Here is a 60948-nt window from a genome sequence, read left to right as displayed (position 1 = left end):
GATATATTTTTCGTTATCGAGGACAGGAAAACTATATAAATACTCATATTCCCCATGATGCATTCCACAACAGTTGGCTAAGTCTCTGCTACCTTTTACTGATAAGGGAGCAGAGGCATCAGGTGAAAACAAACGTTGTCCAAACCGTGTCCTACCGCGGAATTCAGCCTTAAAAGTCGTCTATAGTTGCCATACGTGTAGTTAGCTTAGTTCATTTATTATGCACCCCATACCCATCTTGTGGGCGGTAGTGGAAAGGGTTACAGAGGCACATAATGGGCTCAGGGACTGAACCCCACAATTCATTTAGCTAAGCAAGTTACAATCTTGATGAGCTAGTTACAAAATTCAGTATAAGTCGTCACATCAACAATGGGTTCGAGATCGACCACAAGTATATAAAACTCTCAAAGTTACCCATTCAAATTGATGGCGCTGCTCATTTTCTCTCAAAACCAAATTTTCTATCATGCCATTTGCCTTATATTCCCCAACATACAATTCCTATCCTTCCTTTTGCCAAATAAATCTTTCCACCAGAGGCCAAAAGAGCAACACAGATTATATAAATCGATGGGAAAGGTGAGGATAGAGCGGGAGTAAAGGTGAGAAGGCGGGCGTGGGGGCGTGTGGCAGCGGGCGCGTGACGGGGAGCCGGCGGCAGTGGGCCCTCCTGGCACCCCGGACACTGCCGGGACACGTAGAATTAGTGTTTGTGGGGGAGTGATGGGAGGCGAGTCGAGGCCAGGGTGGGAAGGGGGCAAGTCCTGCCTGGGAAACTAGCAGGAGGTGCCCCTGTGAGAGGCTGCTGCTGCTGCAGGAGCCGTGGGCCCCTCGCCACCAGCAGAACACACATCCCTGTGGAGGCTGCGTCAGGGGGCCGCCCTACACCAGGTTAGCAGATAACTGTGTGGGCGCTGCTCTTGTACTCTCTGAGACTACTATCAAGGATCTTTAAAGATAGTATGATAGTAAGATGCTGTAAATATGATTAGCACCTGTGAGGGGATGATGCGTGTGTCTCAGGGGTCATGGGAGAGGTCAGGGAGAGAGAGAAGGTCACGCCAGGTTATATATGGCTCTGTAGAGATGTGCAGCATCAGTTGGTGGGATGAAGTGGTGTGTGGGTATCTGTCACTAGGCTCGTGTGATGCCAGGAGCTGGAGAAAGGTTGTCAAAGGGGAACTATAATAGTTACGGTGGTGAGAACTAGTAAGTTACTGGGTGTGGCTGAAGTGAAAACTACGGATGATGGTAATTTTGTCTATGATATACGTGTCACTTCAGTGTACTGTAGATTTGCCTTGCATCTACTAGGTACATGCCTATTATGTAATAATTATATATGTATGCAACAAGATATATAGAGAGAATAAGCACTAAACCAGACTACCTATTTTAAGCACCATAAAATCTCTCTTAACATTATGCATCCATAAGAAAATATTGAGGGAGTGGGGGAAGGGCCGTGTAATGGCATAGATCTTGCATCCTTGGACTTCCCAGACACACACACACACACACACTACCTACTGAACCATGATGAGCTAAAAGTAAAGGACATTCTAGTAAAGGACATTCTACCAGTTTCATAACATTATTCCAGTTGGGATGAAAATCCAAATTTTACAAGAAATCTGTCCCACACGCGAGATGTTAATGATATTCCCCACCTTTCTTGTCCCTGTCAGTGCTCGGATGTTGCAATGCTTTTAGCTCATCTTGGTTTAGTGGGTAGGGCATATGAAGAAATATGACATATTATAATATTGGGTAAATAGATGGACCCAATTTTGTTATAAAATTATATTATTTCTGAGTAAAAAATTTTTTCATGTTGACCATACCACACACTAGAAGGTGAAAGGACGACGACGTTTCGGTCCGTCCTGGACCATTCTCAAGTCGATTGTGGAAACAACGTCTTCCCTTCACCTTCTAGTGTGTGGTCTGGTCAACCTACTTTAGCCACGTTATTGTGGCTCATCGCTTGCATGTTTTTTCATGTTCTACATTCAGCACTACATTATAATGAGTAAATATATCGTAGTTCTTCATTACTTACGTAATGCTACGAAGCTTTGGGTAATTTGATGGACTGTTGCAAGGATATTGTCTTTGGTGTGGCTGTAGGGATATTGTCTTTGGTGTGGCTGCAGGGATATATTGTCTGTGGTGTGGCTGCAGGGATATATTGTCTTTGGTGTTGCTGCAGGGATATATTGTCTGTGGTGTGGCTGTAGGGATATATTGTCTGTGGTGTGGCTGCAGGGATATATTGTCTGTGGTGTGGCTGCAGGGATATATTGTCTGTGGTGTGGCTGCAGGGATATTGTCTTTGGTGTGGCTGCAGGGATATTGTCTTTGGTGTGGCTGCAGGGATATATTGTCTGTGGTGTGGCTGCAGGGATATATTGTCTGTGGTGTGGCTGCAGGGATATATTGTCTGTGGTGTGGCTGCAGGGATATTGTGTTTGGTGTACCTAACTTTATACATTGTGCTGTGAAAACCGACACAGCTTTGCTTCATGGGGAAATCTCAATACCATGCATGTGTTGTTGCAGATATTGGTCTGGTGATGATTAGATGAATTAGATTAGATTAATTACCAGTCAAGTGTTAGGTGCCATTAGAGATTAGTTGCTGTACCAGTTAAGTGTTGAACATGTAGTGAATTACACGTACAGAATACCATTTGCCAACTACAAGTTTGAAAAGAAAATCTCTTAAGGTATTGACTAATTAGACTAGAAGCTTAAAATTGAGTTAAGATAGAGGACATAATTCATTGAAATAAATTCATAAAAAAAATAAAAATTCATAAGAATTCATAATTCACAAAAAAATCAGTTTCTAGTGTAGTAGTTATTAAATATTGCAGAATGAACCAATCTACAGTATTTGTATTTTAATACAGTATACAGTACTGTATATAAATGCAGGAGTCCCAGACTTCCCAGACTTCCCCAGACCTGTCCTAAACGCTTTGCGTAATAGTGGCTTTAGGCATTGTATGTACTAGCTCTATCTATAAATCCATCAATCTTTGTAAAATCTCTTGTATGTATGTACCTTACCTAAATAAACATTTATTTATTTATTTATTATTTCTGAGCATAGGATCTTGTGATCAACTTCAAAATCCCCTATTTATGCACTATGTCCAATTCTGAAGTTCACACATAATGAGCAGTGCTCATAATGCACTATTTCAGTTTATAGAAGACTGATAAGTATAATGCATTATTTCAGTTTATCGAAGAAAAGTGGCTCAACAGTGGCCGATAAGATGAAGAAATGTGTTTGCGTGGTTCACCAGTATCTGTGCAGCGTCGTCATTTACTGCTTCCTCAGTTAGTAATTATATCGATTTGCTCTTCAAAAAAGCATCAGACCAGACAAGTGGGACAATTCTATCATTCAAGGTAAATAAAAAGCAGTGTTTTCTTACAGTTCCCCCCCAATTTTTTTTATATGTTGATTTTTAGTGATCCAGGAACGCATCTCCCTTTTATGGTCCAGTAATTTGTTTATGGGAAAATTGTGTTCTGAGTTATGTACAGTTGAATTACAAATGAATTTGGAATGCATCCCTTTCATAAGTTTGGGACTGTTTGTATAACATATTATTTAATACATACTGCACTAGATGAATAAATTCATTTCTGAATGTTTATAATTGCTCTCACTAGTAAGTGTGGTCAATGTTGTACAGTTAAGAGTTTATTTCATATATTGCAGCAAAAGTGTAAAGGGGCTGAAGTTTTTGGAAGCTGGCTTCATTTTTTTGCATCATTCATTAATATTCAGTTCTGCTCTGTATTGTCGCCATTAATAATTTTGTGTTTGGCCAGATTTTCCTTCCAGTTCAATGTAAGGTTATGGCACTTTATTGTGTTATGATTTACATTGTTTTAATATTAGAATTTGTAATACAACTGTTTATCAGTTGGAACTTGCATTGTACAGTAGGCTGAAAATGTATAATTACTTTCAATACAGTACTTCATTTCTGGAAGACCCTCTACAGTTGCTCCTCGAGCTAACTCACAATGGTGCATTGACCAGAGGCAGAAGAGGAGGGGCCGAGGCAGGGCGGCATGCCGAACACCAAAATGTACCTCAAGCACAGTAGGACTGGCTGAGGGACACCACAGGCAGAGGCAAATGCCACCACCAAGGTGGATCACCCCATAACAAGCCCCAATGCAAATCTTAACTCTAAAGAGGGCTGCCTAATGGAAAGCTCAGAATTCATGATGGGTAATCAAATCACATGTTGTGTAAACTTGTGACACCTCTTGCTCTTATTGTGGAAGGATCTGTTGTTCAACTATTTGAGCTAATTTGCTTATGATTTACAATGCTGCTGGCATTGATACTGTTAACATTTTGTGCTGCTTTTGAATGATATTATATTCTCTTGTTTTTTGGGGGGAGGGGGGGGGAGTAATTATGCTTTGAGATATTTTTTCTGTGCATTTGATCAATTTTGGTCAGCTTTAACAGACTGGCCGGTATGGAGATGTGGTAGCGGTGATTGCATGGAGCCACAGTGTCGGGGGACAATAAGACCCAGAATGTAACCCACAATAGTTTCCTAACTCCCAAGTAGCTATTTGCTGCTAGGTGAACAGAGGCATCTGGTGTAAGTAAACATTCACAAAAATCTCTCTCTGCCTAGGAATCAAACATGACTGTAATGAATTGTAAGCCAACTATACAGTACTAACCACATTCCCCAGTTGTTAATGTTGCTATTGCAGATGAATTAATCTTAATTGAAAGACAATACAGTACCCCCGGTACTGTATATTTACCAAGTTTGCATGTATTTTAGGTGGCATGGAGAGATAACCATGTCCTATGGGATTGAGGGCTATCAAGTTACATGGAGTGACAACCCAGGACGAAAGCCATCTAGGGGGCCACTGATGGGGGGACGTTGCGAGAGCTTCTCACCCCTTAATTCACTGCGGCGGATGGCCCCCGTCGTTATTCTCTCATCATTGCTTGTATGCCTCGTTCTCTACTACACCTTCCCGATGGGAGATGCTGCAGTATATGGTAAGTGATGCTCTTGTAAGTAGAGCACACACACATGCATTCCCTTGCTTCATTCTGCTTTTTTACGCTTATAATCTTTACCTTCATACTTTTCCTACTTTGTCACTTACATTTCCTCTATTATCAATCCTTTTACTCTAACAGAAGATAAAGACTAACTAAAATAAATAATAATTATATTATTTATTCAATGCTTTTCGAGTTTGCTTCATAACAACTGCTTTTTGAATCATAACAAGGTGTGTGTGCACAAATTTGCTTGTCTTGATAGAGTGACAAGAAAATAATTCCAGCTCCATCAGCAGCATCTGAGACAACTGGGCTTGATTCCGTCACAACAGAGGCTTACCGCAAACGACTCCGTATTCGAGGTACCCAGCGTAGGCTGCCTCAAGCTCTGATCATTGGTGTGCGTAAATGTGGTACTCGAGCCCTCATTGAAATGCTCAATTTACATCCCCATGTACAGAAGAATGGAATTGAGATGCATTTCTTTGATGATGATGAACGTTATGCAAATGGCTTAGAGTGGTATAGGAAAAGGATGCCATATTCTTTTGATAACCAGGTGACTATAAACAGTGCTTAAGTTTGCTCTTGTTTAGATCATTCCATGGTATTTATAACACACAGTGCACTGGACTATAATACCAAGACTTGATTTTAATGACAAATTAAATGTTTGATTAAATTTATTAAACCTTGTCATTTTAGAAGGCAGAGTACTACTGTAGTTTTTGTGGGTAGCCCCTTCGGCTTCCTGGAGCTATCGGGCTAATATGCAGTTCATTAGACCAGGGCATTAGTCATAAGAGTTCAGCCTACTGGGGACCACGAGCCAGAACCTGGCCCCCTCAGAGAGGCACAGGGAGCAATGGCCCCTGGAAAACTCCCCTGTGGTTGGGGGTTTTCCTTATCTGCCATCGACCGGGCTTAGGCACCCAGAAAGATAGGCATAACAAAACACCCCACATGGTAAGAAAATTGCAACCGAAAACCGAACTGAGAGGCAGAATTCCCTCCAATCCCAAGGAAAAGTAAACGTCACGCTCCACCACCACATTGCTTGTCCGCACAATTAAGCTGCTTCCCCCCCCCCCCCCCCCGCGCTGGCGACACAACCATTCCAATTCGTCGGCTAATGCAATCCAGGGCAGTCGTCATCTCTGGCCTCGATTTCCTATGCAGTGTGTTGCCTTCGTGGTGTCCTCTGCTGGTTGTGGTGTGGTGGCCAGGTGTACCAGAAGTGTACCGGGTCTGCATGTGCTTATGGCAGCCTTCCCTATGTGCCTTGTGAGTACTACCCATGCATGTCAGGGTTCTCTTTTCTGGTGGGTTTGGGAAGCCATTTCCATAGGGGTTCTTGCTGCTCAGCATTTACCCTGCCTTTGGGGCCAGCTGGGGTTTTGTGGCCCCTGTTTGGCCTTGGGTAGGGAGTGATATTATTGCTGGTTGGGGCATTAAGGTGTTGTGCAGCCAGCTATCTATGCAGCGGCCGGTTCCTGTTTTCTCTGGGGAGTTGTAATTTTGCGGGATTTATATTTTCTTTCTGTTTGTTTTGCCTGGTGGGGGTCTGCCTGGTGTGTCTTTGCTTTGCCTGGTGGGGGTTTGCCTGGTGTGACTATTAGAACACTTATAATAATTTGGTGGCTCTTGGCTACATCCCCGTAATTGTACACGTCACAGGGGTTTCAGTGTTTGATCTCCCTTATTAGCTTTGATTCTAACCGGTTAGCAAGACCTTGTCCAGGCTTCCCATAGCAGTCAGCCAACGGGCCCTGAAAAACCCTGTCAGGGCTTGGTAGACCTATGAATTCGTCTTCCAAGTTCCAGCTCGCCTCGTGCGAGTTTGAAGGTTGCTATGTGCCCTTGTCTCAGGGTGACAATCGCCACCTTTGCCGCCGCCATGCTACCTATTGAGTCAACGACACCTTTGACCCAGAATCTTGCGAGTTGTGTTCTCTGCATGTTCTCCAGTTTACCCATTTTGATAACATTGATGTTTGGGTACAGGCGAAATCTGCGTTGCATGTTAGGTTTTGGTTGCTGCAACGCGCTAGGTTGGTTGCCCACCCGGATGCCCCGAGGCTGCCCCATTTTGGTTAAAGGGACTCGGACTTGGGAGCATTAGTTGCTTCCACTTCTTTAGTCTACGCTCCCTGGTCCTTCCCCTGTTCACCCTGCACCCTGCCTCCTGCTTCTGACTCCCAAACATCTGAGGGTTTCGGAGTTGGAGCGGGGTTTAGATGGTAATGAGACTGGCAGCTTTGGGGGATGGCCCTTTTGGGTCATCCAGATTTTCGGTTTTTGAGGTAGAGCAGTCCTCCATACCCTCTACCCATGAAGAAAAGGAAAGTCCAGGGGAAAGGCAGAAAAGAAGGGGGCCTGCTGGTGGGACCCAGAAGCCTTGACAGGAGGAACCGGCTCAAATGCCTCTGTCGCCCTTTGGGTTGGGTTGGCATCAGGCTCGTTCCCATTCATCCAGGGTTCAGAGACTGGTTAGGTTTTGTGGTGGGGGCCTAACTCCAGTCGATGGAAGATGAGGAAAACCCCCCAACCACGAGGGTTTTCCAGGGCCATTTCTTCCTGTGCCTCTCTGAGGGGAGGGGGGGGGCCAGGTTCTGGCTCGTGGTACCCAGTAGGCTGTAATCCTATGACTAATGAATCTGGTCTAATGAATTGCACATTAGCCCGATAACTCCAGGGAGCCGATGGGGCTCACCCAGAAAAGGGCATTTCATTACATTCAACGTTGGTTTTTTCTAAATGATCATAACACTTTTTTAACAAATAAACCCTGATACTGATGTCAAATGTCCTCCTGTAGGTTACAATAGAGAAGACCCCATCATACTTCATATCTCGCGAGGCACCGGCAAGAATACGGGCCATGAATGAGACTATCAAACTGTTGTTGATCGTCCGCGAGCCAGCGATGCGGGTTCTTTCTGACTATGCTCAAATAATGGAAGCCAAAATGCGTAAAGGAAAGCAAGTGGCCCCATTTCACAAGAAAGTGCTGACACCAGATGGTGAAATTAATGATGGGTTAGTGTTGAAATTGTTTTGTTCTACAGGTTGATTCACTGACCATACAAGAGCGTGATAGTGAGAAACTTTATTAATTTTATTTAGAAAAACAAGTTCTTGGAATCTTTTCTGATTCCCCAGTGCCAAATCAAGAACACCAGAGATCTGTGACCATCTCATGACTTGTCAGGAGCAGGTAAAGTACCAGAATCTTGCTCCCCTCAAGGAGGCTTGAACTGACGGGAGTCAGAATGCTCTGATATAGCTGAAAATATTACAGAAATTTGAAATGTGCTTGAAGAAATATTTTGTGTGTACAAATACCAAACAAAACCCGAAAATGTTCTCAAAATGGCCAAAATACCTCCATACCACTTTCCCTGTACGTCACCAGATGGCAATGTTTGTCAACGAGATGCCAGTGAGGTCAATACTGTCACACTTCTGGTTCTCCTACCATCACATGGTATTTCCCCGAGATTTTTTTTTTTTTTTAATGAAGTTACTGGCTTTCCTATATGTTTTTAATTCATTGTTAAGTGTATTGTATTGAGTATGTCATGTATTCTACAGGGTTGAAGTTCTACCCTTAATGGTCCAAGTGGTATGGTACCATTTTTTTCACCCAATCGTAATATTCCGGCTCCCTTTCTTTTATTGTATTCGTTACAAGTGCTATATAGTCACAGACTTAGCACTTTATTCTGATAATTACCTTAAATTGGTCTATGCTTCTTTGTTTCCTGGCATCCTTCTCCATGCTCTTTGTCATCCTCAGGTGTACATGAGGTATCAATACTTTCACACACCCCCAAAATTTTTTTGTTTACCTTTTATGAAATTTTATGAAAACATGATTCAATTAATATTTAGGGAGATTATACCAAGTCTGACCAGTCTACTAAGACAGCTTGGTGCCGAGGACATTATATTTCATGCCAGCAAGACTTATTCTTGCTTGCCAATTCTTTCTGATTCACCAAGAGTTGTGTTATACTGGAATCGTTTTAAGCACTTTTATACAGTATAACTCTTAAACCTTATTTATTCTGAACCTTACTTATTATTGACCCTAAACCTTATTTATTCTGTGTGCCATATCTCGACCAAAACTGGACATTTACCTTGGGAGCCCTTTTCCTGTGTACAGGCATAGTGTGACTTTTCATTACTCAAAAAATGTCCTGCCATTTTTCCTTGGATATTTTATTATTTGCCAGTTGAAATGATGTCTGCCTGCATGAGTAGTTGGCTAATGCAGGTAAGGGAAAGAGAAGGCATGTAAAAATGGTTAAATTGACTATGAAAATTAAGAAAGGTTGGCAAGTGTTTATGCCTGCATTTAATTTTCATTGAATTATCAGCATAAGGTTAATATTCTGAAAGGCAAGTGAAAAATATAGTTCTGAGCCTATCCATTAGTTTGCCTCCTAGGGTAAATATCCATAAATTCTGCAGTCAAGCAAGGGTATCGTTCAAAACACCAGCACCACAGGAACTTAACAGACGTCTTTTTCCAGCACCAAACTGATACTAGGGAATACTGGAGGAGACCTTCCAGTTAACGTGTGCAATAGGAAGCTCAAATTAAATGCACTCAACAGTCTTGACAGGCCCTTCATGCCAACCCTAAGATCACCATGCAGTGCCAATGGGTGGTCATTTTTTTTGTCAGTCACTGCCTGCTGGGGATGCCTGGAGTAGTACGTTATCATGCTTGCTTGGCTTGGGTACCTTGGATGCCTTTGGGGATGTAGGGATGTCATTCACTGCCTGGGTGGGATGCTGGTGGTGGTGTGTTATCATGCTTGCTTGGCTTGGGTACTATTTAACCCTTTACATTTTTGCTGTGAATGAGAGACTACACCTCTTGACAGAGCTGCTTTTTAGAAGTTTGGTTCATCTGGTTAGATCTCACTGTGTGTGTGTTTGTGACCACAGTGTTCTTCAGTCTGCCTCCCTCTGCTCCGTCCAATAGGAGGGATGGTGTTCCACTAAATGAATGTCAGTCCTGTTTCTCCTGTCATATGCTTTTGGGCCACTTAGCAATGTTGACCATTTTGTTCTGTATTCCTCTTGTGTGACCGGGGTTATAGCTGTACAGTACTCTATGTCCGAGTGTCGGCACTAGATTATTTGACACTTTGCTACGGCTCTTCATTTCTTACCCCCAACCCCTGGGGTTTTCCCTTCATTTTCTTCTGTGTAGCCATTTCTTAGCTTCTGTGTGGTGTCTCTTGGTGCTATCTTTTCATTCAGATAAGCCATTCTTCTCTCCAAGGCATTGTTAGGGGAAAGCTCTGTAGAGCTAATGAGTCGTCAGCAGAGAAATTATAGTATTGATTGAAATTAAATTACATTTCCTACACATCATCCCAATGTTTTCCCATTCCTACTCTTGTTTTCTCTTCTCTGTGTGATTAGAAACTGGACTGGTGGTTGACAGTGAGGAGGGTGGATGGCTGATACCAAGTGCCACCTGGCTACCACCTGGTGGCAGCAAAGAGAACTTGGTGAGGTGTAGTTGCCTGTGCCAACTAACAGATGGGTGTTTCGGCTTTGTATTATTTTCTCGTAGTTGCTCAAATTTCTGCTTTGCTGTCTGACTTTTTGAGCAGTTGACCTCGATTGTGGGTTGATCTTTGATTCTCCATGCGGTCTCGAAGCTTATTGGGGGGGTTGGGGGGTGGGGGGGGGGGGTGGGGGGGGGCGGCAGCAGATATTGATCCTGGCTCCCAGTAGGCCAAAAATCTCCTAAACATAATGGTGGCCACTTTGGGATGTCAATGCCTTAAGCTTTTGGAAGCTTCTGAGGTGCATATTAAGTGCTATTTCATTACAATGATCTTTTTCTTTGTTAAATTGCTGATTTTTTTAAAATTAAAGCTTTATGTTGTTAAAAGGCTAGATTCTTTTATGAAAATGAAAAGTTTATTGGAAGAAAAATGCTCCTTACCTCCATTAGCTGGGCATGATTTTGATCATCCTTGCTTTTGAAAAGCAAGGATGATCAAAACCAATGGGTATCAATGGTCTTGATATCCATCACATTACATAATCCAGGCATAAATGTTTGTTTATACCACAAGCAACACTGGTGTCCATAATTTTAGGACATGTATAATATATATCTGTTGTCACCTGCTCATTGTCGTCAGTTTGTGATTTGGGGATTTTGGGTAATAACCGTGAAATTGCCTGCTTGTTAGTTTATGTAGAGCATTGTACAAACATATTTCCGTAATATATAATTAATAATACTGTAATTTCTTCCAGATTCAAAGCAATACAAATAAGCCAGTATGCTGTGCATGTCTTACGATGGTTGAGAGAATTTCCTCGTGAGCAAATACATATCATAGATGGTGATAATCTTGTATCTGATCCATTTACTGAAATTGATAAGGTTAGTTCGGTTCTCGTTTTATAGTTTTAGAAAGTGCTGTGCCGTTTCTAAATCGTCCCATTGGCTTGGACAAGAACTTATCCAAGCTCAATGGGAAATACAGTATTACAAGTAGACCATGTGTGTATTTGTTAAGATACCAGTTTCACTTTATTAATTAATTGAATGATTAATAGCTTCATGAATTACCTCATTGTTTTGTATTTCATTGTTTTTGGTAGGTAATTAATTCATGTTGTGAGGCCTTCAGTGTTTGTTACTTCCTTGTCTTTTTTTGTTTTTTCTATCTTCAACACTATTTCCTTCTTTGTACAATGAAAAATTATTATTAACTTCAATCTACTGCATTTGTACCAGTTTTCATTTGTGTTCAGTGTTTTTAATCTCATCCCAAATGTTCATCTGTTCACTGTAATTTATGTCTTACCTAAATACCTCCCTTAAATCAAATTTTCATTCTTTAGCTACCCGAGTTTTTCATTTCAGCCTTAATGTCGTCTATTGCCTCTGTAATCTTCTCTCCTTGATTCTATTCTCTCTAACCTTCTCTCCTTATTTCTGTTGCCTCTGTAACCTTCTCTCCTCTTTTCTGTTGCCTCTGTAACCATATTCATCTGATATCTTCAATCTTCCTTTCTCTGTTAAATGTTCTTGTCCAACTGGCCTCGTGAAGCAACATCTATATTTGACCTAGCACTTTCATGAGCCTTTATTAAATCTTGGCTTCCTGTTTATAGATTTGTTACATGATTTGTCAAAATCTAATTTTCCTTTTTTTTTTTTTTTTTTTTTAATTGATATTTTACACTCGGACCCCCTGATTATTTTCCAGTTAAACCTGTCTGGCATGTAACTCCATAATATTATTTTTTCTGGGGTTTACAGTAGTTTAACTTTTAAATGCTTTTCATATTTTATATTTCTTACTTTTGTACCTTTTGTCACCTATGTATGATAATGTATTACAGTATTTAAGTTATCATTCCTTCTCATTCAAAACAAGTCGGAAATCATGATCATCAAGTGTTGCCGTTTTAAACATATTTTTTTGCCAACCCTGTAATCTTTTCTTCTTATTCTTTCATTACTTTTGATTTTCTAGATGTTTATCAGTAAGAACACCATTCACATAGCCACCCAACCTTGCCCCAGAATATTTTGATAAGGAATTTCCTGGAGCCATCAGGAACTCTTGATTAGCTGATGACGTACTGTGTGTTCGTTTGTAGTCACCTAAATGCAGTAAGAGGGCGAGAGCTATGGTAGTGGTGTGTCATCTTCACTATAAAGTTTGTCATGGCTTCTGAGAGTTTCGGCATACATTTCTCTATTACATTATTCCATCCATCTACTATTCCGTATTCATGTAAGTATTTTGGTACTTCTCAATACAGTATTGCAGATTTAAAACTTAATTGCTTAAAAATTTTGTCAATTCATGTTTCCACTTTTTGTATGTTGTGATTGTCGCCGCTTTTTCTTGTCTTCTATCTCTTTCTCAAGGTTTCTTTCCTCCTGTTGAACTATTGTGTGCATATTTGTGTGTGTATGTGTGTAAACGTTTCACTAATACTCAAATGTCTGTGTGCACCGTTAATTTGATATTTCATTTTCAGGTGCAACAGTTCTTAAGACTTCCTCTCCATATAAAGCCTGATAATTTCTACTTCAATGAGACTAAAGGTTTTTATTGTATGAGAAATGAAACCTTCCAAAAATGTTTAACAGATGCCAAGGGTCGACCACATCCGTATGTTGATCCTGCAGTAATGTCTCGTTTACGTAAGTTTTTTGCCCCCTTTAATGAGCAATTCTATGAGATGATGGGACGTAATTTTGGATGGCCTACCTCCTAATACACATTTGCAACAAAGTGTGGCTAGTCCAGGAGTTCCGTGTTGACGATTCCAGTGGTGGCCGGTGCAAATGTACAAGTATCATTGACTGATTTTATATATATATATATATAATATATATATTGTAATTATAGTACAATTTTATGGTGATTATATATTTTACTATAGTTTATGATAATGTGATTGATCTATGTCTGCCATGCCGTAATGTTTACCACTGATGTGGGAAATTATTTTGCCTGTTAATTCCATATTTTCTGTAACGGTGAGAGACACAAATAATATATGACCAAAAACTCTATAAGAATGACTCGTCCGTGCTGTGGCTTATTCCGAGTCGTTAGGAATTACTGTAAGCTTACAATAATGATCAAAGTTAATTACATTTTTACGTCATTATAATATATATTTTTGTTTTCTCAATGATAGTGCAAAAAAAATATAGGTCACATTAAATAAAATTGACTTTATCACACTCAGTGTGGTTCTCCTCGTCTTGAAATATTGAAACGAGAGGGTAAGAAATATTCCTACTTGCATTTAAAGTATCGTAGTTTTTATGGGTCGGAGGAAGTTATCTTTGGAGTGAGTTCCATTGTCTCTCCTCTCATCAACCTACTTACATATTGATTTATATATTTATTTTCTTCATTGCGAATGAATGAATGATTGAATGAAGTAATTGTTTGTATAGCATTTACAGAATATTGGCCGACACAGTCATCACGCACAGTTTTTTGGCGACGTTTGGAAGCATGTTTATGGGTACAATTAAAAGGATGAATTTAAACTTTATATTCTATCCTATTACAGTATATATTTAAGATAGTACGTAAAAGCACTCTGACGATAATTACAGCTTAGGTAATTGCAAAAAGTAGTGCAGTACATTGTGATATTTTGTTTTATTGTAAAGTTTTTACTTTTAAAGTTAATCATAATTAATTGCAATTATCAGTAACATCATAAATATAAATAATTGGACACAAAATTAAGACTGCTCAAATAAACTGTCTTGTACTACTTTTTTTTTCAGTTGATTATCATGCCTTAAACTATCAACTCAATAAAAGAGGCATTAAGAGGCTTGCCATTAGAGGACTGTGGGTGAACAACAGTGTCGGTACAATACACAAATGAGATTTTTAATACCAGGTATATATTTTGTGATGTGTATATGTGTGTGTACTCACCTAGTACTCACCTAGTTGTGTTTGCGGGGGTTGAGCTCTGGCTCTTTGGTCCCGCCTCTCAACCGTCAATCAACAGGTGTACAGATTCCTGAGCCTATCGGGCTCTATCATATCTACACTTGAAACTGTGTATGGAGTCAGCCTCCAGCGTCAGTGTGTGTGTGTGTGTGTGTGTGTGTGTGTGTGTGTGTGTGTGTGTGTGTGTGTGTGTGTGTGTGTGTGTGTGTGTGTGTGTGTGTGTGTGTGTGTGTGTGTGTGCATATGGTTATTCCTGTGTGGTTGGTCATGTTGTTGTTATTGATAAAAAGAGAGAGCCTGACTATGGGTTCTGTTTGTAGGTGTTAGCATGGTGTGTGCGATACCAATCTCTAACCCTCTACTCTGTTCCAATCGCTATCTGAGATTTCCTTTTGTGCTCCAATCATCATGTGATTTGTTAAACGTTTTTTTTAGTTATGTGCGTCTCAATATCACAAGAACACTGTAGTGAGTTTGTTTTCATTTATTATCGTGTGGCATCGTATATAGCATACGCATTACTATTTTCCTTATGATTAGTGTAATTTACGAATAGATTGTTAAGTGTCTTATAAATAATCAATCTGCATTTTACTTGAATATAAGCAAAAAATGCAACCTTCAGAGCACTAATGAATTTTGTCGTTAATAGTCACTTTGAAGTGTTCAGAACCCTTGTATTACATGCAGTATTACCAAGCATTGGTATCCTGGTAAAATATGGAATGCACTACTGCCAAACATCACACACTTCTCTGACACACACATTCACATTTTGCAGTGTACGCAAGTGTTCTTGGTCGGTACTCACACCATGCTATACTACAAAAGGGAGAGTTCTTAGCTTATTAGATTAAACTGTGCTATAATTTACTCGCAATAAATCACTACAGGTACATAGTGTGTGCATGGATTATTGTTTATATAAAAGGTTTGTGTTGAATGCATATTTGTGTGTTTTGTAAAATATATTTGACATAGTTGTTATAGAGATAACTGAAAGGCTGTATTCCTATTTCTTGTCACATTTAAGGATGTTATACATTTTATGTATTAATGGTTTAGTGTATTCAGATTTTTAGAAGATTTAAGTTACCAATGAAGACGAGAATATATTCCTTGGTGTCTAACGCACAGTGTATTAATAGGTATATTGGTTACTATGTTGTGGAAGTACATAATCAGAACCAGATGGTAACTTGACTGCACCTAGGGACGATATCAGGAAGGATTTTGCTCTCAGGAAGGCAGCAATTTGTGGCAGCAATGAGGATAGTCATATTTGTTGCAACTAAGAAAAGTGAAAAGGAGGGTGGGAAAGAATCTTAGGTCTAATCCTTAGCTCAAGAAGTGAGCTCTTATCTTTCTCTTGTATCGCACAGTATTTATAACCCCCATGCACCTTTACCCAGGCCTTATTGGGTCTGGCGTGTGTCCCGGGAGCTCCCCGTTCCCACTGCACCATCATCTGGGCTTCATAGGGTCCAGTACACGTTGTGGGCGTTGTCATTTTTGTCAATGTTGTGGCCTTTTTAATCAGGGACAGAAGGTGATCTTAAACTCTACATTACAAGATAAGACAAATGTGTATGTATTAACATGTTGCATATAATTTTTGTTGGTATCATAAACATGAGTAACTTATAACTTGAGAACCAAAGTTTCAGTCTTGGCAGGGTATGTTTATAATTTTAATAACTGATACAGTAGATCATATTATCTATACATTAGCATATTCTAACACTGAATAATGTGTAGCTTTTAGTACTGATAAGCATTGTTTCAGTCGTCTAACAAAGTATTTTATTAGTTATTACCTGCAAGTTCAATTATTATGACTCTGTCCCCTAGTTCTCTAATTTAGTATGTTTGTATATTAAGTACATTTCGCATATCTTAACATTGTGGCATAGTGTTGTGTTATTTGGCATTTCTGTATTAGTTATAGACAAATATTATAGTCTAAAGTATAGTAAAGTATTCTACATAATCAAATTAAGATATGTTTGTGTCTATTTACTTAGGGATAAGGAAGCTACACAAGTACCATTGCATTAAGCACTTGCCGAGTGTCTTATAAGTCAAGGAATGCTTTTGCAGCCAGTTGATTGCTATTCCTAGAATAGTGCTTCTGAATGATAACAAGGTTCTCAACATGGTTCTCATACAACATGGGGTGCTCATACAACATGGTTCTCATACAACATGGGGTTCTCATACAACATGGTTCTCATCCAACATGGTTCTCATCCAACATGGGGGTTCTCATACAACATGTTTTATTAAGAATGATATAACCCATTTTGCCTATAACATTTAAACATTTAAAGTACTATCTAGCAGTGTAATGCATGTAATTACAGTTGGAAAATTTATTAAATTTTTTTATATTTTTGTCTTAAAAGTGGATTTTAGGTTCACCTTGTGTTCCTGTGCAAGCGGCATTTAGTAACGAGTCTGTCCAGTCCTGCACTTAGCCTGGGGAGGATTTTACTACCTTCCCAGGCCTCTATTTGCACTGATATTAATGTATGTTTAAAGATATACTGTATATAACTTTGTGGTTATCTGCTATCATTCATACATGCGTGCTATCATTCTTGCATATATGCTGTTCAAACATTCTCTTATGTGGAACTATTTATTTTACTTTGAGAAGGTTCTTATATTGAGAAATTGTCTTCAAATGTATATTTTTATCCAGTTTATATATTGATGATACCAAAAACCCTGCTGTTAATGGGGTATTGTTAGTTATATCTTAAGCAATGATGGGTCTGAAGTCAAGGAATAGATTTTATTCAACATTTGTTAAGCTAGAAATATTTCAAAGTAAAATGCCTGATGTTAAATGCTCATTTAGTGTTGTACTATTACATAAAGTTGCCTACTTTCACATTTTTGCATTGCTTCTTGCTTATTTCTTTGCTATACAACTTTCTCAGAATCTCGTCTGACTTGTATTTTGATTTCTTTGACCACGTTAACCTAAAACTATAGACTCCATTTTCGGACATCATTATCCGTAAATTTGTACTTAGGGTATCGGTTTTATAACTCGTTAGCATAATTTGAAACCAGTCATCTAATAGCTGGAACAATAACTTGACTGCATGCATTCCATGTGTTGACAGAGCGAAGCCAGTAGACAGTGCCTCTAAAGGAATTATATAAAGTTCATTTGAACTCAGATCTTGATAATACAGAAACTGTGCATGGAACTTGGACAGGTTTTTGCCACTATTATTAAGCCCGAGGGATTTACATATTCATATTCTGAGTTTTAAGTAAGATACAGTACCTATAAAAGTGTTATAATATTCATGTGCAGTAATTCATTCTTGCCAGTTTATCTGATTCTGGATTATGATGTAGAGTAATATTGTAACATATTTAAAGATATTGAATTGCAAAGGAAGGTGAGTTTTATATTAATATATATTTATATGGGTAAAACTCATGTCAAAAGTGATTTCTTCCATTTAAGCTCTTGCTGAACCAAAGTAAAAGGGTTGTCATGTGTTTGGCTTTGTTATTAATACGAGTATACTAGGTGCAATAAAATATATAGAGCTTATATACTAAACATACAATATATCCAATACCTATGCACATCTATACTGTCTGTGAGAGCAACAACTTTATTAGTTTTGCAAAGCATGTAATGCTCGACTTGTTCTCGAATACTGTGTTTGTTTGAGGCTCGGTCTTGGGACTGTCACGAACACATAACGTAGTCCTTCTCTCTCCAGTGTACCTTTAAAACCTGTTCTGCGTAGACATTTTCTTTTTCTGATTATTGATGTATGTAGAAATTATTAGGAATAAGTGCGAGTGCAGATGTCACAAGTCAAAAGTTTTAGAATTCGGTATTAAACAATAAAGGGAAACTTTTATATAGGTAGAATTATGTGTACATAACCATACAGAGACTATACCAAGATTTAGTGATATTTACAAATGTATATTTATCGATATTTCAAACAAATGTTGGCGAGTTGATGCTAATGTATAATTAATTAGCAAATGGTGAATAATCCTTTACCTTGATTCTCAGACCATCTCGGAATACTTTGCTACATTTGTACCTGACCATGTGAGTGACACGCTTATCTGTTAAATGCAGTCATATTAGTTTTGATTTTTTTTCGGAATGCTGCAGGCCGAGTTTAACAAAGGCTTGTAAAGAAAACCTGCAGCATATTGGGACCAGACAGTTTTACTGTGGTATTAGATTAAGATATGTGTTTTATATTGACTCGTCAGGAAGTATTTAGCAAGACATGATATTTTTGTGAATGTACAGTATATTGTCCTGATGTGGCTAAATATGAATTTAAGATGTTTTCACATCACTGATAAATGATGTATAAGCAATTCATGTTAAGGTTGCCTGAAGCAATAAAAAGAGGTTTGATAATTTGTAGGATATATTGGTTTGCTGCATAATTTTTTCTTAAATGTTCACTTAAAATATCTATGTACAGGATATTAGCTTAATCTTTCTTTTTAATCTGATGCTCTTTTGCAAGTACAGTATTGTAATTCTTTCAGGTGAAAGGTCATCTTTAGAAATGATTTTGTAAAGGGTAAAGTTTCAAACTCCAATATTGCTATGAACTTGAGAGAAAAATTTGTATGCCAAAATTCAAATTCAAATGTTTATTCAGGTAAAGTACATACATATAAGAGGTGATACAAAAATTGATAGATTTATAGATAGAGCTAGTACATACAATGCCTAAAGCCACTATTACGCAAAGCGTAAAGAGCGTATTGTATTTATTTACTGTCAATACGCGTATTTAAGCGTATTGACAGCACTAATATCCTCTTGTGTTCAGCCAACTCACTTGATTCACTGTTGTTGTTCGTAACAATCTCGCATAAACCAGGGACATTTTCCAGTTCTGACAATATCAAACTTTAGCAAGCTATATTTATTTTTAAAATAAACATTCCATTTTGTTTCTTATTAGTGTTCATTGTGTGCATATACTGTATGTATGTATAACTGTGTGTGTGTATACACACACACACACACACACACACACAATTTGGTAGGGGGGCCTGTGGCTGAGTGGACAGCACTTGAGACTCGTAACCCTAAGGTCCAGGTTTGGTCCCCGGCGATCACAGAAAACAAATGGGGCAGAGATTTTCACCCTGATGTCCCTGTTACCTAGCAGTAAATAGGTACCCGAGAGTTAGACAGCTGTTACGGGATGCTTCCAGGGGAGATGGTGCGTGTGTGGGGGGGGGGGGGGGGGAAGGGTTGATTGACAGTTGAGAGGGAGGCCGAAGGAGCAGAGCTCAACCCCCGCAAGCACAATTAGGTGAATACACACACACACACACACACACACACACACACACACACACACACACACACACGGGTATGAGCTACGAGGAGACACTATGAGAATTAAACTTCATGTCGCTGGAAGACAGAAGAGTTAGGGGGAGGACATGATCACCACATACAAGATTCTCAAAGGAGTTGATAAGGTAGATAAAGACGGATTATTTAACACAAGGGGCACATGCACTAGGGGACACAAGTGGAAAGTGAGTGCCCAAATGAGCCATAGAGATTGTCAATTTTGTTGTTGTAAGTGGCACGGTAGTTAACAAATGGAATGCTTTGGGAAGTGATGTGGTGGAGGCAGACTCCTTACACTAGGTGTGAAAAAAAAAAGTAGTTAGAAACAGTTGATTGATTGACAGTTGAGAGGCGGGTCGAAAAAGCAGAGATCAACCCCCGCAAGCACAACTAGGTGAATACGCACGCACAGGCAGGCAGGCAGGCGAACGGACAGAGAGAGGGAGAGATGGGGGGGGTGCATAAAATCTTCAGACCTCGATATAATGTAAATTGTTAAAATTCTGAATAATTTGGCCACCAAAACAAATTTTGAGAATCTGAAAAATGGGATATGAAGTTTAAAAACATTTTTGAAACTTGGACTAACTCTGCATCAAAATTGCTGTGATGCTCATTATCCAGATCAAATGATACCTCGGGTCTTGAGGAAACAAATTCCATAGGTAGAGGCTGTGAGGAAGCTTCAGGCATCTCTTCACATCCTGCTATTTTTTTTTTTAAACGTCATTTTTCAGGTTAATAAGTATTCTAATTTTTCTTATACTGGTATTTTACATTAAGGTGAGAAAGTGCAAGTATTTGTAAAATGTCTGAGCATATAAATGATCACATCAGGGAAGAATATGTGTAATATAGAAAATTCAAATGTGTAATTGGGTATCGGCCGTTTACTTGGCAGAATTAAGTAAAAAGAATAGACACTGTTGGACAACCATAATTTAAAACAGATATCAGTGTAATTTCAATGAGGCTATAATTTCTTTCTGAATAATAAACACTCAACCAGAAAGAGACTTAATTAAAAGATGTACTTTCAAGTTATCACATTACTTTTTAATAAATAGATAATGCGGGTTGGCCCATCACTGCTCACTGAAATACTCGCGTGCAATACTCAAATCGTTCAAAGGTTTAAATGGTCTCGTATTAGTCTCCAATTTAGGCACTTTGTTTTATAAGGATTGTTGTAAATAGTCACAGATTACATTTTTTCACACAAATTCGGAACTTATGTGAATTGGTAAACATATTGGCCTGAAATGATAATCTATTCTGGTTTATCAGTATAGAGTATCAGTTCAGCCCAAGCAAATACGCTTGACACTTTTATGCTTCTCTACACCATTGTTAGTGCTTTGTGATATAAGCGTCCAGTCAAATGTCATGTAATGGCTATGGGGAGTGAAAATAGGCTCTGTGAATAATACAAACATGGTTAAAAACCATAGAAAATGGAACAGCAAAGCCCCAAGATTCACAAGCCACTTGGCGGTAAAGCTATTCTAACATTAGTTCCACCTGCGCGCTAGCAGGGAATGTGCACGTTCCTCCTCAAACCACCAACTATACCGTGGTGTGAACAGGCTTTAATTGGCTTGTTGAACCTCGTCTTACTGAAGGCATGGGTATGTCCCTCTTTGCACTCGGCTATATTTAGTGCCCTCTGATTATTTCGCACTTTGATGGTGCTACATAGCCTTCCCGGTTTGGTGCCTTCTTTTGATAATTACCTTACCTTGCACTTGGCTAGGTACTAGTCAGACCTAACAGTACTTACTTTGATCAAGAGATGTGCACATCATCCATAAAAATAATATAAATACTGTCACGGGGGAAATTTTGTATGATATTGGCAAATACTGTAATAGGATAGTATTCAAGTACAGTACGTTGAGAGAGAAATGGAAAAAAAATAAATTAGAGATACCTGTATGTTAAACTGAAGTTGGGATATGGTAGTTATAGTATGGCAGCTGCCCATAAACACATTAATAAAATGGAAAAAAAATCACAGGGATCAAGTGGACCCCAGAACTAAGAAATATGAACTACGAAGAAAGACAGAATGAATTGGAAAATTCGTATACTGTACTGCACTATAGCCCACAATAGAACACCCGCAAGATTAGTATGCAGTACAGTAAATGAATGTCACGTAATGTATGGCTGAAGATTATTGTTATAGGTACAGTACCATTAAAATATAGAACCAGATGCCACGTTCCCAGATTACTACATAAATATTGCTTGACAGTTGGTATAGCCACCAAAGAGTAGTACTGTACAGTACTGTATATTCAAAACCACTGCAGATTTTCAATATTTATAAATTAAAGGCAGTGTGTAATAACAGTAAATGAAATAAGTATGAGTGGCTGAAAATGATGACTCTATTCATAGTTTTAAAAGAAGGTATGAATAAGGACACAAATGGCGATTCTTGAAGGACTGATTCTATTATCCTATACTATCCCTGATTTGCATAAATGACAAACCAGAGGAAATAGACTGTACATATTGACATTTGCATACAGTGTAAAGCTGGTGGGAATAAGGACACCAGAAACTACAGAATATTGAAGGAGGACTTAGATATGTTACAACAGCACTGACTAGGTTATTTGTGTATTGGCCACACATGCTTAACTCGTAGGCATTTGATGGAGCTCCTGCTCCTTATTGTCCAAACTCCATTGTCCCACTTAGTCGTGGATCTCTTTGTAGAATGTCTCAATTTTCAGGACGATCGTATATCTTGCTTTCCTATTGTCCCTCGGGATCATTTGTTCCTTGATCAAATCCTTGGTGAATCCGATACCTTTGATATCACTTGATTTGTGCCCTTTTGTTTTTATATTGATATCCTGAGTGATATTTAACACCTTTTGAATATCCAGCGACACTGACGGTAATACATAGTCTTCCCGGCTTGGCGCCTTCTTTTGATAATTACTTACTTGGATAAGTTACACAATGGTCAGTGCAGCCGGGTCACAACCAAAAGGTCCTGTGTTAGATTCCTGCTTCAGGATGGAGATATTTGGGCACATTTCCTTTCAGCTGATGGCTCTGTTTACCTAGCAATAAGTACCTTTGAGTTGGGCAGCTGTTGTACTCGCCTAGTTGTGTTCGCAGGGGTTGAGCTTTGGCTCTTTGGTCCCACCTCTCTACTGTCAGTCTTCTTGCCTAGAATTAACAAAGATAGCTACAGATGAGAAAGTTGAAATGAGTAAGTATCATGAGGAATTTCTAAACTGGCAGGAGTAGTGACTAAGCAGAATGCATTGTGAGGAGAAGTGGATTCCAACCTGATACATGTACTCGTGTATATGTAACAGCCCAAATGGGTTGGTAGGCATTACACCAGTCAATTAGTTCATTCCAGGTACCAGGAGTTAGAGGGAAATCTCCACTAATTCAACTAGGTGAGTGCTCTTGCATACATGCGCATGTGCATACACACTATTCGTGACTTTTATGAGACCAAAATTGGAATATGCAACAGTTTTATGGTAAACATATTTCAAGAAGCACATCAATAAAATGGAAAAGGTGCAAATGCATGCTACAAAATGGCTTCGAGAAGTGAAAACAAGAGTTACAGAGAGAGGCTAAAGGCATTAAATATACCGAAGATTGAAGAAAAAGAGGTGTTAGGATCACCACTTGCAAAATAAAAATGGGAATCGACCAAAGAAATTCCTGAAAACAGTAATTTAGCATGACCCTGGGGCACATTGGAAAAGCACTCGCCCGGCGCTTCGCAAGCGCTTTGGCCTGGGTTCGTATCCTGGCCAGGGAGGATTGACTGGGCACCAATCCTTAACTGTAGCCTCTGTTCACCCAGCAGTGAATGAGTATCTGGTTGTTAATGATTTGGAGGTCGTATTCCAAGGAAAAATTAGGATTAAGGATCTTCCCGAAATGCTGTGCATGCTAGTGGCTTTACAAGAATGTAAGAACTCTATGTATGTATGTAATTTCAAGAACAATAGGTCACAGATTCAAGCTAAGAAAAAAGAGGTGCCAAAAATTATTAGACAGTTTTCTTTTGCAAACAGAGTGGTAGATGGTTTGAACAAGTTAGGTGAGAAGGTGATGGAGGCCTAAACCGTCTGTAGTTTCAAAGCGTTATATACAATACAACAATACAATTTTATTTAGGTAAGGTACATACATACAATAAATTTTTACAAGGATTGGTTGACTTATAGGTAGAGCTAGTACATACAATGACAGATATGACAGAGTGGTAGGAAGATGGGACACCACGAGCATAACTCTCATCCTGTAACTACACATAGGTAATTATACACATGCATAAATCACATGCAGATATTTTTTTTTTCCTCCCCCAACTTGAAATTCGCACAAATTAGCATCAGAGGCAGCATTTATCTTGGAAAAAGTTGTGCACTACCTCCGTATCTTTTTTTTTTAAGTTTTTCAGGTAAACTTCATTAATGTCAAGGTTTATCAGTAGAACTTGTACAGTATTTTCATAGCATACAGATAGGTGTCACTTGCATGGAAAGGTGTGGAATATATGCAATATCATTCAAAGTGAAATATTTTTTATGAATTTTGTGATGTGCTGTACTGTATAAGAATGTTATTTTCAGCCAGTTATTGCTGAGGATTAGATATTGCTATATGTTACATACAGTACTTGCATTATGTATGTTGGCTAAGGCAGATTTAACCTTGTGTTAAATAATAAATTTACTTCGAACAAAAAAAAAAGTTATGCTTGGAGGGCGATAGTCAAGATCTAACTAACAAACATTGAAAATATGTTTAATTGATGCATTTTATTCCAAAAATGATCCTGAATGCAATGTTAAATTCAAAAAGTGTTGAATGTTGATTAAATGCTTCTTTCCGGTGGGCCCTTCGGTTGTTTCCCGAAGCTAGCTGCCTGGTTATCCTTGGGACGTTGCCAAGGGGTCCAAATCAGACAAATATTGATATTCCAGTTATATTGACTTGACTTTTGGTAACCCCAGGCATAATTTGTAGCCATTTTATATGATGACTAAACATAGAACCACAAAGCTTTTCAGATTGTTCCCTATGGTGAACAGATATTTTTCATAGTGAAAATTGTTGATGTAGAATTGATGTTGCACAAGGTAATGAACATTTAATACTGTTGGCTTCAGTTTTATGAAGAAATACTTATTTTGCAATACGATTGACTTCAGTTTCATGAAGGTTAGTTACTTTGAAGTATATTTTATTCCGTAGCCGGATATAATATATAAGAACTGGGAGGATATGTGTTAATTGTTCTCGGACATTTTGGTATCACTTTTTTGTGTGATGTTCCCAGATATTTTTGTCAAGATCTGTAAATGGCCAAGTTTGTGCCGTGAAAAAATAGAGATGTTCAATAATTATTTGCCATTATGTCAATGAATATATAATTGTTACAATTTCTAAGGCAATTTATTGCTTATAGTACAGTCTGTAAAACAGCTTGTAACAGCAGTTTATTAAGGTTGTGCATATTGTTAAAGAAATGCTGATCTTGTTTATTACAGGGCCAAAATTAGAGTATAAATCCTTCATAATAGATTGGTCTTTGTTATTAAAATGTATAGAAAAGGTCCATATATATATAGCAAGTAGTCTTATCAGGGAACCTGCAATGCTCAATTTTCTTTTTAATTTTTTGTTTAAGTTAAGCAATATTTTAGTTAATGTATTTTTTTCGTAACAGCAGTTTTTCAGACATTATAACATCCAGTTCAAGTAAGTTTCAATATCTAAGAATACAACTGGTCAAAAAGTATTAAAAATATTTTGGCAAGTATGGCCACCTGAGTACTGTATTATCATCGCCCGAATGCATGGGGTATTGTCAGTACTGTACCTAAACAGTGCGTATGTGTGGTATGTTACCTTGAGGTTACCTTGAGGTTCTTCTGGGGCTTAGCGTCCCTGCGGCCCGGTCGTTGACCAGGCCTCCTGGTTGCTGGACTGCTGCTGTTGCTGCTGGTAACTTGAATCTTGTCAATGCAAACATTACCTTGAGATGATTCCGGGGCTTTGCGCCCCCGCGGCCCGGTCCTAAACCAGACGCAGTAATTTTTCCCCATTTTGGATAAATCAAATTGAAATTTTACGGGCTCACCATAGCCCGTGCAACATGGAAATTATAGTCCCAAGTAGCTAAATCTAAAACAACAATAACAACAACATATGAAGTATTGTTATTACACTACCTGGATATGCTTTTATTTTTAGGGGGATTACAGGGTCCAAAGTTAAAGGCTGCAAATATAGGCCTAATGTGAAAGTGGCCAAGAAGATCTGCTTCTTAATTCATTTTTGTGTATATAATTTTATTTTGCAAGTTACTGATATTACTCTTAATATATAGATAAATTGTGCTAAATCAGACATGATAATACTTATGCAAGATCTGTTATTTTGCATTTTATCAAATTATTCATACAAACATTATTTTGTAGGCCTAAATTTGTATGTGATTCAGGTATTAATGAATGGCTTCTTTTCTTGATTTCCAGTAATAATGATTTATGTCTGATGCCTTGCAACAAAACAACCCTCCAAAATGGCAGCTACTGAACAAAAGTCTCTCAAGGATCCCTTTGTAGACATGATCTCTGGGGAGCCGGTCGGCCAAGCGGACAGCACACTGGACTTGTGATCCTGTGGTCCCGGGTTCGATCTCGGGTGCCGGCGAGAAACAATGGGCAGAGTTTCTTTCACCCTATGCCCCTGTTACCTAGCAGTAAAATAGGTACCTGGGTGTTAGTCAACTGTCACGGGCTGCTTCCTGGGGATGGAGGCCTGGTCGAGGACCGGGCCGCGGGGACACTAAAGCCCCGAAATCATCTCAAGATAACCTCAGGATGATCTTCTAACCATGTGCTATCGTGAGACCTGTCCCTTGTATAATGCTTTACCTGATCTTTCCATGAAGTAAGTTGTCTACCAATCGCTGAAACCCTTATGTTTCTTTCTTGTATATCTTCCTCATAATTACTGTCATTCATCAACAGGTGTCCCAAGCATCAAACTCCTACCTCTGCCATACTCACACTTTTTTATTACTAATTTCTTTCCACCTATTTAAACCATTTAAAGCTTAATCCGCCACAGCCACATCCACAGTCATTGTAACCACCACAGCCACTGCAGGAAAGGCACTTGTCATGCCTTTCGTTACACATTTCCACTAACAAACACACTACTGCTCCATTTGTTAACAGGGCAAAATTTTCTAATGGAGGTGGCTTGTTAGCTAACTATCGATGATAAAACTTTATTGCGCCACATGTTGCCTAGAGACAAGTACTTTTACTGCAGAGCTTTATTCAATTTATTATGATCTGAGTGTGTTATAATTCACAAGCCAACGATTGTTGGTTATCGTAGTTGACTTTCCAAGTGCTCTCGTGACCATGTAGTCCTTTTGATCCTTCTTATCGCATGGTGGTGGAAACTGAACATTCTATCTCATCCACATCTTTAGCGGGTAAAAGGCTACATCCGCTACAAACTGCACCATAGCCACACCCTCTGCATCCACTGTAGCCACAGCCATCACATCCACCACATACACAGCGACATCCATATATACTGCCAACACCTCTTTCTCATTACATTCACTCTTAAGTCATCATGCCAGCCTTTCCATATACTAATCAGTTCACATCTTAGAATGCACTGGCTTATTGATAACCTTCTCAGTTACCCTCATGGAATTTGAAACACACACAGCACAGTATATGGTTGTAATCACTATTAATTTTATTTCAGCCTCCAAACTTTCTAGCACTTGGGCTGCTTAATTCAATGTTTTATGTTGTAGATTGGTTTATCTTGCAATGCTAAAAGCTTATCTTATTGAGATCTTTGCCAAGGGTAATTTCCTCTTTATTCACACAAGGATTGGCTAATTTGCATCACCAAATGTTTATCTTCTTATTGAGATCTTTCGAGATCTACATGTGCTGCTTACCCCCAGAGGCTAGCATCTTCACAGTTGAACTGTATGCAATAGTGTGTGTTCTTTGTCAGCTGCTTTTCCATCGTCAATGCTCCTTTGTCAGTGTGGTTGACTCTTGCAGTGCTCTCATGGCTCTGGAGTCATTTAATCTTATGCATCATGTGGTAGTTGAAATCCAATATTGGCTGTTTCTTATCTGTAATTGTCTTAAGCTTTGTTGAGCTTTGCTGGATTTCCAACCATATTGGTATTCCCTCAAATTAGCTTGCGGACACTGCTGCTCAGCTGGCTATCCGCTCTTGTAATATTTCTTGGAAAGGCATTCCTTATTCTGATTTTTACCCTGTTCTTCATTTCTTGATTCGTGTATGGTTGCAGGATTATTGGACTTGAGTTACTGTACTGGTAGCAAATTGCATGCTCTTAAGGGTAGCCTGTCCATTTGGCCTTCCTCCTCCCACCGAAACTGGCAGTGGGAAACTGCTCTGGCGAGGTTACTTATTGGCCATATACGTTTAACTCAAAGGCACTTAATGGAGTGCTGCCTTGCTCCTTATTGTCCAAACTGCATTGTCTTTCTTAGTCATAAATCTCCTTGTTGAATGTCCTGATTTTTAGGACGTTCATGTGTCTTGCTTCCTAACTGTTCCTTGCAGTCATTTGCCCTGTGATGGTATCCTTGGTGAATCCGATACCTTTGATGTCGCTCGCCTTATGTGCTTTTGCAGTGTCCTATTGCTCTCCTATTGGCATCCTTAGTGATATCGGTTACATACTGATAATTATGTACAGTACTTGCTTCCCAACTGTCCCTCAATAGAATCCTAGGTGAATCCAACACCTTTAATATTGCTCACCTTATACGCTTTCATTCTCTTATTGGATTCCTAAGTGATTTTTAGCACCTTTTGACCATCCAGTGACACTGATAGCACTACATAGTGTTTCCCGGCTTGGTGCCTTCTTTTGATAATTGCTTACTTTCTAGCAGATTTAAGACAGGTTTTGCTAGGTTCCCAGCCATATTGATATTACTGTACCTTAAATGAGAGTGCAGACACTGCCACTAAGGAAGCTTTCCGCACTTTTCCTATTTCCCAAAAAGGCATTCCTTATTCATATTTCTACCCAGTCATTCATTTCTCAATCCGAGACCATTGGCAGGATCGTTGGTCTGGTGTTACAAGTAACAAACCACATGCTCTTACGGGGCAGCCTGTTGCCTTGGCCTGCCTCTTACCACCATAATTGGCATTGGGGAATGGATCTAGCTAAATTATGTATTTGACTATACATGCTTAACTCAGTCAATTAATGGAACAATACCCTGCTCTTTATTGTCCGAACTGCATTGTCCCTCTTATAGCTATGCACCTCCTTGTAGAATATCCCAGTTTTCAAGATGTTCATGTGTCTTGCTTTCCAAATGTCCCTCAATAGAATCCTTAATGAATCTGATACCTTTGATATCCCCCACATTATGTGCTTTTGTTTGCGTATTGGCATCCTCGGTGATATTTAGCGCCTTTTGAATATTCAGTGGCACTGGTGGTGCTACATAGTCTCCCTGGCTTGGTGCCTTCTTTTGATAATTACTTATTGAGAACTTGGCAGAGACATTTCCTCTTTATTCACATAAGGATTGACTAATATGTTTATTTTGTGTCATTGAATTGCATCATTATGTATTGAAATTTTGTCTATAGTCATTTTAATTTATATTTTTCTTTGAGAAAGAATTTCTTTAGTTCTGTGTTTGGTTGGCTTTAACTAAAATATTGTTTTGCCGAGATTAAAGGCATTGCAGGTGCACTGTATTTTCTTTAGCTGAGATTAGTGACATTGTAGATGTATTTTGTTAAGCTGAGATTAGAGGCATTTCAGGTGTATTTTGTTTACCTAAGATTAGCAATATGGTAAATGTATTTCCTGCAGTAGTCATATTGATGGGAATTTTGCCTGAATAACATTGAGCATGAAATTTGATTTGAATGCAAACACTATCCTCATACCCCAAGTTATTAAAATTTTATTAGAAGCCTTTGCTTTAAATGGAGAAACTCTTATGGGTTAAATAATATTGTTTTTGTTGGGAAAATTAGAAAGGTTTTGTTTTTAGAAAGAAAATAATGCTACTGAAATTGTCACTCGAGATGAGCTCCTCACGAGATCAACAAGGGCAAGGGTTCAACAAGCATTTGTGAGTCTACTTATGAACCTTATGAAACAAACCTGTACATCTTTTCTCAATCTTTGGAGGTTTTGTTTACATTCATTAAGCAGCGTATGAGCATCAGAACTTTCCAATCAAATGTTGTTATTGTTATAAACAGCCTTCTAGTACTTTTGGAGCTCATAAACTGTTTAATAAATGTAAACTAAGCCGCCAAAGATTGTGAAAAGATGTACAGGTTCGTAAGTAGATACGTAAATGCTTGTCAAAGCCTGGCCCAGGGTACTAGTGAAATGCTTTGTAAAATCACTGCCATTTTATATGGCTATGGGGGTATGTATTGTTTTAAAAAATGACAAGATTTTATTCATAGTATTTTTCTGAAATAAGAAAGCAAAATTTTTTTTGTTCCTATTTCTTCTACCAGTCCCGTATAATTCAGTTTAATTTTCTAGGTCTTGAAATAGTGGATCTTTTTAACTGTTATTGGCTCCATTATGTGTTTCTTCCATTAGGTCTTCCTCCAAGCTTCTGTCCTTCATGCTGGATGAAGAAGCCATAGTTGAGTCAGGATAATGATTCTCAATGGGCAGAACTGACTCTGAAATACTGTACTGTGAAAAACCAAAAACTCTTTCGTGTTTATATATATGTTGCAGTGAGCTGCCATGTATTTTATCATTCAGTTATATTGTGTGGAGATAATCAAAGAGATTGACTTTTGCTTGAAAGGTTTATATTCCAAATACGATATGTAATTATAGGAAGATTAGTTTTAATGGTGTGAAAGTGAGCCAACAGCTTCCTATATGCCAAACATGTTAGCAAGTAAATGTACATATCATTGTTACCTCTACCTCTTGAGTTTTGTCGGTTGTGTTCCTGTAGTCCCTATTGCTGTAGTGGTTAATAACTGTAAGGAAGCTGCTTTATATCAAACTTTATTTTACATTTTTGGTGTCAAGTAACAAGGTTACAAAAAGTGGACTAGTCATTACATATAATGTTTATCACATACCCAATGTAACTGACAATCTGAAATATGCATTTTGTACTGTTTTTTATATTGTGTGCATATCTTATTATACTCTTTCTTTCATATTTTTATATATTAAGGGTTTGCTAATTTTAAATTTATTACAATTCACATAGTGAAAGTGGGAATACTGTATTTTACTGTTAGTGTTCAAATTCTATTACTTGGGACACTGTCATATATTTGTTTTTGATGTTAACAAGACTTCAGAGTATATTCTGATAACACAGTCAAGTCTAATGGGCATTTTCAATATTATTATAGTATTTTGAAATTGTAATACTGTATAAATTCATATGGGCAATAGATCAGATGGCCCCCCTCTCTTATTTCAGGGTTGCTGTTTGTTCCTTGATATTCCTGGCCTCATATCTGAGCTCCTAGTTCTCATATCCCAGCTCCTTGTACCCATAACCCAGCTCCTTGTTCTCATTCCTCAGCTCTTTGTACTCATAACCCAGCTCCTTGTCCTCATATCCCAGCTCCTTGTTCCCATAACCCAGCTCCTTGTCCTCATATCCCAGCTCCTTGTCCTCATATCCCAGCTCCTTGTTCCCATACTCCAGCTCTTTGTACCCATACCCCAGCTCCTTGTACCCATAACCAGCTCCTTGTACCCATAACCCAGCTCCTTGTACCCATAACCCAGCTCCTTGTCCTCATACCCCAACTGCTTGTTGCTGTACCCCATATTCTTGTCCCCATATTCCTTCCAAATGCTGTACAGTATAGTCATACCATGTTAGCGCTTTCTCCTATGAATCGCCTTAGATTACCCAGGGACGTAAAGTAATTGACTACACTTTGAGTACACTAAGACTGTAGTGCCAATTTGTGGTCTGTTCAACTATCTCTACTTTAACCTTTATATTTCCTGTTCGTTGTCTTCCCCCTCCGCCCATATATGTCTTTACGGTTCCATGTTTCTACCCTCATACTTTCTCACTTGTTTGTGCTTGCTTGTTTCCTGATGCAAGCAAGTAGTGATGTTCCCCTTTATGAGAGCAAGAACACTATGAAGAATTCTTTGATGTTAATGAGCAACACTTGAATGCATTACAAATATCTAGGGGAAGACTCTACATACGCAAACAATACAGTGATGAGGAGCTCTTATGGAGGAGCAAAGATATAGATAATAGTGATTCATAGGACTGTATTGTGTATTAGGAATGTCAGTTGCACTTTACTGTGTTATTGAGTAACAGCAACATGGATATTGTGTTCCAATAGACAATGCTATACAGCTATACTGGATAAGCATTGACTTTTGATAATTACTTACTAGATAATACCAATTGAAAGCTTCGACAGTCTCCATCTCGACTCCTACTCGAAGTGAGAGAAATAAAAGTCGATTATGATTCAGTGTGGAGAATAGCTACGTCAAAGTTGCTTGCCACATTACTTAACCATTTAGAAAAGTTTCTTTAGAAATTATTATTGATTAGATAATAAAGTTATTCTTTTATTAATGTGATGTTTATGAAAGCTTTAATGTTACACAGTGAAGCATCTTTAAATCTAACTTTGATTAATCAAAAACTCCCTTATAAAAAGTCCCATTTACAAACTTTAATTCTGTATGTGCAATAATAATATTTAACATATAGTATTGCTCATTGGTACAGTATTGTATTCCATAGGATCTCAGTTCATACAACAATTTATTACGTTGAAAGGATTATGATCCAGCTATAATTTATACAGTACAATGGATAAGGGGTCTGGGTCTGGGTCTAATCTCAATTGTAGTAATTAGAATTTGCAGTATAGATAAATTAAGCTTTGTTTTAATATATATATATATATATACAGTATATACTGTATTTATTAAATTAATAATATGACACTATTTATTTACACTGGGCCCCAACCATTAGTTTATAGATTCGTCACTGTGTACAAATATTATTTATACTCTCAAAATGCAATATTTTTTTTCAAAATTCATTCAATGTTACCATTGAAACAAATGATATATTAAGCTTAAATTATTTAAACAGTAAATAACTGGTGCATTTACATGTAAATGATTTGGTGGATTGTTATGTTGGGTATTTCAGAAAGGCAATGAATAGTGTACTTAATCAGCATTTGTTCAGGGCTGATGTAGACAAAATTTTGTTCCTCACTACCATATCTATTTTTATATCTGCATCATTTATATCATAATTACATTTTTATTGCTTGAGTGTAGTGGCTCATCCACCATTAATGGTTTATGTTCAGTGATAATTGTAATGAATAAGGGCATAATGGGTGAGCCTGCTTTTATCTCATCCGTAGGAAAGAATATTGTAGTACTCTATATATGGGTTTGTTTTTTAATCTTGTAGATCTGGTTCTAATTCTCCCACATTTGCACTTGTTATATGCCTTATTTTTACATGACCAAGTCCTCGTGTCACCTTAATTACTGTTGATGTAATAAAAGCAAAACTTAGACGTGATTTGTTTTTCTACCCTTGAGAGAATGCGTGTTTTGATCTTTGCCACTTTCCCCTATGCTGCAGGTTTTAAAACTTAAAAATTAAGGAAACTGCTGTTGTTTTATTGCCCATTTGAGGTGGTTCCTAATTCATATCCACTCAAATTCATTCATATATATATATATATATATATATATATATAATGTATAATATGAATAAGGGTCACAATACCTAGTCCTAGAGCACTCCATTTTCAATGAGTACCCACTCTGACTTTACTAAATAATAACTAAATATAAATAACTATATACTGTTTCCTTTGATATAACCAATTTTTTTTTTTTTTTTTTTCTACACAGGTAGATTAAGGAACAAAAGACTGGTGACTCCTGTTAGCAGGGTGACAACTTTCCCAGCCCATAGTTCATTGCTGTGGCCCATTAGTTAAACTAGAATACGATCAGCCAATTATTTCAAAATCGGGGACCCAATCACTGCTGGGTGAACAGAGGCCAGTTATAAGGACTACCGCCTGTAGTCATCTTTCCCAGCCAGGATACGAACCTAGGAATTTATAATACGAAAAATACCGTCTTTGATTCGACAGTACGTACGTTAAAATTTATAAATGAGTCTTCGGACTTGCTCGGCCGAAGCAAAGACGGGCTTCTACCTGTCCTCAGGCTAGGTTCGTTATTTGGGGCTGCTGAACCCAAATAATGCGTATTAAAAAACAAATGCAAGATAATAATATTTCATACTAGAGTGTGCTAAATAGTATAGGTTAACTTGGGTGGTTAGGCGGAACTTTATGCTATTCTCTATTCTCTATGCTCTTCGTCTCCTGCTTTCTCGTTGTCAGTCTTCCTTTGTGGTTGTTGTTGACTCTCGTAGTGCCCTCATGGCTCTCGGGTGCTTTAATCCAGTTCATCCAGTAGTTGTCGAGATCCAGCATTGGCTGTTTCTCGTTCACAGTAAATTTAAGTCGGTTGAGTTTTGTTGGGTTCCCAGCCATATTGGCGTGTCTTTAAATGAGCGTGCGGATGCTGCCGCTAAGGAAGCTGTCCGCTCTTGTCCCATCTCTCGTAAAGGCATTCCGTATTCCGACTTTTACCCGGTTATCCATTCCTCAGTCCTTACCCGTTGGCAGGCTTCTTGGTTGTCTGTTACTGGTAACAAGCTACGTACTCTTAAATGTTGTGTTTCCTCGTGGCCGTCCTCCTTCCACCGTAACCGGCGGTGGGAAACAGCTCTGGCGAGGTTGCGTATTGGCCATACTCGCTTAACCCATGGTCACTTGATGGAGCGCCGCCTTGCTCCTTATTGTCCTAGTTGCATTGTCCCTCTTACGGTCGTGCATGTCCTTCTTGAATGTCCTGACTTCCAGGACGAGCGTGTGTCTTGCTTTCCGACCGCCCCTCGCGGTCACCTGTCCCCTCGATAGAATTCTTGGTGACTCGGATACTTTTGATATCGTTCGCCTTATGCGTTTTTGTTCTCGTCTTGGCATCCTTGGTGATATTTAGCGCCCTCTGATTATTTTGCGTATTTGATGGTGCTACATAGCCTTCCCGGTTTGGTGCCTTCTTTTGATAATTACTTACTTACTTACTTGGGTGGTTAGGTTCTGTTGGCCACTTTTGGTATTTGCAACACGTGAATGAAGCATTTCTAGAGAAGTGGGTTTCGAGCAGAGGACGTGAACGAAGCATTGCTCGAGAAAAATGTCGAGCCTAGCCTGAGGCTGGGTCGCAGCACACGTCACATTTAACCAGGTATTGCAAATGCAAATAGCTTGCCAACACTTAATCTAACCTGACCGTACATATATAATTCTAATACATATATAATAGATTGTATTTTAATATATGAGAAAATACAGATTTTAATTACAAAGTGCATTAAAATAGATGAATGCGATTTATGATCGTTTACAGCTTTGAACAGCATTCTAACGGATCTAATTCATATTTTGTTTTCTAATTTATTCACATATATAGTGGCCTACGGATGAGGGTGGAGGAACAGCAGATTGATTGCAGAGCAAAAGTTTTCAATTATTATTTTCAATTTTTTTTTTATTTTTTTTTTGATTATCATATGATTCTTGAGTGTCTGTCCCAATGTCTCGAAGCCTCAGTTCGTTCTGAACAAAAGCAAACGTCGACGAACAACCACTACATATATAAATTAAAATATATATTTAATTTCCTAAACATAAATCGTCTTGTAAACTATTTTGAAATATATACAGTAATGCCAAATTTGTTTTCGTTTCCATTTAAGAAACAAATTAAATGTATAACAATTGAGAAGCGAACCCAACTTCTCGCTTCTATATCTATTATGACTGAGAGTTTACCGTGGACCATCTTCCGGAGCATAGTGTATACCTGCTGGTTGGTCAGTCATTATGCTATTGTGGTGGCCTTAATAAACCTCCAAAAGTTATCAGGCCTTAGGCCCAGCGTCAAATATCCTGTTGACGGAGAACAGCTGATGGTGTGTCCCCATCAGCTGTTCTCCATCAACAAACAACCTCGCGCCATGACAGCTGAGTGTTGTGGAACTCCTGTCTGTAAATTACGAATTACAAGCCTTTGCGAGAGGAAGAAGGCCGATTAAGACACTTTTTGAGCATATAAGCATCTAATGAACTGTATGACACACGTTAAATGCGAATAATAGAGGCGAGGAAGCAGTAAACATGTGGTTGAAAGTTGGTGATTTAACAGTTAAACTTGCTGGTTGATTGAACCATTTTTGCAACGATAGTGAGACACTTGGTAGTGAGCTGGCGAGTGCATACATGTGATCGATTTCAATTCCAAATCACTCAGCCCCGGCCTGGGACCGGATTTCCTCCGCGTTAGTTTGGTATATAAAGCTATTTGTGCTTTATATACCATATACCAAACATTTAATTGTTTCTTGGGCCCGCATACGCCCACATTGACCAAAGCACCCTGGCTGACACGTGACTCCTGCAGTGGCTGCCGAAGGAAGGGATCGTGGAGGTTTCCAGCTGGAGCGTGACGCCGTGTATTCTCTGTAAGTAGCTGATCCAGTTGTCTGTTGCGGCTGTCCCATGTTATGATGTTCAGAGGGGCATTTATACTAGGCTTTATATTATAAGGGTGATTGTGGGCTGTATTTTATAATGGCCACAGCTGTGGGCTGTACCTTATAATAGCCACAGCTGGCAGCCTCCACAACAATTACCTAACTCCCGGATACCTATTTACTGGTAGGTGAACGGAGGCATTAGGTGAAATGAAACATACCCAAGCATTTCTTTCCTGCCAGGAATCAAACCCGGGATCCCTGATTATGAACTTAACAACTTAAGCAGGTTGTATAGGTCTTGGACTGTAACCTAATACATGGCAATACATGGTATACATAGGAATACATTGTAATCTCATGGTATACACAACAATTTCTCAAGAGTGGAACCTTTCCTCTCGAATCCATCTGTCCTCTCTAATAATAAATCGTATTTTGACGTAAAATATCCCAGCGTCAAAATATGATGTACAGTTCAAGTTGAAGTATGTTTATTGAGACAAGAAAGAAATACATCTCAAAGGGATAAAGTAGCTTAGGCTATTTCTACCCTCTCATGATGTAAATCATAGCGGCTCGCGAAATTGACGGAGTGTTATGTTTGTTATTCGTGGGTCCAATTCCCCACATTATAGGTCAATGGGGGAATGGTTGGCTTGTACTCCAACCCTCTGTGTACGTGTACCCTCCCTTTAACTCGTGGATAGTTATTGGAACAACGCGCTCAGCTCCTCTTTATTGTTTGAGTTTAGTTCAGTTAATATACACCGGAGACATCTCCCGTCACACAGGGTGCAGTCGCACCTCCACAGATCTCCAGTATCAGTTCTTGATACTGGTAATGGCTCAAAAGGCCCACCACTTACGGGCTATTCATGCCCGTGCCACCTTTTGGGTGGCTTAATCTTCATCAATCAATCAGTTAATGTACATCCATACTCATCCATCCTGTGAGCGGTAGTGGAAAGGTTTGGGAGGCACATCATGGGCTCGGGAACGCAATGGTAAACATTTCCTTATCGAACTATCCTGGATTCCGGGATCGATTCGCTGGCGGGGCAGAAATGCTTGGGGTACGTATCCTTCCACCTAATGCCTCTGTTCAGCTATTGGTCCATATACCGGGAGTTAGCTAACTATTGTGGGGGTTACATCCTGGGCAAGGTCAGTGGTTCCACCATGGGGTTGGGGGTGGTGGGTGGGCCTAGATAGAAACTTAGTGTATATATATGCACAGGCTTCCTGTCCCTGACAGCTGGTATTATTATTATTATTATTATTATTATTATTATTATAGTCGCTATAGTGAGTTATTGATGTTACTCGGATCTCTTGACTAAAATTAATTGAAGTGCTTTTACAATACTAACTAAACCATAGATTGTCGTCTGTCTTACATAGGCATGGCTAGAGAGTTATTCTATACATTGTACAGTGGGTTATTGAGTACTCATCCACAAAATGAGATTGTAGTGTTACTACAATAGCTTACAAGTCTAACCTCCAAATATATACATTTTCATTGCCTACATTGACAGGGCCACAGTATATACTTAGCACTCAATCACATATGGTGGTTAATGTGCTTTTTACAAAGTTGAGTTATGATCACGTGACATAAATTACATCATTGTTGAATTGCATAATAAATCTTGGTCCAGTATATCAAGTGTTCCGTTAATATTTACAGAGTTCAGCGTATCTCAACCCAGGGGGTAGAAAGTCAGTCAATATGGGACCCTCTACAATGCATTCAAGGAAATACATGTTTTCTCTTTCACAAAGTTGGCCATTTTAGGGTGTCACCTTCAGGCTTGGTGTGCTAGCACCGTAGACTTAAACATAAAATAATTTTTTTGTAGATTTTCTCTTGTGTTGATGATAATATCCTCATAATGCACCCTTAGTTTGCCAGTGCAGACTACTGATCACACGCAGAGGCTCCGTATGACTAACCATCCTGTGTGATGGGGATTTTAGCATCACGTAGCTACCTTTTGACTCACTGTACTACCCTTCATATAGTCTAGGGTAGCTGCACAAATTGCAGATGTACCTTAATGTGTTAATAACAAAAAAAAACTTATTTTCTCAGTGCAGTGCAAGATTAGTCCATACTGCAAGATGGGGGATTTTCTACACTGTAAATATCTTACATAATTTTTCTGTACTAAATAGCTTACATAATTTATTTTTCTTCACTAAATAGCTTACATAATATTTGTTTCAATAAATAACTTACATAATTTTCTACACCATAAATAGCTTGCATAATTTTTTCCTACACTAAAAATAGCTTACAAAATTAATTTTTCTTCACTAAATAGCTTACATAATATATTTTCTACGCAATAAATAGTTACGTAATATATTTTTCTACTCTATAAATAAGCTTACGTAATTTGTTCAAGTAAAAACGAGGGTTTTCAAGAAATAGGCCTAAAACCTAGTCTTCTCAGGAACTGGGAGTGATTGGGCATTCGCGCGCGAAAGCGCATCTTAAAGTTTCTAATATAAATTTACGAGTTCGCACCTATAATAATCTTTCGATCCATAGTTATTTAGGCATATACACAAAGCCAGAACGTCTATATAAGTATATAACACTTCGAATGGATATGAGGACAAGGAGCTAGGATAGGACTGAGGAATGAAATAGTAAACCACGAGAGAGAGAGAGAATGAGAATTAGAATTAGAAAGAAGCAGAACTTTGTTTACTCGTTGTCGGATAAGCCAATCAGGGCGCGGGTCGACAGGCAGACTTGGGGTATTTGATCAGTGAGATAGCAGATTGCTGCCTGTTACCCCCCACCCAGCTGCGCTTCACTGACATGTCGCTTATCAGAGTGGTTACTTGAGCGTTAAGTTGGAGTAAGTGTGGGTACTTGAGCGTTAAGTTGGAGGCAGCGTCACCTGGTCGTGGGTCAACATATGAATGAGAATGGTCGCAGATCAAGTTCAAGTATGTTTATTGAGATACGAAAGAGGGATAGAGTAGCTTAGGCTATTTCTACATCACCATGGTTGTGGGTTAATAGTGACATTTTACACTATCCTATTCTAAATAGTTACTAAGGTATTTCCTTTGATAGTTACACTGTGATAATAAGTTGTTAGTGTATTTTGTAAAGCTAGGATGATATATTTATACTTTGAATTGAATGGTGGCAATTTAATATTAGGATAAGCAAGTGGTTACTGACAACAAAAACAACTTTGAAACTTTCTTCTTTGAAACTTTGAAACAAAAGAAACTTTGTTCTTTTTGGAACAAAAAGTTCCAAGTAGCATGGGCTATGGCGAGCCCGTAATGGATTTACCTGGCACAGGACTGGGGCTGTAACTGGAATGGCGGGGAGGATGGAGACGGCTCTCTTCTGCACCAGCCTTGGGATACGTTGAACGAGTTGGCTAGGCTTCTTCTCCTACTCTTACTTCTAAAGTTGTAGTTATATTTAAGTACCCTTATCACGTGTCACTCTTATGGTTATAAGTGTAGTTTTGTTATGGAACTCGAGGTCAGAGCCTGGATTGATTGATTGATTAAGATTAAGCCACCCAAAAGGGGGCACGGGCATGAATAACCCGTAAGTGGTGGCCCTTTGGAGCCATTACCAGTATCATTAGCTGATACTGGAGATCTGTGGAGGTGCGACTGCACCCTACGGAGAGGTCGTGACATCTCCAGAGCCTGGAGTTCCGTGTAATTAGAACCAGGTGCTGACCATTGAATACTTGTCTAATATAATTATACTCATTTAGATTAAGTAAATTGTCCCTTAAGGAATCGTAGACTTTACCACTAGTTTGCTGTATGGAATTCTCGTCTCCTGCCTATGTGGAGTCAGAGAGGTAACGTAAGATCAAGGTGGTAAAGTATTTATCTTGTACTTGGGGGGGGGGGGAGGATTAGGGTTAAATTAAATTAGGATTAATAATTTTATTATTAAAACCTCAGCTGGAGTTTCCATCACTCCTCTTGCTTAGGGTTAAGTGATCTGCTTAGACAACAGATCATATATATATCATTACTTTCTGGGAACTTTTCCCTGGAGGCTGGGGTCTATCCTAACTCCATTAGGTGTACACTGTTATTACCCTAATTCGGCCCCCACGATATAACACAGGTGGTGTAGCTAATCACTCGAGATTCAGCCCCCCACCTGTGCCAGGTAAGTCCACTACGGGCTCACCATAGCCCGTGCTACTTGCCCTGCTCCTGTGCCAGGTAAGTTACGGGCTCACCATAGCTCGTGCTACTTGGAACTTGTTCCGAGTAGCTGAATCTAAAACAACAACAGCTAATCACAAGAAAACGGTACAGTCAAACGAGTACAAGTAACTTGAAAGACGGTACACCTTTGTACCCCATAGCATCTGAGAGGCTCGGCTCCTGGGGCATGAGCGCTTTGAGCTTTCTCAAAAACTTGGGTTCCAGGGACCCTTAACACCACCAGAGACCCAACGGCTGCCAATTTTCTGTTTCAGCGCCTCTGTGTGGCGATCCACAGGGGAAATGCCTCCTGTGTCCCCGGTTCCCGTCTTGAAGCAGAGGAGCTCCAAGAGATCCATAACTTTTAACCGTCCATTGTATTCAGCAATGTATAACTTGTAACCCTTAAATACCTAATAAATCAAAACAAAATACAAAGAGAGAGGGGGGGGGGAGTAGGACAAAAGAATAATAATAATAATTTTTATTTGCAAGAAGGTACAATGGGTTGGGGGGTAGAAATAGCCTAAGCTACTCTATCCCTTTGAGATGTATTTCTTGCTTATCTCAATAAACATACTTGAATTTGAACAATGGGTTGGTGAGATTACATGGGACTGGTGTTTTTACATTCATGCAAAGCCACTAACACGCATAGCGTTTCGGGCAGGTCCTTAATCTAACATATCAGGTATGATGAGAGGGTACATTGTAGCAAGGTTTTTATATCCACAAATAACTACAAAATAAGTTGACAGAAGTGATTACACTGGTAAGGATTTGTGTCCTAAGTACTAATATTGGGGAAGTGGGTAGTACAAGATACAGTGTGAGTTTGAAGCACAAGGTAGGAAACTATGAGGATGAAATTAGGTACTTTTTGGTTTTACTTTTAAACAGGACATGGGTTGGGCAATTTTTTTAATTCATCAGGAAGTGAGTTCGAAAGACTGGGTTCTTATTTCCATAGAGTATTTGCAAATATTTAGTCTGACTCTGGGGATATCAAAGATATATTTTTTTCTGGTGTAGTGCTCATGGGCTCTATTACATCTATCAAGGAAATGTTTCAGATCAAGATTAACATTTAGGAACAAGATTTTGTATATGTATACACTCCACACATGAGAATGTGTGGAGTGTATGTTTAGCATGTTAAGGGACTTAAATAGAGGGGGCTTCTTGAGATTATCTTGAGATGATTTCGGGGCTTTAGTGTCCCCGCGGCCCGGTCTTCGACCAGGCCTCCACCCCCAGGAAGCAGCCCGTGACAGCTGACTAACACCCAGGTACCTATTTACTGCTAGGTAACAGGGGCATAGGGTGAAAGAAACTCTGCCCAATGTTTCTCGCCGGCGCCTGGGATCGAACCCAGGACCACAGGATCACAAGTCCCGCGTGCTGTCCGCTCGGCCGACCGGCTCCGGGGCTGTGTGTTATCTGAAGACAGTTTTGTTATAGTTTTGATAACAGATTTTTGCCGAGTGATGATAAGCTTGAGGTAATTTGAAGTGGATAAACTCCCATGCACACATACCGTATGTAAGATAAGGATATATTAGTGCGTATTATAATGAGGGGAGAACAGAGTGGAGAACATAATATCTGATTTTAGAAAGTATACTGACCGTTTTTTTTTTTTAGACTTTTTTGGCTATGTGTTGTATGTGGGTGCTGAAGTTCAGTCTTTTGTCTATATGAAACATGGAAACTGCATTGGAGGGGACACAAGAATCCCCGCTGATGCGTTGTGTGCGCTTTTCTCAAGAGGCTATGCGTCCCTCTTTTTCCAACCAGAGGTTTAAGCATGGCTGAGTGCTCATGTTACTGACCCAGGAAGGACACTACAGTGGCGTGTTAACTCGACCAGCAAGCAGGCAGATCCACTGGCTGCCTACCCCACCTTTCCACCTTCTCCAGTCCCCCTTCCCCCCTCCATCTGCTGCCCACTAGCGCAACGTCCCTCCTCTGCCTTCCTCACATTCTTCCTAAGCATTCCCCTCTATCTCAACACCCCCTTCCCCTTCCAACCCTTCTCAAAGCCCCCTTTGTCTGAACCCCCTACCCTTTCCCCATCCCCCCCTCTCATCTCAATTCCCCCATGCCTTTTCTAATAACCCCCCAAACCCCCCTCAACCCATAGCCTCGCCCCCTCTTCATTGTGTTGTCTTTCTAGAAAAGACTGAAGTCGTTTCTTTTCTTGCTTGAGCTGCTTATAATTCAGCCTTGAGACTTGTTCACCAGTCTTTATTTAACAAAGTCATTGAGGTGGAATAAAAATGAGGTTTAGAATATATTTATAAGGGAAAATGCCGCTCCCAAAACGTTGAAAACAGGGTAGATAGAATTGGATACCATGCAGTCATCCAGGCGTGAATTCGACTGTATATTGATTTGACATTATATAATTTTCAATACTCACCTAGTTGTACTCACCTAGTTGTGCTTACGGGGGTTGAGCTCTGGCTCTTTGGTCCCGCTTCTCAACCGTCAATCAACAGGTGTACAGGTTCCTGAGCCTATTGGGTTCTATCATATCTACACTTGAAACTGTGTATGGAGTCAGCCTCCACCACATCACTTCCTAATGCATTCCATTTGTCAACCACTCTGACACTAAAAAAGTTCTTTCTAATATCTCTGTGGCTCATTTGGGCACTCAGTTTCCACCTGTGTCCCCTTGTGTGTGTGTGTGTGTGTGTGTGTGTGTGTGTGTGTGTGTGTGTGTGTGTGTGTGTGTGTGTGTGTGTGTGTGTGTGTGTGTGTGTGTGTTAGAGGTGCGTCGATATCAATGTTTTGATCAATGCCGCCTTGGTATTGATCAAAGTATCAAATGAGTATCCAATACCGATACTCCAAAAACAATAACAAAACCCCCCAATACTACGAGACTGCAAAATGACCGATACGTAATATTCTGCTTTAGATGTTATGTTTAATATAGACATTGTTGTTTTATAGACATTATATAAACATTATTGTTTATATAGACATTATGTTTTATTTCTCGTGTCCTCGGGGTTTGTAAAGAAAGCAGCCCAGCTTCCTGAAGTGGCAGTGCTTGTAGTGACTGTTTAGTCGAAAGAACCAATATGATAGACCACCACAAAGTTCACTTTTTGTACTTTTAATTTGATAGGGGCCTGACAGCTGAGTGGACAGCGCTCAGGATTCGTAGTCCTAAGGTTCTGGGTTCAATCGGAAGCAAATGGACTGAGTTTCTTTCACCCCTGATGCCTCTGTTCACCTGGGAGTTAGACAGCTGCTACGGGCTGCTTCCTGGGGGATGTGTAACAAAACGGAGGCCTGGTCGAGGACCGGGCCGCGGGGACACTAAGCCCCGAAATCATCTCAAGATAACCCGACTCTGGAAAAAGAAAACTAAAAATCTAAGTTAACCATTCCTGGGTCTAGTATAGCGTATATTTGTACTATATTAGGCCTAGGATTGATAGGAGAGATTAGGTTCTATATTTATGTTGCCATTAAAAAGTTAAAATTCTAATTTGGCTAAATTCAATAATAAAGAACACTAACCTTTTTGGCGTTCCATCTCTACATATTGCTACTTTCCAAAAGGAAGGAACGACGACGTTTCGGTCCGTCCTGGACCATTCTCAAGTCGATTCTCCGGACTTGAGACTGGTCCAAAACGGACCGAAACGTCGTCGTTCCACCATTTTCTAGTGTGTGGTCTGGTCAACTTACTAGATGTGTTATCATTTTAGGAAGATGGGCTAAAAGAATGATACAGTAAATTAGTAGCGCTCATATATACACAAATGATCATATCACAACTATTCCTACCGAGTCGACTAGATCCAACAGTTAAATGGACCACCCAGCAGTGATTACTCATAAGTAGTAGGCAAGTGCAGATTGATGATTGATGAAGATTAAGCCACCCAAGAGCTGGCACGGGCATGAATAGCCCGTAAGTGGTGGTAACCCTTTTGAGCCATTACCAGTATCAAGAGCTGATACTGGAGATTTGTGTAGATGCGACTGCACCCTGCGTGACGGGAGATGTCTCCAGTGGTGGAAGGAGGGGTAGGTGGGGGCGAGTGTAGGTGAAAGGAGGGGTAGATGGGGGCAAGTGTAGGTGGATGGAGGGGTAGATGGGGGCGAGAGTAGGTGGGGGAATTGTGGAGTTTGTGGCAGCGCAGCAAGAGTGACTCCATGCAGCTGGCTGATAGCCTCGGACCGCAGAACGGAATTTTAGTCTTGCCCATATTTTCCACGTTATTGGTGGCGTTGTCAACCCTCTTTACCCCGGACCTTCAGAACATAAGAAGAAAGGTACACGTTAGCTGGATTACTAGTCCTTGAGGACAGTGGAGGAGGGGAAAATAGGATGAGGTAATATTTAGAGTTGCACTCAATTATTTATTGCGTGTATCTGGCCTATTTTTAAAACTAATCAACTGATGGTTTTAGTTTGAATTTTTCCTTATAGGCTTTATACCTGCTTGATGGGGTTCTGTCCCTTAAAGTGTCATTAGACGAGAACTCCTGGATGAATTTGAAGAAAGTAGAACTGTGCAAACTGGAACTAGCAGGTCCATTGTTCATCACAATGAAATGTGTGAAGTAAAACATGTGTATGGGGCAAGTAACAAAGTCAGCAGACTAACAGATGTTGTCACAGCTCGTATAAGACTTGGCTACAAGTATCTCTGGCAGTTCGGCTTGTATAGGGATCTAGATGAAATAAAGTGTAAAGTGTGTGGACAAAGACAGGGACACACACTTGAACAGTATATCTTGGATTGTAGTAAAATTGATCCATTTAGAGATAAATCTAAGCTCACTCTGTATGATATGGCAACCTATCTTATTTTTTGTTATCTTTATTTAAGAAAATACAATATAAATGACATATACATAAGTTTTACAAGGCAATTATACATTACAACTCTTAGTGAACAAGTGTTTCAGTAGTACAGAACAAGATCTTAAAAAAAAACCTGAATGTTATACTTATTTACCAATAAACGATTTACAAAAATTGGAGAATAAATTTACATTAAAATACAGGGGAAATTATTACATTTATATATATTTTATATAATTCTCAGTAAACAAATTAGTCTCGTCGTGGACGTGGTGGTGAGCAGACCCCTATGGCTCTGTAATATCTCCATTGCTCAAACAATTGTATATTTAGCGATAAGACCTACCAAGTATATATAATGACTTACTGTTAATATATAGCCCTTGAAATAGAACATTCTTTGTACCTAGCTGACATTGTAACCATGAAGTTTGAAGGATCGATGAAATTGTTTATGCAGAAATCTAAGTTGAGGTCTGATAAAGACCATTTGTTCCATCTGTAATGCTTTTTGCGCTACCGCTCACAGTATGGGGTGCACAATAAACTAGCCGCCTCCGGCGGCAACAATCAAATCAAATCCTTGAAGAAAACTATCTAGTTTTCTCTTGAAGATGTCCACGGTTGTTCCGGCAATATTTCTTAAAGTCGCTGGAAAGATGTTGAACAACCACGGACCTCTGATGTTTATACAGTGTTCTCTGATTGTGCCTATGACACCTCTGCTCTTCACTGGTCCTATTCTGCATTATCTTCCATATCGTTCACTCCAGTATGTTGTTATATTACTATGTAGATTGGGGACCTGGCCCGCCAGTATTTTCCACGTATATATTATTTGATATCTCTCTCGTCTCCTTTCTAGTGAGTACATTTGGAGAGTTTTGAGACGATCTCAATAATTTGGGTGCTTTATCGCGTCTATGTATGCCGTATATGTTCTTTGTATTCCCTCTATTTCAGCAATCTCTCCTGCTCTGAAGGGGGAAGTGAGTACTGAGCAGTACTCAAGTCGGGACAGCACAAGTGATTTGAAGAGTACAACCATTGTGATGGGATCCCTGGATTTGAAAGTTCTCGTAATCCATCCTATTATTTTTCTGGGTGACGCGATATTTGCTTGGTTATGCTCCCTAAACGTTAGATCGTCGGACATCATTATTCCTAAATCCTTGACATGCTGTTTTCCTACTATGGGCAGATTTGATTGTGTTTTGTACCCTGTATTATGTTTAAGGTCCTCATTTTTACCGTACCTGAGTACCTGAAATTTATCACTGTTAAACATCATGTTATTGTCTGCTGCCTAGTCGCTTATATATTGCTTAAACAAAAAAAATAGTCGTTGATGACCTGTAAGAAAAAAAAAACCTTTGCCTCTCTTTCAACATTTACTTCAAAGAATTTTTCTTTCCTCCTGTTTGGCCATTCCTGTTTTTTTTTTTTGCCAAATACAATTTTAATCCCCATCACTAGGAACATTATTACGGATTTGCAAGTGTTTTTACAAAGATAGTTTTTGTTTAGTATGTTTCATCTTGCGTTTATCTTAAGTGATTTTCAAGTGGTTCTGTAGGGGACTACGACGGCGATTGTGTTCACGTATATATATATATATATATATATATATATATATATATATATATATATATATATATATATATATATATATATATATATATATTATATATATATATATATATTATATATATCAGTATGATATATATATTATATATATCAGTATGTTTTGTATCAAACACGTACGAACCTTCCATCGGGAAAATACAGTATATTTTGAACCCATTTATCATAGTTTACAAAATAAATTTACCCTCTTTTGTTCAAATTTCTCATTTTTTTTTATAAAAGATTGCTAGTATAATTTCAGATTTACTCCGCGAAACTATCAATAGGCTTTAGGATTAGTCACTGTTTTTAGCTTCCTTGTTCTGTTTTTGTTTTTTCTCTTGTATTTTTGTTTCTCGGTAACAATGACAACCCCGGCTCCTTTCTTGTTGGCTCTGTGTAAACACACTAGAAGTCTCCGTGGTGTAGTGGTAAGACACTCGCCTGGCGTTCCGCGAGCGCTATGTCATGGGTTCGTATCCTGGCCGGGGAGGATTTACTGGGCGCAATTCCTTAACTGTAGCCTCTGTTTAACGCAACAGTAAAATGTGTACTTGGATGAAAAAACGATTCTTCGCGGCAGGGGATCGTATTCCAGGGACCATAGGATTAAGGACTTGCCCGAAACGCTACGCGTACTAGTGGCTCTACAAGAATGTAATAACTCTTGTATATATCTCAAAAAAAAAAAAAAAAAAAAAGAAGTGTCTGCAGTGAAATCACCGATATCTGTATTTATCTAAGCTTCACTCTTCTCTAAAGCATTTATTTCCTTTCCTGTGGCCAAGATGTAATCGTATATTGCAATTTATTTCAAATGCTTCTGTTATTAGCATCGTAAACCTTACTTTTATTAATCTGTTACGTTTCTCCAGCCCCTTGAACAGGTCAGTAGAGCTACGGTCTCGAATCCTGCAGGGAAGTGTTCGATCCCACGATGCTCCATGTGATTGGGGCCCATTTCTTCACTTCGTCCTCGTATTCCAGCTTCTATTCTGTCCTCGTATTCTTTCGAAAGTACAATACAGTTATACTTGGTTAGTGCTTAACTACCTCCCTCTTAAGTCTATGACTACACCGAAATGTATCTTCTTTAGCTTTTAGCTTTTTTAAAAGCTTTAAAAGTTTAGCTTTTTTGATCTTCAATGCTGTCTTGCCACTTCTCTTTAGTAACTCTTGTTTATATATTTACAATCTCCTCCCGCCCCGTACGCTCACACATGTATATATATTTGCTAATATAAATATATACCCAATTGCAAATATACATAGTTCGCGCCAGATTGAAAGTTTAATTTCACACTTGCATCTTAACAAGAAAATACCACATCATCTAATATGAAAAGTAAACGGAATATTTCCACCCAACACCGGGATACTCTTCATAAATTGTTAAAAAAATTCAGTATCTTCAATGGAGGACTTTATACAGGAAATAGTAATATTTCTAACTGAGACAGAGCTGAAATAATGCACCACACATTGTGCATAGAAAATATAAAAAATGAGTCGGCACTGATTGAGGTTAGAGAAACTATAAATTTCAATACAGAATAAGGCTTTAGGCTATCTAACTTCATTTGAGGAATGGTTGACTCAAACTCCCTTAGTCAGGAAGGTGGCTAGAAGTGGGGATATAAGGGAGGTGGCCGGAGCTATATGTTGGATGGAATTATCTTCACTAGATCCTTAACATTTATTTTTTGTCCCTTGCATTTGTTGAGAAGGATCCGGTTGAAGAGGCGGAAACATTTTCTTTATACTATTTAACTTGAATTTGATCATCATTATCCGAGACGTAGCGACCTTTCCCAGTTCTATAATCTCCCCTCTACGAAATTGAAATTGAAATAAGTTTATTGAGGTAAAATACACACAAAGGGATGAGGTAGCTCAAGCTATTCTCACCCCATTCAGTACATCGTGTTAATACATATATAGACACCCATCACAAACAATAAACATATTACCAAACATTCTGCGAGATAAACATATACATTTCCTCCTTTACACAAGTACCCCTCTACGAGAGATTGTGGATGCACAGCCTCATATCATAGCCTAGGCAGCTGAGGCTCTGGGCACATATGCTAAGTATTCCCGGGTACTGCCCCTTAAATGCGACTTGTGTGTTGCTGGGGGTTTCTTCTCCTGCCGTCTTTTCCTATTTTGGGCGAGACCTATAATTAGAGGCAGGGGTGATAACTGGATGAACGGGTATAGTCGACTTTCCACTAGGACTGGTCTATAAACATCGCCGGCGTTTATTCTTTTTCTCTCATCCTATGCGCCTTTTTGGACGGGTACTGCTTATAAACACTGACAGCTTGATAATTGGAGGAATAAGTCTTTCCCGAGATTCTAGGTACAGAACTGTGAATATTTTCCGAGAGGGTTTGATGTGGGGGTTGAGAAGGGTTGTGTAAGAGTGACGTGGATAGCCGGTGGCGTGGTAGTAAGAGAAAGATTGGCAGATTGGTTATGTTATCTAATGGAAGACTGGTTAGGTGTATAAAGAAAATACCTGTTGCCAACATTCCATCTACCTTTTTACCTGTAGCTAATAATAATAATAATAATAATAATAATATTTTATTCAGGAAAAGTACATACATGGATGCAGAGTTACGAACATAATGTGATATTTATATATAGAGCTAGTAATATTTCATTCAAAATGATCTGCTACCAGAAATTTTAGCCAAATATCCCCAGTTTGCTAACTGTAGGTAGTAACTAAGTGATTGTAACCTATCCACCGCTGCCCACTGGATGGGGGGGGGGGGCCGGTGTGCAGGACAAACATAGAAATTTTGACACTAGCTCTCCACATATGTCAGTTGCTTAATTTAGAACCTGTACTTGAGGTCAATCTCGAACCCATTGTTGATGTGACGACTTATATTGAATTTTGTAACTAGTTCATCAAAATTGTAACTTGCTTAGCTAAAGGAATTGTGGGGTTCAGTCCCTGAGCCATTATGTGCCTCTGTAACCCTTTCCACTACCGCCCACAAGATGGGTATGGGGTGCATAATAAATGAACTAAACTAAAAAAACTAACTAACATACAATACCTAAAGCCACTATTCCGCATAGCTTTTCGGGCAAGGTGAAGGGGAAAAAACACTTAATCCTTAGTCTTAAAACTAAACTTAGACTAAAACTTAATCCTTAGTCTTTAAGTTTTATTAGAGGGGTTGAAACTTAAATTGGCAAAACATATATTTACGTAACCTATGAACTAAGAAAAAACCTTGATTAAAATACGAACTTATTTCTACTTGCATAGATAATAAGTATACATTAGCTTTTTCAAATTCTGAAGATTTCTTCCAAGACATCACTTTGAAAAAAAAATATTGCTGTTATTTACAGATGATAAATATATAGAAACATGAAAAAATCATTAAGATACATCAAATTTCACGTGAACTCAAATATAACATGATTTACAGCTTCCCCCAGACAGGTATATAAATGATTTAGGTAAATGAATAAAGTAAATACCTCAGCACACAAGAAGAGATATAACAACTCATTTTATTACACATAATTATGTAGAGACTTTTCATTAGGTAAGCTGCTTCAGGTTGGTTCCCTCTGTTGCTTATGTCAAAATCCCGAACGGTGGAAATACGATGTACTTATAGATACTAGCGGTCCGCAAAGCTGCCCGTCCTCTCTAGCATTCACAACGTTACCGAACTCATGTTACTAAATGGACCGAACCTAACTTAACCGAACTGAACCTACCCTAACCCACCCTACCCTAACATAACCTAGCCTACCTTACCGTACCCTAACCTAACCTAACCTAGGGCCCATGAGTAGAAAGCGGAACATCACGTCAGTTTTGCGAGCCGCTGTGATTTTGAGTATATGCCTCAAAGGATTTATACGTCAGAGCGCAATCTACTATTCAAGATATATATATATATATATATATATATATATATATATATATATATATATATATATATTCAGATGTTACCAGACGTACACACAGATACTTGTATGACTAGGCACACAGACAGTTTGTAATAGACATTCGGACAATTCAACAAAGTCTTGGTGCAAAATTCTTCTATCTCTCCAAAATATCATCAATTTTTTCCATTGTGACACATCCAGACTATGTGTTCAGGAACAGTCCTTATCTCAGTGTTTCAATATACATTAATCAACAGACAATCAAGAACATAATGGGCTAGGGTGTGAGACCTTAACATAATGGGCTAGGGTGTGAGACCTTAACATAATGGGCTAGGGTGTGAGACCTTAACATAATGGGCTAGGGTGTGAGACCTTAACATAATGGGCTAGGGTGTGAGGGTGTGAGACCTTAACATAATGGGCTAGGGTGTAAGACCTTAACATACCACATAGTTTACACTTTGTTTCATTATCGATAACACCTATCCCATATTCCCAGTAATATTTGTACCCAAGCCTGAGCCGCATGTGCACAGAGCCACTCCATGTGTTTCTCCTTTTACAAGATTGTAAATACTATGCTATGTATTCTCACAAACCCAATGTACCTTCTGGTATATAAATAAATAAATAATAAGTAAATAAAATGGTGGAGCTCCATACGTGGCGAACACCGCCATCTATTGAGCAAACACGAGGTATCATAATATCTTTTACCTTGCGGTTACTTCGCGTTGATTTCTGGGGTCACGATCCAACCGCGGCCCGGTCTCTAACCAAGCCTTCTGGTTGGTGGTCTGGTCAACCAGACCACCAACCTTTGTTTATGAGGTTATGACCTAACATAACCAAATCTAGACCTTACGTAGCCTAACCTAGGGCTTACAAAACCAAATCTAGACCTTACGTAGCCTAACCAAGTCCTTCCGTACCACACCTAGAACTTATTTAGTTAACTTAGACTTGACATAACCAATCCTAGACCTAATAGAACCAGACTTAGAGTTAACCTATCCTATCCTATTCTTGGCCAAGATTTGATGATGATTAGGCTAGGTTACGTTAGATTAGGCTTAGATTAGGTTTCGCTTAAATTTAGGCCCATCTGCTGCGGTCATCCAAATGTACAGTTCATTTAACTGAACCAAACAAACAGGTTAAATAAACCTGTTTGGTTTCGGAATGTTAGTTTTATATTAAATGGTTTATTTTACAAAACGGACATTAAAATATGCTCATATAGGACTAGCACGCATTTAAGGATACGTTTTGCGGGTGGGGGATACATGGTGGTGGTGGTTGTGGTGGTGGTAGTAATGGGGATGCTAGTAGTAGTGGTGGTGATTGTGGTGGTGGTAGTAATGGGGATGCTAGTAGTAGTGGTGGTGATTGTGGTGGTGGTAGTAATGGGAATGCTAGTAGTAGTGGTGGTGATTGTGGTGGTGGTAGTAATGGGGATGCTAGTAGTAGTGGTGGTGATTGTGGTGGTGGTAGTAATGGGAATGCTAGTAGTAGTGGTGGTGATGGTGGTGGTGGTAGTAATGGGGATGCTAGTAGTAGTGGTGGTGATTGTGGTGGTGGTAGTAATGGGGATGCTAGTAGTAGTGGTGGTGATTGTGGTGGTGGTGGTGTTAGCAGTAAATGCAGAATTGGTGGCGGTGACAGTTCTGGTGGAGCCTGTGATGAAAGGACTGGTGCTGCTTATTGTAACCTGTTCTCCCCCCTTCCCCACAGTACTTGGGGACTGAGGGGAGGGTCGTGGTGGGGAAAGAGGGAGGGGGAATAGAGGGTACCCTCGGGAACTTCCCTGTCAGATTCGTCTGTTTATTCTGGGACTTAATGGATGGGTGGTGTGTGTGTGTGTGTACTCACCTATTTGTGCTTGCAGGATCGAGCATTGGCTCTTGGATCCCGCCTTTCCAGCTATCGGTTGTTTACAGCAATGACTCTTGTCCCATTTCCCTATCATACCTAATTTTAAAAGTATGAATAGAGTTTGCTTTCACAACCTGTTTCCCAAGTGCATTCCATTTTTCCACTACTTTCACGCTAAAAGAAAACTTCCTAACATCTCTGTGACTCATCTGAGTTTCCAGTTTCCACTCATGTCCCCTCGTTCTGTTGTTATTACGTGTGAACATTTCATCTATTTCCACTTTGTCAAGTCCCCTGAGTATTTTATATGTCCCTATCATATCTCCTCTCTCCCTTCTTTTCTCTAGTGTCGTAAGGTTCAGTTCCCTCAGACGTTCTTCATATCCCATCCCTCGTAACTCTGGGACAAGCCTCGTCGAAAACCTCTGAACCTTCTCTAGTTTCCTTATGTGTTTCTTCAGGTGGGGGCTCCATGATGGCGCGGCATACTCTAAGACTGGTCTCACGTAGGCAGTGTAAAGCGCCCTAAAAGCCTCCTCATTTAGGTTTCTGAATGAAGTTCTAATTTTCGCCAGTGTAGAGTACGCTGCTGTCGTTATCCTACTTATATGTGCCTCAGGAGTTAGATTAGGTGTCACATCCACTCCCAGGTCTCTTTCTCGAATCGTTACAGGTAGGCTGTTCCCCTTCATTGTGTACTGTCCCTTTGGTCTCCTGTCACCTGATCCTATTTCCATAACTTTACATTTACTGGTGTTCAACTCCAGTAGCCATTTCGTAGGCAGTGTAAAGCGCCCTAAAAGCCCTGCATGAAGCGAGACCGTGGCTCTACCAACAAAATTAAATTACAAACCGAGCTACAAGGCCAACGAGGACGTCCGGACGTGCCTCTCTTGGTCACTCTCTTGAATTAAACAACGTAAATTCTGATAATTGATAATTACAGTTATCGTGGTTGATAATTACAGAGGCGTAATTACAGAGGCGTGTGTGGCATGTTGTGTTGTAGTAGCCTCCAGTCACCCCGTCACCTTTGCCTTCAACTCTACAGCCAATAGAGTTGAAGCAGTGCCTGCTGCTTCTGCAGGCACTGCTGAAACTCTACTGCCTGCTTCAACTTTCTGCTGTATTTAAGAACATAAGAACAAAGGTAACTGCAGAAGGTCTATTGGCCCATACTATCTTGAGGTTATCTTGAGATGATTTCGGGGCTTTTAGTGTCCCCGCGGCCCGGTCCTCGACCAGGCCTCCACCCCCAGGAAGTAGCCCGTGACAGCTGACTAACACTCAGGTACCTATTTTACTGCTAGGTAACAGGGGCAAAGAAACTCTGCCCATTGTTTCTCTCCGGCGCCCGGGATCGAACCCGGGACTACAGGATCACAAGTCCAGCGTGCTGTCCGGTCGGCCGACCGGCTCCGGGATGGTATATCGTGCCTCACAGATTTAATAGTTCTATGATCAGGAGATAAAAGTTAGGCAAGAAAGGGAAGTGTGGGCAGACTGCATTTTCTTAGACTGTCAGAAAGCCTTTGACATAGTACCTCATAAGAGATCTACAAAAGTTGGAGAAACAGGCGAGAGTAAAAGGTAAGGTTCTCCAGTGGACATAGGAGTATCTAAGCATGACAGCGAGTTACTGTGGGAAAAGGGGAACTTAGAGTGGTGAGATGTCACCAACGGAGTCCCACAGGGCTCTATACATGGACCCATCCTGTTTCCATGTAAATGATCTTCCAGAGGGTATAGACTCATTCCTCTCAATGTTTGCTGATGCAAAAAATATGAGAAGAATCGAGACAGTGGAAGACATAGCCTTCAAGTTCAAGATCCCCTTGATCTGTTCAAGTTGAACTTGAACAGTTCAAGTCGTTCAAGTACACGACTTGAACACGCTGGAGAAATGGTCTAGAAAATGGCTATTAATGTTTAACTCAAGTAAGTGTAAAGTAATGAAATTAAGTTAAGGGAGCAGGAGGCTGAACTAGAGGTACCATCTGGGAGGTGAAATCCGCCAAGAGTCGAGTACAGATTGATTGATTGATGAAGATTAAGCCACCATAAGAGGTGGCACGGGCATGAATAACCCGTGTAGATGGTATAGATGTTTGGAGTGAATGTGATCTTTAGGTCGCTAACATCACAAGAGTAACATCTTTTAACATCTTGTAACATCTTTAAGAGTCTCTGCGCCTGCTGAGGGGGTGGGGGTGGCGGGAAGCTCTTTAGCCTTGGAGTTTGAAGGGGAGGTGATTGATTGGGGGTTTGGAGGGTGAGGTGTTGGATTGGGGGTTTGGAGGCTAAGGTGTTGGATTGGGGGTTGGAGGCTGAGGTGTTGGATTGGGGGTTTGGAGGGTGAGGTGTTGGATTGGAGGTTTGGAGGCTGAGGTATTGGATTGGGGGTTTGGAGGCTAAGGTATTGGATTGGGAGTTTGGAGGCTAAGGTATTGGATTGGGGGTTTGGAGGGTGAGGTGTTGGATTGGGGGTTTGGAGGGTGAGGTGTTGGATAGGTGTTCCATCTAGTTCTAAAAGTTTGAAGGTTGAATGTGACATGGGAGTTATATGAATGTGTCATATCTACATATACCTATCTATATCTAGAGAGGTTATAGGTTATATCTATATAGATATATATATATATAGTTATATCCATATAGGTTATATCTAGAGAGTTCAACCAGCAAGTTTTGAGTGGTCCCCTTTGAGTGGTTTTTTGAGAGTCCCCTCCAGGTTGGATCACCTGGAGGGGACGAGCCTAAGCTAACATCAGTTAAGTATTATAGGCTTTTTCAAGGATCAAATTAACTGTTAGTGTTAGCAAATGCCTAAACAAGAGACAAGTCCCTCAACTGAACTCCACATGTGGATATAAGTGCTTTTGCTAATGGCAAAGAATTCATAGGCTCAAATTATCTTGAAGAAAAATTGTATAGGCCTATTGTATAGGCCTCAACTTTGTTTTTCTTCCTCTAATTGGTCTAAACAGAAGCATAAATTACCTTACCTTTCACTCAGATATTAATACGCTGAAACAAATCCTATCTTATCAAATCCTCTTATAAATCCTGATTTATTTCATAGGCGAAGGACTCACTCAAACAAATCCAACTCTATTATAATATTATAATAATGCTATTAGTAACCCTGTTGTTGGTAATATTAACACAGGTGAGGACCTTTGTTTAAATACATAGGAGGACAAAAACAGGTTTTTATTTTCATTTCACGGGGGTTCAAGGTTCTTCAAAGTTCAGGTAGTGACTACTATCAGAGTCGCCAGGTGTGGAAGGCTGTTAGGAACCTGTGAAGCTGGTTTCAACTGGAGGCTTACCTGAAGCTGGTTTCAACTGGGGGGTTACCTGAAGCTGCTTTCAACTGGGGGGTTACCTGAAGCTGCTTTCAATTAGGGGCTTACCTGAAGCTGCTTTCAACTGGAGGCTTATCTGAACCTGTCTTCAACTGGGGGCTTACCTGAACCTGTCTTCAACTGGAGGCTTACCTAAAGCTGCTTTCAACTGGGGGCTTACCTGAAGCTGCCTTCAACTGGAGGCTTATCTGAAGCTGCCTTCAACTGGAGGCTTACCTGAAGCTGCCTTCAACTGGAGGCTCACCTGAAGCTGCTTTCAACTGGAGGCTTACCTGAAGCTGCCTTCAACTGGAGGCTCACCTGAAGCTGCTTTCAACTGGAGGCTTACCTGAACCTGTCTTCAACTGGGGGCTTACCTGAAGATGTCACAGGATGGGATACTTGCAGGTATCCCTGACATCACAGGATTAACTCAATGATGTCACATAATGGAGCAAGCAGGTGTGTATATATATATAGACATTACGGATGTCACAGTATGGAAGGCGTGTATGTATCACTGTATATTGTATATGTATACCCGTCCACTATACTTACAGTATAGGGAGATATGTATAAGGTATAGGTCATTCGAATTGTCTTATATTAGCCTTATCGAGGTGCCCACACTCGAGGTGGACCTTCGCAAAGGTCCAAAGGCAAAGTGACCTTTGCTAGGCGGATTAGGATGCTACAAGTGGCCTTTGCTAGGCGGATTAGGATGCTACAAGTGGCCTTTGCTAGGCGGATTAGGATGCTACAAGTGGCCTTTGCTAGGCGGATTAGGATGCTACAAGTGGCCTTTGCTAGGCGGATTAGGATGCTACAAGTGGCCTTTGCTAGGCGGATTAGGATGCTACAAGTGGCCTTTGCTAGGCGGATTAGGATGCTACAAGTGGCCTTTGCTAGGCGGATTAGGATGCTACAAGTGGCCTTTGCTAGGCGGATTAGGATGCTACAAGTGGCCTTTGCTAGGCGGATTAGGATGCTACAAGTGGCCTTTGCTAGGCGGATTAGGATGCTACAAGTGGCTTTTGCTAGGCGGATTAGGATGCTACAAGTGGCCTTTGCTAGGCGGATTAGGATGCAACAGTTGACCAACTCTCCGGTACCCATTTTACCCCATGAAGGAATGAGACGAGGCGCGGTTAGGCGAGTCGAATGGGACACCTTGAGTAAGGTCACCTTGGAGGGAGCAAGAAACTCAAGTAAGGTCACCTTGAGAATGTAAAAGAGTGAGAAGGAATCGAGCGAGGTCAGACAGGAGGCTGTAAGGGATAGGGTTACACGAGGGTAGGGTAATGGGGGTAGGGAGGGAGGGGGTGGGATTAATGGGGGGTGTGTGTGGGGGGGATATGTAATGGAGGCAGGACATGTCTTCCTTGGAGATCGTTGGTGGGGTGAGTGACCCAAGTCGCTGCCTTCCCAGACTTCACAACTCGTCTTGGCCTCGGGGAAGGGCCTCTCTGGGGGTGGGGAAAGGATGGGGAGGGGGGTTTGAGAGGGGGGGGGGCAGAGGCATTGTGTGGGGGAGGGGATGGGGGAAGGGGAGAGAAGGAGTTAAGGCAGACCTGGAAGCCTGAAAGGACGCAGGCAGCTTTGATGATGTTAACTCTGAAGTTAATAAACATCACTGGTGCAAGAACTGAGCCCTGTGGTACTCCACTTGTGACATTTCTCCAGTCCGATACATTGCCTGTTAATGTGTCTTCCTCTAATTTAGCTTCTTAATTGCCATTTGGGATCTTGGGATTAAGTCGCCATCTTTCGCCTCCCTTAACCACTAAGATCTGATAGACCTCCCTGAGTTGAACTCCACTTGTTGAACAGTAGTTGAACTGTACTAGTTGAACAGTAGTTGAACTGTACTAGTTGAACAGTAGTTGAACTGTACTAGTTGAACAGTGGCTGTCATTCGTGCTTGATGAATATTAAGTGATATATGGAGAGTGTCGCTATGAACCCGTGTAAACAACCTGTCCTCTCATCTGACACGTCGCATTGTTTACGATATAGACCAGTTTGTTGACAATGTGTTGTTAGCAAAGCTGACCGGCCTCATCAACACAGCTGACCGGCCTCATCAACACAGCTGCCCGGCCTCATCAACACAGCTGACCGGCCTCATCAACACAGCTGCCCGGCCTCATCAACACAGCTGCCCGGCCTCATCAACACAGCTGACCGGCCTCATCAACACAGCTGACCGGCCTCATCAACACAGCTGACCGGCCTCATCAACACAGCTGCCCGGCCTCATCAACACAGCTGCCCAGCCTCATCAACACAGCTGCCCGGCCTCATCAACACAGCTGCCCGGCCTCATCAACACAGCTGACCGTCCTCATCAACACAGCTGACCGTCCTCATCAACACAGCTGACCGGCCTCATCAACACAGCTGCCCGGCCTCATCAACACAGCTGCCCGGCCTCATCAACACAGCTGCCCGGCCTCATCAACACAGCTGACCGTCCTCATCAACACAGCTGCCCGGCCTCATCAACACAGCTGTCCGGCCTCATCAACACAGCTGTCCGGCCTCATCAACACAGCTGCCCTTTTGTGATCTGCCATCAACAGACCACAAAAGAAAGATTTGATACAGATCACAAAAGAAAGTAATTTGAATATTAGCAGTGGTCTATATAACTTAGATCCATTTTTAATAGATCAGTTAAAGGGCGATTTAAGTAGGATCATTGGAACGCATTTGTCTCACTAATTCATTGTATATATTTATCATTTTATTGCTATAATTATCTATGTATTGTGCCTGTGTATGTGTGCTGTATCAGATGGGACATTGTGCGACATCGGATGGGCCAATTGGCTGCATCTGATGGGCCAATGGGCCGTCTGCGCTGTCCACGTATTGTACCTTACCTCACTTCACCATTCTCTCCTGCCTATTTATACCCATCACTCGATCTGTAAAATCCACGGGAGACATCTCCCGTCACGCAGGGTGCAGTCGCACCTCCACAGATATCCCGTATCATCTATTGATACTGGTAATGGCTCAAATGGGCCACCACTTACGGGCTATTCATGCCCGTGCCACCTTTTGGGTGGCTTAATCTTAATCAATCAATCTGTAAAATCACTCCTTCTGAAGATGTATTAATATACGAAAGTACTTAAGGAAATTTCTGTTTCATTTTTCCTCCGTGGTCTGACATTGTCATATATATATATATATATATATATATATATGCAACAATGATCACAAAAACACTGATCCAAGTATGCAGAATAACCACATATGAAAAATAGAAAATGCTTAACGCGTTTTCGGCTAATTCGCCTTCATCAGAGCAAAGTAGAATGAAGATAAGTTTGCTGATCAGACCTTTATATCCGCCTGGGCAGATCACCTGACCACCAAAAATAAGTGGAGGAAAGGAATTATAAGAAAGAAGGTAACTGCAGAAGGCCTATTGGCCCATACAAGGCAGCTCCTTTTAATATCTCCAAGTGCCATACGTGTTTAAATGATTGCTATATTGTTTTGACGTGCTATATTGAGGCTTAAATAGGGATCCAACTTGTACATACCGGGGCTCACATTAAGGCTGTTGTTACAATGTTTGATCAGAGCAGACTCGATCACGTTTCGTTCAACAAAATCCTTACTTTTAACAATACATTTTGCCCCTGTGAAGTCGATAGAATGATTACATAAACTGGAATGTAAATACAATGCACTGGATTGCTGGGCTGTACGAATAGCATATGAATGCTGTTTTAAACGCGAGGAAAGAGATTTACCAGTCTGGCCGATGTAAACACATGCACACTCATTACAAGGGATGGAATACACACAACCAGCTACAGACGAGGGCGAGTTCTTAATTAACATGGACTTAACTGTATTATCATTTTTGAACACTAGATTAATATTAAGGTTCTTCAGGGCTGGGGCAAGATTTACTAGACCCTCAGAATATGGTAATACCAACGAATTTTTCAGTTCTGGTTTCGACTTAGTAGTCTGTTTGTAGAAAGTCCTTTTTGCTTGACCAAACGCAAGATCCAAGATCGATTTTGGGTATTTTAACTTCTTCCCAATTTCAAATATATTTGCTATTTCTTCATCGAAAAATTCCGGACTACAAACTCTACCAGAATGTTCCCCGACGGCAACTCGGATGGTAATCTTGGGCATAGCATTTCACCAAATCACCTCATTCTTTGGGGCACACGTGAGGAACACAAATGCGAACAAGCCTGAATGGTCCCCAGGACTATATGCGAATGAAAACTCACACCCCAGAAGTGACTCGAACCCATACTCCCAGAAGCGACGCAACTGGTAACTACAGGGCGCCTTAATCCGCTTGACCATCACGGCCGTCAAAAGGAAGTGATAGCCGAGGCTATTTGAGCCACTTCCCCGACGGCAACTCGGATGGTAATCTTGGGCATAGCATTTCACCAAATCACCTCATTCTTTGGGGCACACGTGAGG

At 40.0% G+C, this 60948-nt stretch overlaps 1 protein-coding gene across 12 annotated transcripts; it reads left to right on the top strand.

The window, feature by feature from the left end:
• Positions 1-662: 662 nt before the first annotated feature.
• On the top strand, positions 663-34375 carry LOC123746263 (heparan sulfate glucosamine 3-O-sulfotransferase 5). 12 transcript variants are annotated; one of them, XR_011225146.1, is made up of 9 exons: positions 664-894; positions 3254-3426; positions 4842-5068; positions 5362-5636; positions 7896-8116; positions 11375-11504; positions 13121-13286; positions 14397-26908; positions 30627-33595. XR_011225146.1 is itself a non-coding variant. In XM_069314879.1 (8 exons), the coding sequence occupies exons 2-8, from the start codon at positions 3299-3301 to the stop codon at positions 14498-14500; spliced, it is 1203 nt and encodes a 400-aa protein (XP_069170980.1). In that variant the 5' UTR covers positions 663-894; positions 3254-3298; the 3' UTR covers positions 14501-33595. The 12 variants fall into 12 exon arrangements, 10 of the variants coding, with proteins under 10 accessions (XP_069170980.1, XP_069170978.1, XP_045583551.1 ...); XM_069314879.1 differs by having other exon boundaries at positions 663-894; positions 5410-5636; positions 14397-33595; XM_069314877.1 differs by having other exon boundaries at positions 663-894; positions 5371-5636; positions 14397-33595.
• Positions 34376-60948: the final 26573 nt, after the last annotated feature.

This window comes from Procambarus clarkii, chromosome 80 (genome assembly GCF_040958095.1).
Source record: "Procambarus clarkii isolate CNS0578487 chromosome 80, FALCON_Pclarkii_2.0, whole genome shotgun sequence".
Lineage (NCBI taxonomy): Eukaryota > Metazoa > Arthropoda > Malacostraca > Decapoda > Cambaridae > Procambarus > Procambarus clarkii.
This window is presented reverse-complemented; position numbering and strand designations above follow the sequence as displayed.

What these genes read in the sequence shown, in the direction of transcription:
- LOC123746263 (XM_069314876.1), top strand. Translation starts at nt 3,299, where the DNA reads ATGTGTTTGCGTGGTTCACCAGTATCTGTGCAGCGTCGTCATTTACTG. An exon ending in GATGGTGAAATTAATGATGG is followed by an intron (nt 8,117 to 11,374) that starts GTTAGTGTTGAA and finishes AATTTCTTCCAG; the next exon opens with ATTCAAAGCAATACAAATAA. An exon ending in CATTTACTGAAATTGATAAG is followed by an intron (nt 11,505 to 13,120) that starts GTTAGTTCGGTT and finishes TTTCATTTTCAG; the next exon opens with GTGCAACAGTTCTTAAGACT.